This window comes from Candoia aspera, chromosome 6 (genome assembly GCF_035149785.1).
Source record: "Candoia aspera isolate rCanAsp1 chromosome 6, rCanAsp1.hap2, whole genome shotgun sequence".
Taxonomy (NCBI): Eukaryota; Metazoa; Chordata; class Lepidosauria; order Squamata; family Boidae; genus Candoia; species Candoia aspera.
The window spans coordinates 36,230,758-36,302,846 of NC_086158.1; the positions used below are offsets into that span (position 1 = coordinate 36,230,758).

General features: G+C 36.6%; 3 protein-coding genes across 5 annotated transcripts; 1 reads left to right on the forward strand and 2 right to left on the reverse strand.

The window, feature by feature from the left end:
- Window positions 1–3,005: 3,005 nt before the first annotated feature.
- Window positions 3,006–14,148, reverse strand: MRI1 (methylthioribose-1-phosphate isomerase 1). Of its 2 annotated transcripts, none has more exons than XM_063306713.1 (6): window positions 13,950–14,148; window positions 8,691–8,929; window positions 8,442–8,611; window positions 7,904–8,080; window positions 6,611–6,835; window positions 3,006–6,095 (listed from the first exon to the last, which is right to left on the reverse strand). In XM_063306713.1, the coding sequence occupies exons 1-6, from the start codon at window positions 14,079–14,081 to the stop codon at window positions 5,947–5,949; spliced, it is 1,092 nt and encodes a 363-aa protein (XP_063162783.1). In that variant the 5' UTR covers window positions 14,082–14,148; the 3' UTR covers window positions 3,006–5,946. The 2 variants fall into 2 exon arrangements, with proteins under 2 accessions (XP_063162783.1, XP_063162784.1); XM_063306714.1 differs by having other exon boundaries at window positions 13,897–14,076.
- A 5,612-nt stretch (window positions 14,149–19,760) lies between these two features.
- COPB2 (COPI coat complex subunit beta 2) lies at window positions 19,761–47,271 on the forward strand. Its single transcript, XM_063306718.1, has 22 exons — window positions 19,761–19,859; window positions 21,599–21,736; window positions 22,119–22,205; window positions 23,759–23,885; window positions 24,247–24,395; window positions 25,150–25,296; window positions 25,580–25,679; window positions 27,105–27,247; window positions 31,440–31,639; window positions 31,993–32,103; window positions 32,492–32,580; window positions 32,670–32,776; window positions 33,231–33,374; window positions 33,746–33,876; window positions 34,387–34,594; window positions 35,183–35,293; window positions 36,229–36,443; window positions 37,016–37,108; window positions 37,197–37,377; window positions 37,469–37,534; window positions 45,591–45,680; window positions 46,952–47,271. Exons 1-22 carry the CDS (start codon window positions 19,857–19,859, stop codon window positions 47,042–47,044), a joined length of 2,733 nt encoding a protein of 910 aa, XP_063162788.1. The 5' UTR covers window positions 19,761–19,856; the 3' UTR covers window positions 47,045–47,271.
- Window positions 47,272–47,328: 57 nt separating this feature from the next.
- MRPS22 (mitochondrial ribosomal protein S22) lies at window positions 47,329–56,596 on the reverse strand. 2 transcript variants are annotated; one of them, XM_063306716.1, is made up of 8 exons: window positions 56,460–56,596; window positions 54,239–54,399; window positions 53,992–54,156; window positions 52,962–53,108; window positions 52,388–52,471; window positions 50,168–50,313; window positions 47,845–47,953; window positions 47,329–47,539 (listed from the first exon to the last, which is right to left on the reverse strand). In XM_063306716.1, the coding sequence occupies exons 1-8, from the start codon at window positions 56,575–56,577 to the stop codon at window positions 47,438–47,440; spliced, it is 1,032 nt and encodes a 343-aa protein (XP_063162786.1). In that variant the 5' UTR covers window positions 56,578–56,596; the 3' UTR covers window positions 47,329–47,437. The 2 variants fall into 2 exon arrangements, with proteins under 2 accessions (XP_063162786.1, XP_063162785.1); XM_063306715.1 differs by having other exon boundaries at window positions 54,239–54,402.
- Window positions 56,597–72,089: the final 15,493 nt, after the last annotated feature.

Below are 72,089 nucleotides of genomic sequence, written 5' to 3' on the forward strand. Positions count from 1 at the left end.
ATTTCTCGTAATATGAAACATTAATTACACCAAATGGAACCATACCATATTCTGCAGTATCTCTTTGACATTCATTTACATTCTAAATTCGGCACAACTCTGTGGCTCCCAAATCTGTCACTCCCTGTCTTATCATGCAACCTGTGCCAGCTCCAGAACTCCCCAACATGATGCCACTAAAAGAAAATAGCCATATGATTCCCCAGGAATTTCAGGGAGAAATAAAATTGCCGATTTAAGTCTCCAGTAGGCTTAACATGCCCATAAAAGATGAGGAGACAGGTCAAAGATTCCAGTTCACTCTAGGGCTATAGCAATACTACCCCACTTGGCCCTTGGCAGTTAAAAACAGTAATTAAAAAGGGTAGTCCATGGTGCCAAAAACAGTGTCTCCTGATATACCCATTAACCTTATAGCAATCCCTACTGAATTTAGTGGTTTTCCTAAGTAGCCTTAATTAGGCATACATAATTGCTTTATCATGCTTCATCCCACTGCTTTTGCTGCCTAGATCTCTCCTTTGGCTTCTCACCTGGTTTTCACTGCTGTTCATAACCAAATCACTGCTACCAAGGTATGTTCTTTATATACACATTTATTCCGACACTTGTTTGGTTTGCTTCGTTTCCATTTTTAGTACGATCAAATCATTCAGTCTTTCTCGATTCTGTCCCGATTCAGCTTTTTATTCCACCTCTCTAACCCCATGGATCTTTTCACGGACCTCTTTCTCATACCTGTTGTTGCCCATCTGGCTCCCTATATCCATTGCCTTTTAAAGAATGCAGCAGCGCATCCACACACAAAGTTTTATCTTATTCTAGTCTCTTAACTAGAGAACAGAATTATAATCAGTTGTAAATTATTGTCTTTCAGAACATAAAGATAGTTTAATGAACTCTTGCTCTCATCCATTTCTGATTACTATATAGACTATACTTAATCTCCAGATACTGATTGCAAGTACATTTTATACACTGGGAATATTTTTCTTTAATTATTTGAAATTCATTCCTGCTTTAATCATGTTCTATTTAAAACAATTGGAGACAAGATAATTTGGCAACACCTACACTGCTCAGAAATAAGGACAAGCAATCTAACAGAAAATTAACAAGAGAGCTGAACTTGTATTATACATTGTTAAAGAAATATTAAAATTTAAAGACGTGCTAAATATTCACCAGTAAAAAAAATCTTGCTGATATGATTCTACAGAATTGTCTCCCACTCAGGAAAAATCAGTTAATGCAAAGATCAGCTAATTCAAAAGGCTATAATGATTCTAGAAGGTGTTCAGAAAATTGTTGAACCAAATATGTGGTATCACCAGGTTAAAACAAGCTTTTCTTTGTGGACAATATTAAGAGTGAAATATAGTTCCATTTAGAAAAAACAACTAGGAATCTGTCTCAAGATTTGATTCTTGGTTGTGTTCATCTACAGTATCATGAAAAATTATAATTTACCATTATGAGAACAAGCCTAAAGCCCTCTTTCTTCCTTTGACATTGCCTGAAGAAGACTGAAATATGAACTTCCATTATTAACTAGAGCGATGCATTATTCCAAAATCTTAAACCAGGAACCTTTGACCTATTGGGCCAGTGGAATTTTCTTATGTTAGGGATACTCTCATAATATGGCTGCCAAACAATGTAGCCAAGTTCTCCTTCCAGCCAAGTTCAATTGATGACTATATGAACATCCTTCTATCAACAGATGCAGTCTTCTATCAACAATGTGGGAATTGTTTGTCATCTCCTTCTACTGGGAGAGCAAACTGAGGCTGCTGCTCCCCATCCTCTCTAACCCCTCCCTCCAATGCTCTTCACTGGTTCAGCCTATTGTCATCCTCCACTATCTTATTCTGGAAAAATGCTGCTTGGATCTGTTTTGGAAATACAGATTAATTATATGCTTATTTTATTTAAATTATTTATATGGCTGCCCATCTCACAACCATGACTGGGCAGTGTACAAGGATTAAAACAACAACTACACCACATAATCTATGACACCCAAAATTAAAACAATAAAGCCCAAATCACAAAAACCGTATCAGCAGCAGTGCTTGCTCACCTTCTGGCCCAAACGCCTGGAGAAACAGCCAAGTCTTCAAAAGGCTAATGGGGTTGCAACTTCCAGAGAGATGCTGTTCCACAGGGGAGATGCTGCCACACAGAAGGTACAACTCCTGGGCCCAGCAACATTTATTTATTTATTTATTTATTTATCCAATGTTATATGGCTGCCCAGTCTCACAAATGTGACTCTGAGCAGCGTACAATATGTACAGTACAGTAATGGTTAAAACATTCTTCAAAAACCATTTAAAAACAATTAAACATAAATAGAAACAAATGAAGAAAAAGCTTGCCCCATCCCCCCAAACGGAAAGCTGTAGAAAGAATAGTGACAGGAAATGAATAATAATAAAAAATAAAATGAATAATAATAAAATGAATCAGGCTTCCCAAATTAATTATCAGAATGACTTAAAAGTGAATCCTAAAAATAAAATAAAATAAATAAAATAAAAAATAGCAAACTCTTTTATTCTTCTTCCTGCAGAAATCATTTTAAAACAATGGACAGAGTTCAGATGCCACCTAGTGCCAAAAAAAACACATAGTTTTAGGTCCAGGGACAAAAGTACAAAGTAGATAGGATTATTTTTAAAGATATGACTTTAATCAAACAAATACAATAAATGTCTTCTCATTTGAAGTATCCACACTCCCAAACCATACAAGAAAAAAGGTAATGAAAGGTACATTATCTAGAAGATAATATGGATTTTGTACAAATTAAATTAAGTCAATACTTTTATAAACCTATGAGATGGCCTTCCATTTTTTTTAAAATAATTCCTTCTACTCTTCAGAGTATGAAGATTAGAAACAAGATGTGCTTGCCACCTCTGAATGTCCAACCCCTTCCCCTTCTAGCAATTAAAAACCACAGGGATGTTGTTGTTGTTAAGAAGAATAATGGGCAATAGTTGGAATAAAGTATAATTTATTTCCATGTGGATTAGAAATGGTACATATGAGAGCACACGTTACAAAGTCATAACAATAACCTAAATCTAGGCTATTCATTTTAGTAAGTAAATTATTTGTTAACTTCCTCTTGACACATAGTTATAACAAGATCAGCACTCTGCAATGAACATATTTGTGATTGCTAATTGTTTGACCCATAATACACAATGGAAATGCCAGCAGGAAAAAAATCACAACAATAATTGGTTTTAACCTTTCCAAAAAGAACATTAAATAGGCATTACAACATCCAGAGAGAGAAATTATTTTTAATGCACCCACCATCCACACTGATGAAAGAGGTACTTTCCACCTGAAGGAACAGAGCCAAAATCAATGCCTTAATATAAGGCATACCTAATGAGAATTCTTGCAGATTATAATCACACACTGGGTTTTCTAAAAGCTTCTCTTGACAGGCTATTTAAATTACCCTGACCTTAAGCAAATTTTCATATTAGAACTTTTCATGAAGACAGTGCATCAAGAAACCATCTGTGAATTGGTGAAACAAAAAATCATTAGGGTCAGTCAAATGCAACCAAACTATACAGAACATTTACACAGGTAGTGATCAGCTCTGCTACAGCAGTCATAACTTCAAATTCAGTTCACTTAATTGACACAGCAATTTTTTTAAAAATAGGAGTAGATCTGCAGCTGCTGAAAATTATAGTCAATCAAAGCTAGCATAACCTAGCTACTTTTTTTCCAGTAGGTTAAATTTAGATTCCTTTGACCTATACTTTCACAGAACTATTAGCTGCAAATTTAAAATCTCCTATATAGATTCTGAAGCCCTAGGAAATTTAAATGCTCTAAAGAACAGATTTATGTGCATGGGCTATTATTGTGTTCATTCTGTCCAACTAAAATGGCCCACATCTATACAAAACCCCACAGATCCTTCCTTTCTATATGAGGTTGTCAAATTTTATTTGGGCATTAATTCTGGTGTCTTAAAACAGTTACGAAACAGAATCTGTTAAGTGTTCAAAGCATTTCATATACAATCACATAATTCTTCTAAACGCTTGCAACGTATTATTGACAGAAGATGGCTTGACTAAAGGGCTTTAGCAAGAGAGATTAAAATTCAATCTGTTTTAGATACTATCCTATTTCTGGACCAACACACCTTCTGATAAACACATTTATTCATGCTTTTGTTCCTATCTCCTTATTAAGTAAACTATAAACAGTGTTTATATTTGAAAAAATATGGAACAGTATTCTGCAATTCTGCATCTCCAATGGAAAATTGTACACTCATATATTCATACACACTATCACACAATTCCCTTTTGGGGTAAGCAGTGTTACTCAAAGCACAGAAAAACAGTAGGAAATAGTAAGGAAAAGAAATAAAAGAGAAAATGAAAGGAAATCTAATTAAATCTAGTTAACACCAACACCATTCACAATTACTTCTCCATACTTTTCTATCCTTGCAAACTATCCTTTCTTCCATTAGGTCCACACATTAAGTCATAAATTGTCTTTGAAGCTTTAAAGTTATCCCTTCTCTCTTTTTGAGGATCTCATCAACTTTTTCCAACCCTAACATTTTCAGTTTTCCCATTCGTCTCAGCCCATTTGTTTTTCCTTTCTTTTGCATTTCAATTCTCATTTATTCAGTCCAACTCAATGTACTTCTTATGTTCTGGTCACACACTTTTGTATTTAATCCATAATCCTTCAGAATAATTCCTGCCTCTGTTTTTAATTTTTATTTGTTACCATAGAAACTTCTTAAGTATCCCAGTCCACTGCATTCAACTTTTACTTTCTCCTGCTGTGCCCAACTCTCATTTCCAAATAGCACAGTAATGGAAGCAGCCTCTTACGCTGTTGGAAAGTAATGGGAAGTACATGGCTGTTGTGAGGAATGAATGTTCGTCAACAGAAAATGAAAAAATCTTACTATAAAGAATGAGCTTGCAAGATCTGAGGCAGTTAGAAGGAACCTAAATCTCATGCAAGCATTCACAGCTAATCTTTGTCATATGCATTGATCCCAAACAGTTAACCCATTGAAAGAAAGCAGAAGTAAGCCGACACTCACCTCTGCCACGAACCTTAAGTCAAGCTATCATCTCTGAATTTTCATGCCTCTTTCACAATACAGGGATCACTATTAGGTCATACTTTTATGTATATCAAGATTAGATTACATAAAATGTATTGCAAAAGATAGGTACAAAACTCCTACACCGGAAGGCACCGCTACAGAGAAACTGTTGTCATAAGATTAAAGTCATGTGAGATACAACACCAATGGACCTTAAGAACAGTTTGGAAAATGGTGCATTAACATACAGTAGGATGTCAGTGAAGAAGTCTAAGCAACAAATGAACAAAAACAATTCAGATAAAGAAATATAATTATACTACATCTATAGCAAAAATATGACTTGATACTGAAGAAAAAATATGTCAGAGTGTGACTCAAAAACTCCAAAGCCAAGCAACCCCCACCCTGAAAGCCAGAAAGGAAACCCCCCAAAATAGACCAAATTCAACATTATTTAATTTGCTTTGGTGGAAGTAGGACAATAACAGCTTCCTTTTGCTAAAAAAAAATCTACGCTATTTTGTTATCTACTATAAGTTGCACGGATCATGAGCACTGTCCGCACACATAAACAGCCCCTTTTAGTTTGAAAGTGAGTATTCAGTACCAAATTGCAGAAATACAAAGCATTCCCATCAGACCCAAATGCTGACCTTTCTAGTACGACTTCCCAAACCCAATGGTGTTCAGAGGTATTGAGGCTACCATTTTCAGTTGTACATAATTCTGAAAATTGCAGCCCAAAACATCTGGAAAGATGCCAGGTTAGGGAAAGTTGTTCTAGTAAGAATTGCTGAAGGTTGCTGAGTCAAGCTGGAAACAGCTTAACTCAGGTTCATTAGACTTTTATTGACTGCCCGTATCAGTGCTGCTTTAAGTTCAGCAGGAGGAAAGACCCCAAGTTCAGTGACAATGCCACCAGTTATCAATTCATGAGGAGTGACATCAAAGGCTGGATTCCAAACACCAATGCCTGGGAAGAAAGAAAGTATATATAGTTCCATTAGTGTTATAAAACAGATGTCTAGTCCACCAACTCAGCTAAATCAACTCTCCACATTTTATTTCTTTTATTAGCGGTAAATATTATGGCTCAGTTTTAAAAAAAATGGGAGACAAGCATCTCTAAAGAGGGAAGAACCACTCAAGGAGGATATCTATGTGCTTCAAGATTTAAAAAAAAATCTACACCAAACAGTGGTAGGCAATTTGATGTCCTTCAAGAAAATGTGGACTAAATTTCCATAATCGTCATTCTTCAAAAAGAAGTAGATGATAGCTTACTAGACTATCATGTATCCAAGGACATTCAAGTCAGGATACATTTTCTTGATCTATGACAACTTATTCTAAATATATACTGTACATCACCTAGATTTATGTAAGCTGAGACAGCCACTGTTAAATCACTGATTATGAACAGTACTGAAAATAGTATTCCACCATATGTCTCCTTTCTTCACACACAACCTTCCAATGTTTTGGTACCTGGTGCTGCAATTCGTAAACCATTGATGTCTGTCAATTCCTGGCTTGGTCGCTCTTCAATAATGATCTGCCTTCCATGTTCTAAGTTCAGGTCACAAGAGGTGCTGGGTGCTGCCACATAGAAGGGAATCCCATGGTATCTTGCAGCAATAGCCAGCTGATAAGTACCCACTTTATTGGCAGTGTCTCCATTAGCAACAACCCTGTCTGCTCCCACAATGACAGCTGGATTACAAAAAGAAGGACAATAGCAATTAATAGCCTAAGGCTAGAACTGAACTAAAATGTCCCAAGTTAGTCAAGGCAAGACTATCCACAATGCAGAAGAATGGGAAAGTAGAGGTAAACAGGGAAAGCTTGCTATATTTTTTTACAAAATTTCCTTAATACAAACTGCATGCCCACTCAGCTTTGTCCAGAATCTTTGTTTGTTTGTTTGTTTGTTTATCAAATCTCATCACCACCCATCTCCCTCAAAAAAGGAACTTTGGGCAGTTACAGCTCCCATATGTTTCCTCTGGGTAGGAGAGTGGAAAAATTTATTATTTCTCTTGTTCTTTGGGCCATTCACTTTCCACTCTCCTAGAGTTTATTGGGACTGTAGAAATTCCAGTTAAACTGGGTTCAAACATCACACTAAGCCATAGTTTAACTATGGCTTGTGGGTTAAATCACTATTGGCTGGGTTCACACAATACTTATGCTAAAACATAGCAAATCAGATGATGGCTTGGCATGTTGCATCTGCTAGGTTATTAAGAAAGAAAATATAATCAGGGATCAGCATGTAGAAAACAGAAATATGCCTTACACAGAACCAAGCCATACATTTTTATATTCAGATTAATAGCAGTTCTCCCAGGATTCCAAGTATGGTCTTCCCTGCCCTTTCATTTGAAATCCTTTCAAGTGAAGATTAGAGATTCAACCTGACACTCCCTATATAACAAGCACTGCTTTCAACTCTGAGTTCAGTTCAGCCACATGTCCTTCCTTTCGACAAGACTTCACTTCACACGTTTGTATATAATTACTGCTGCCAATTCAACCAAAGAATTCTGCAGGCTGGAACTAAACCTGAAGTGGTAGTCAGATTTGTTTATTATTCAACTAAACAGAATACCCTATTCCAAGACATCAGTGTTGATAGGTGACCTGAACATCATCTTCCCTAACTACTTGACCCCTTGGACTCTTGGCCAGCCATTAACTCACACGTACATAGTCATTTCCTAGCATGAAATCTAGATAAGGCAGCAGCAATGCAGAAAAAGAGAAATGTAAGACATCTACCTGATATCTTTTTTTCTTTCATTGCTAAGGACGCCATGCTATCAACAATGAGTGTTGAAGGCACCTGCTCATACATTAATTCATAAGCAGTCAGCCGGGCCCCCTGATTGTACGGCCGTGTCTCTGTACAGTAAACATGCTCCAGACGACCCATGGCATGTAATGAGCGAATGATACCTATGAAGTAACATTACAAACACAGACAAAATAACAGATCATATAAAAGACTACAAGCTGTCAAGGCACAAAGCAAGCTTTTCTAACTTGGACTCTTCCTTCAGATGTTGGGATCTGTAATCCTAAGGCACTTGGAACATACATTGGGGAAGATTGTTAGAAGGGGTGACATCCCATGTTTTCAGATATATTACCATAATCCCTACCGTTTCCTTTGTCACAAAGGACAGAAATAATGAGGAACTAGATAAAACATCAGGGACTTTGGATGCAGATAGAATTCCTTGGAAATGTGCCCAGCAGTTTGAAATATTTGGCATTGGATGGTCATGCTTCTTGAATGCAGGGAGATGCCACTTACCAAGTGCAGTGCCATAACCAGCAGTGGCCAATGAGCCAGTATTGCAGTGAGTCAGGACTGTCACTTTGTCCTGCCCTACTTGTTGCAAGAGATGGCAAGCTCCATGCTCCCCAATGCTTTTGTTGTCTTCCAAGTCTTTGTCCAGCAATGCTTCCGCCCAGTTGATCACACTACAAAAGGTTACACAGACTTGCATGTTTCTTGCTTACAGTTTTGGGACAGAAAGAAGATACGTTCTTGAACCCTCACCTTTCTCGTAAACTCTCTGGAGTAGTCTCTTCATGCTTTGCCTTCTGGTGGACAAAGTGGCCCAGCTCCTGAGCTGCCCGGGCCATGTTGACAGCAGTAGGCCTGGCGCTTATGAGGTAGCTCAGTGAGTCCAACACAAAAATCTCCAGGTTGTCCAAAGTCAGTTCATTTCCTTTATTATGCAATTCCACTGCCAAGCTCAGACAACCTATAATGGCAATGGCTGGAGCACCTCGCACCTAAGAGAAGAGATACTTGTTTTCAGTTAAAAGCAACACACATAGAAAGTGAGGAACTTCATATTCAACACAAATAGAAGCAGGTAGATAAGACTGTGCCTTAGGGGGCAGTGAGCATATTTAGGATGTTGACAACACCTTGTGGCTGCTCTCACAAAATGGCTGCCCAAGGGCAGGCTTGACTATTCATAAAATGAGCACCACAAAACTTCCATTTACCAGAAGGCAAATGAGTGAACTTGCTCCTTGCCATCTCTTCAGTCCCCCAGCAGGCTCTCTTTGCATTTCCTTAGGCTTCTAGATTACATTTGACATTTTCCCCCACTTAGGTGGGAATTATTTTAAATAAGGCACTGAGCTTTAGCTGTCCACTGTTTAGATTTTTTCCAATGAGGCCAATGGGATCTATATGAGACCTAGAGGCATGAATCCAAATAAAAAGGATGCTAGAGACTGCTTCTTTGTCAGTTTCCCATTTAATATTTTTAATTAAAAGAATCTACAACAAAATAAACATCAGATAGGGTAGGAAGCCTCACAGGGATCAAGGTAGGTGATTACAACCACATTGGTACCATCAGTCAGTATAAAGGCTACCAAGATGTAAATTAGGCAGGGGCACACTCTATGTAGGATCCAATAGAAGAGAAGACACTCTATGTAGGATTGCTTTTAAAGATAGCATCTTCAGCTAGTACAGAAAACAGCCTCCTTAGTATTTATGGGGGAAGGGCAGATGGTCACTGGTATGAGCTCAGCCATTCTCCTTTATCCATGCAAGAGAGAACTGGTGAGTACAAATTTTCAAACACTCCACAGAACATTCTGTAGATTAATGACCACATCATTAACTATAATTCTGTATCCATTTTCCTGGGAGTAAACAATACTGAATCTAGTGGGAATTAATTATGCACATACATGTATTATGTGGTCATTTCTGAATATTAAGGTTAAAATACCCAAGGTTAAAACTGTTCACAAATACTAAAATATCTATACTACAGAAAAGGTCATTTGGAATACTCTGATCCAAATTTAAAAAGAGTAACTTCAAACATCTAGAAAAATGACCAGATGGAAATTATCCTACTAAGAACACTTGGATATGTTAGGCTGAAAAGAGAAATACAAGGAGAGATAAGATAGCAAGTTGACAGGCTGCTAACACAGAAGATGGAAACAGCAATTCTCTATTATTCCTGAGGACTGAACATGAACCAAAAGGTGGAAATATTAAGGAAGAAAGTGTTAGGACAAATTTATAATAGGCTATGTTCATATAGTTAATTGAACCATTACTTAATGGTTACTTAACTTGATTTTTGGAATTTGCATGATATACTGTATTATTTCATAAATTAACCATATTCGTTGGGTTTGCAGAAAACAATAGGCTAAACATGACTATACAATAACTAACTGCCATCTTTTTCTCATGTAGAATTCGCCTGACCCACATGATCTAAGAGGGAGAGGATGTCCAGGTACCGGTCTTGAAAGATATTGGGGGAGGAGGGGTGGACTTTCTCAGGAGTAGAAAGAGAACATTCCAACTCATTTGATGGCAGCAATAGATTCATTTAGACATTTTACTGGTTTATAAATATATTTACAATATTACTCAGTTACAGTAACTTTTGGGGGAGATGGGCGGTGACGAAATTCGATAAAAATGAATGAATGAATGAATGAATGAATGAATGAATGAATAAATAAATAAATACAGTGGAAATGACTGCACTGTTGGGAGACTTGAAAGAACAGGTTAGGGATAGATCATCATGGAGAAAATCTATTTATGTGGTTGCTAGGAGTCAAAAACGACTTGATGGCACATAATCATAATTAATAATTTTATTATTTATTATTTTATTAATATTTTATCCCATGTTGTGAGATGCCTAGAATCAGAAGAGTAGCTGGCATATAAAAATTGTTTTATAAATCAATACAGTAAAACAGAGCTAAATCTAGCCAAACACAGCCCCAATGTTTCAATTATTTGACGGTGGAACAGCCTGACTTGAGAGGAAGCAGACTCTCTTTCTGGATCTATTTAGTGAGACGAACTGAACAGAAAGATGGGTTAGATAGTTCCCAAGATCCTTTGATTCTATAATACTTGAATTAATGCTTTAATTCTATAATATTAATGACAGCATACTTTATATATGTGTATATTAAATAAGAATCTATAATCCTTTTTACTCCTCACCTATTCTGGTTCTGGGAGAGTGAGTGCCCCAGGTTAAGAGATTATTGAAAAACAATTTTCCATGGAAATATTTAGTGAAACACATATCAAGTTTAATAGTTTAACACATCTTTCCATTGGCCAAATACAAGTGAGTTCTCAAAGATCATTATAAAGTACACATATTACACTAAAATAGAGAAATGAGCTAAAAGCAATATACAGGTAGTCCTTAGTTAATGACAGTAATTGGGACCGAAATTTCCATCACTAAGCGATGCAGTCATAAAGTGCGACGTCACGTGACCACATTGATTAGCAACAGCAATCCCGGCATTCCCCATTGCCATCATTAAGCGAGTATTGCAGGTTGTTAAGCAAGTCTCAGGTAGCTTTCAAGCAGGCTAGCAGGTAGGTAAGGCACAGCGCGTGGTGGGGTCAGGGGTGGCTGCTGCCGGGCAGGGAAGGGTGTGAGTGACTTACCAGAGCAACTTGCGTCCTTCCCTGCCAGCTTCCCCACTGACTTTGCTTGTGGGAAGCAAGCAGGGAAGGTCGCAAATGGCGATCATGTGACCACGGGATGCTGCAACTGTCATAAGTGTGAGCCAGATGCCAACTGCCCAGATTGCAATCACGTGACCATGGGGGTGCTGTGACGGCCGGAACTTTGAGGACCGGTTGTAAGTCTCTTTTTTCAGCACCACTGTAACTCCAAACGGTCACTGAACAAATGGTTGGTAAGCGAGGACTATCCAGGAAAGTGGTATAGAAAGTGTAATGGAATTTAACATACAAGTGAAAAGTTAGTACAAAGTTACTTGTACTGCCCCCTGGTGCTCAATGTAATTGAACCCATTTCACAGGGCATACATGGTATAAAAATAGAGAAATCCTCCCTCCCCAGAGATAGGGTAGAAGTCAAGTAAAGCCTTGTATGTAAGGGCATAACATAACATCCATATATCTTTCTGGTCTGAGAGTTTAAGAAATGGAAAGTAGACTGTATATATCATTCTAACAATAAACTTTATTCAGTTAAGAAATAGGAATCAAATACACAGGTTTAGGATGAGGGATATATAGCTTAGTAATGGTACCTGTGAAAGAGATATAGGAATAGTAGTCAATTGCAAAATAAATATAATCAGCAGCATTTGTGGCTGCAAAAAAGGCAAATGCAATTTTAGGTTGCATCAAGAGAAATATAATTTCCTAATCGCCAAAAATTCAAATTTAGTTTGCATTGCTCAGATCTCATCACAAGAATTATATCCACCAAACTTTTAAAAAAAAATCAGACAAACTGGATCAGATTCAAATAAAGATGACAAGAAATGAAGTCCAGCATATCAGAGTCACTTGTTGAGATGGGCGGCTATAGAAATGAAATGAAATAAATAGCCATGAGAATAAACTGATACACTTCAAATAAATAAATATCTAGCCATGAGAATAAACTGATACACCTTTCAAACATTTAAAGTATGTCACACCAAAGAAGTTTAAGACCTGTTGGCCATTGTTCCAGATTGTAAATCACAAAATAACATATTTAAGTTTTAGGAAGGCAGATTCAGATTGAACATCAGAAAACACTTCCCAACAAGTACAGCTATTTGACAGTGGAACCAGTTATCCAGGAAAGTGGTATAGTCCCCTTCATGGAAATAATCATGAGGAAGCTATGCTATGTATAGGAGATACTTTAATCTAGATTTCTGCATGCATTAAGCAGAAGGTTGATCCTGTGGCTCAAATGGCCTCTTCCAACTTTATGACACAATTACATGTTCTGCATTCAATAATTTAAAGTCAATATATAGAAGCTGCACCAGGTGATTTTACTGATCATGTCAGAAACTGCATTTGCTTAAATAGACAGGATTCCTTTTATGAACAAAAATTATTAATAAAATTCTTGCAGCTGAAGAAATCTAAGTACCATAATGTAAATAATGTTTTTCTTACAAGTCTGTGCAACTGCAGTTAAACAAACAACGTGGCTCTTCAAAACATGAACCACAATCTAGCCTATCATATTTTATCCTATTGTGGTATGTGAATCTTGTTGGCATGCAAGGCTATCAGATTTGGGGTTGCGCAACTCTGAATGATCACTAGATGGCAACGTAAGACTAGTTTTGCAACCACTACTGGTTGTTAGGATTTTTGCAGCTCAAATTTGGTACCCCAGGTGTATCATTAATATTTAGGATAGTACTGTATGTCATGGACCGAAAGGTGTAGGTTGAATATAGGCTAAGACAATACTAAGTATCTATGTGCAACCAGAGTTACAGTCATTTCATGTCATATTAAACCCAAACATGGGTTGTTAGCTTTGGATTAGCATGCTTTGTGAAGCCTGCCCCTGTGGCCGAAAATATGGCTTTGGGCTCACCATACCAGCCAACTATGATTATTCAACTAGTTAAGACCACCTCACCCTCTGGTGTGAACCCAACTCATGAACGTCTGTCTTTAGCCTGAAATCCCTGTTATATACCCCCACTTTTACCCATGGCTCTGCAGGACTCTTTTTAACTGCGCAAGAGCGTTTCATCTACAGCTCAACTCTCAGAGCCTGAGGGACTCTCCAGAGCAGTGTTTCTCAACCTTGGCAGCTTGAAGATGTGTGGACTTCAATTCCCAGAATTCCCCAGCCAGCATGAGAAAGACCGCTCCAGAAACTTTCCCACGCCATCGCCTCTCTGTGCCACCCAGGTAGTGGGGTCGCTAACGATGCGGACGCAACGCGTGGCAGTCCAACCTGCTTTAGCCGAACTCGGCAATTGCTGGCTTGTCCCACCCCCATGGCAGCACCTTCATAGACCGAATGGCCTCCCAGCCCTGGCGGACGCTGCTTATTTCCTCATAGAGGCTCTGATGAGGCAGCAGAAGCTGGTTGAGAATCTGCAGGTACCCCCTGCGGTACCGAAGCGCTTCCAAAGTCATGACGATCGCCAAGGTGGGGCTGCAGGACTCGGAAGACCGCCGCCGACCAGTCACGTGATCGAATCGGCTCTTTGCCGACGTCTCTGCTGGGTCCTAGAAAGCGCCCGTGCAGAACGCCTGTTGGGTTTTTTTACCCCATGCTCTTTTCATGGCAGATCGGGTTGCAGAAATCCGGATGGCAGCAAAGCTTTCTTTATGTCTGTATCTGGATTTTGGCAGTCCAGATCTGGCAGTCTAACAAAGCCAGGACTAATCGTGGAATTTGATCCTTAAGCGGGGAAGTAAACAGGAACATTCATTTTCTCAAGTTTTGTTCTTCGCCCCTCTGGGAAATTCTGTTAAGAGATACCAAAATCCTTTGGCAAGAACTCCAAGGTTCTCCCATTCCCAAGGCACCAGGGCATTCACTGTCCTTCGTTCCTTAGTTCTGGTTATTCTGATGGCTTTGTTGCTGCCTCACTTAGTGGCCTTTTTACTTCCTTACCTTGAAAGTGAATGTCCTAAGGATAATGGGGACAGGTGGTTCTGCAGAATGCTAGCTGGGTTGCCATGTTTGGTGCTTCTCCCATTGAACAGCTGGTGGGGAAGGATGCTAAAAATCCTCCCAAGACAGTAGGAGAGTTTGAGGTAGCCCATCTTAGTAATAGTCTCTCTGATCCTGGTAAGTGTTTTCACCCATCAGGGAAAAAATCAAGTAGTCCATTTCTTTCATTGGCAGTTTAGAATATTATATTTATTAATGTGCATTCATTTATTGATCAATATACTAAGACACTGTCCACATGGCTACAGACCTATTCTGATCTATCCCAACGTTTTCTAATACCAGCAATTTTGCAATAATTACCAAAAGCCAAGAAAATTAGGAAGGCTGCAATTGGTAGATGTACTGATGTAGACTGTCAGTACATAGCAGCTACTATTGCCTTCTAGTTTTTAAAGCCAGCTCTTCTAAGCTTCTTCTGTTGTTTCATTGCATCTACTAAATTGCAGCAAGCTGGTTAATAATAGAGCATGCAAAATCCTCAAATTAGAGAGTGGATTTGAAGCATTTTTCATTTTTATACTGTTTAAAACTAGTGTCAAAATCTAATTATTGAATCTTGAAGCAGATACTGCTTGATTACAGCTAAAATAAAGCTTGAGGGTTTTTTTTCTAATTTTCTTAATTACCAAACATTTTGATGCAGCTGCTTGGTTGTTTTGGCAGTGATTTGGACAGAAACTATCATCCTCAAGAAATTCACTCAAATATTTTTTTAAGGGTGCCTGCTGTTTGGAGCCTCCTGTAGCGCAGAGTGGTAGGCAGCAGTATTGCAACCGAAACTCTCCCCATGTTCTGAGTTCGATCCTAGTGGAAGCTGGATTCTTGGGTAGCTGGCTCAGGTCGATTGGGTTTATGTCTTATGCTAAACCATAACATTATGTGTTCAGTTTTAGTTTAGCACATTATGCAAATCCAGCTATTGTAGCTAGTAAACTATTATCTGTTGAATGGGTTGTGTGAACCCACCTTATGGTTTATTCAATCAAGCAAAAGTAAACAATTCATGGCTGCTTTTTTGTCAGACTTTCCTCTCCTGGTTACCTTTCAGTGCATCCTAACTTCCATTATCTCCAGCTGACATAACTGTAGTAACACACCTCAAGAACATGAGAATGGGAAAGGCTGATTTAGCTTGTTTGTTTGTTTGATTTCTATAGCTGCCCTTCTCAGCAAGTGATTCAGAGTGGCTATATACTGGTATAGACATTGAACAGAGAATATAAGCAGGTCAGGGTGCATTGCCATAATTTCACTTGGCCTGTCCTCACATTCAGTATCCCTTGTTTGCTTGTTGGATGACTGAGGCTCATGTCAAAGATAGGAACTTTAAATATGTTTTTTTTAACTCCAGAAAAACAAAATAACCCTTTCTGATAAACATGTATTTTGTATGTAGAAGATCATGGCTCCACTTGTTACCATTATTGGAGTTAGGAAAGGCAAAACACTTCAAGAGACAGCCTTTGCATATTGCACTGTAAGCCTTTAGGGTTGACTAAGCAGTTAAATGATTGGGTCCACACATCTCCCTAAGCCACAAGCAAACCACAGTATGGTTTTACAGAGAACGGCAGCCCATGTAACCCCCATACACCTATCTTCAGAATGCCTCCAGATAGCATCAGAAATTTGGTGATAACATTTGGTGGTAAAAATACCAGTTTGCAGTGACCTGTTCTCCAATGTTTGTGCAAAATCTTAATAGCAAGTAATGTATCTTATCATTTCCCTTTTTAAACCTGACACCATATCTCACAAAAATTGACTGATTTTTCTCATTTTTTTCCTTGTCACAGGAACACATGGGTGTTTTTAAAAAACTCTTACTCCAACTAGTGCCAGAAGACAAAAATAAAAGTGATAAAATCAACAATATGATTATCCCAGGTACCTTTTTTTTTTAAAGCACAGCCCTTGCCTCATATGTGCAGTATGTGAATCCAACCTTTAAATCAGTGATGGGGAATCAGTAGTCTTCCAGATGTTGCTATTAACGTGCCTAATGGTGAGGAATGCAATTGTTCCCCATCCCTGCATTTATGAGTCCATGAGTTGATTTAATATATAGTTCCCTATGTAAGTTTCATGAGAAAAAATAAATATTTAAACAGATACATATCAATACATTAGAACAGCTTGCTCTACCATGTCATTTGATTTCTTTAATTTACTCTTTTTCCACAGACCACCATTTGTTCTCTGGTACATTAAAATGTCTATATTGATGTAGTACATTGCCTGAACTGCATTTCACCATTTCTCAGGTTAAAAGTCCAAATCCTGGTTGGCAGATATAATTAAGAATGAATGCTGAAAGTACCTGAGATAAATATATAATCAATGATCAACCAAATGTGCAATCCTTTGTTTCATTCAGAACGTTCAGAAGAAAGCCCTATTGGGTTCAAACAAGGATGTAGAGATTATGGCCTTGTTATTCTTTTATGCTAGAATACTATAGATTTTTCAGATAGAAAACATCTGAAAAAAATCCTTATAATTCCTAAGCTTTATTGTCTTGGCTGCTTGGTTCATGAGTTCAGCAGCTGGGCAATGGAATAACTAACAGATGGGTAATGGAATAGATAGCCCATCACATCTAAATCATTAGCTGAAATTCAGGCCAGATCTCTATAATTCTGAAAGCAGTTACCATCTGCTCAATAAGGGTTAATGAAGTAGATTAATGTATTTTCAGCAGAAACCTCTTGAAGGGTATTTGCCATCCCCCCCTTATCATCCCAGGTAGCTGTCTGGTTGAAAATCATGACACAGAGACCAATAACCAAATTGCTCTGTAAAATGAGGAGGGCATCCATTTCAAATAATTAAAACTGGGTGCAAATAAAGTTGGCATGCCAATGACAATGTTGTACTGGAAGATGATTTATGATGCCCCAGGGACAAAAATGATATTTACTGAGTTCCCACTAGGGCATGGCTCTCATTTGTTTTTCCTTTAAGCAAAGCCTCCCATTAAAAATTCCACTATCTTATCTTAAACTGATACAAAATAATTCTTCTGCCTTTTGCTCATTACTGCTGCTACAATTAACTTCACAGACCCAGCCATTTTATTGCCCATTCCAACTGCACTGCACGCCAGCAAACCAGATAATGAAATGGAATACATACAGAAGTGGCTTGATCTTAGCTTACAGTCACTTTGTATCAGCTATTATCATGTGAAAACTATTTTTTTCAGACACTGACATGACATATCTTCATTTCACTATATTTTTAGTATGACTTTCAAGTTCCAAAACCAAATATTACACTTTAGACATGTATTGATTCATTAAATTTATATCCAGTCTTTCCTCCAAGAGCTAAAAGCAGCTTATATGGGGATCTCCCTTCATTTTATGTCCACAACAGTGAGCTTGTGAAGTAGGTTGGGTTGAGAGAGTGACTGGCCTAAAGGCACTCAATGATTTTCCATTTATTGGGTCTCCATGGTACTAATCCAACAGCTTAATCACTAATGTTCAACCATTATGGAAGCTGAATGCACTGAAAACATTTGACTTTTCTATTTTTGTACTTATTTATTTACTTGCTTGCGGTACAGCTGTAGACCAGACAATAAACCATAATACTGATCACATAAAGAAGTTAACAATGGATGAAAAGAACGAAGAAAAATTCAAGCATGCATATAAAAAAATCAAACTAGCCAGTGCAGGTGTCAAACGCCATTCTTGTTAGACCCAACATCTCCTAACTGCAAATGGTACAAAATGGACTTTCTAGAGATCGAAGAAATAAAGCAGTAGAATGAACTCTCAATAGGAAAAGCATGATTTCTGATGGGGTCCTCTTCATGTATCTGGTGATTTGTAAGTTAGCTCTAAGCATTAGATATGGCACAAAGGGCAGCTCCAAAAAACGTGTTCTGAACAGATGCAAAGATGTTCTTGGAAAGAGGTGTGGTTGAATCTCCACTGCATGACCTTCAAAGTAGGGTATCAAATCTTGCTGGGATGAGCACCATTCTGTGTGGGGCAGAGGATTTTGTAAAGATATTGGAAGTGTAGACATAGGCAAAATAGTGATATTTGAAGATGTGGATTTATCATTTTGGCGGTCTTTAAATAAATTTTATTTAAATTTACCATCTGAAATTATCACTGTTAGAAAGTATAGTAAGAAATAACCACTAAAAGATATTTGTTTAAAATTATAGCCACGGTCGATTTTGGCTGTAAAATTCAGCAGATGCTATAAGCGAAATTTATTTGCTTCGCCTCTACACTTTTGGAGGAACAAATACTGAAGGGCCGCAATCACGGCTTAGGACTGGAGTCCCTTAAACCTGGTATGGGTCCCAATAAACACACCAAGTGAGAATTATCTCATAGTGGGAGGAAAAATTTACATTATAATTACCTGTCTAGTTACTTTCGTGCGCATGCTTGCATTCCTGTATTATCTTCTGCTGGCTTCTGCTGGTTCTGGTTCCCTTATCTTCCATTTGTGCCATCTTTATTCTTAGGCATCCGTATTCCCCGGAGAGCCTTGGAGCTCTTGAGACAAGGAAGCTATTATTTTCCTTGACAATTACAGCTTACACAGTTAGCTGAACACATACATTCCTTTTAAGAAGGATGCTGGTAAAATTCTGTCTCCACAATACCACTGAACTCAAAGGAATTAATCTGAGTAATTATGCAGACAATTATGCTATTTGATTCTACAGTCACAGAAACAGGCAACTCTGAGGGTTTTTTTTAATTTCAACTCCCATCAGCACCACCACCATGGAAACTAGCAAGGAACTATGGGAATGGTAGTCTTAGCTTTAGCAACAATGCCCACTGATTTAAATAGGATTTTAGGGAAATATATTTGTATAAAAGTGTGTAACAAGCCCATGATACTTATTTCCACGGAAATACATATGGAATTATATTTAAGTGTATTTAATCGCCTGTTCCACTAAACGCTTATTGGGGGACAGAAACGTGCTCTGTTTATTTAATCTCACCGTTGACCATTCAAGTGAGATGGGCTCCTCTTCACTTTTTCCTATCTCTATCTTTTTTTATCTCCAGATCGCTGCTCAGGGTCTCAGAAGACGCGCCGGAAGAGTTTATGCCCGATGTTCTCGTTTAGTTTTCAGCTCTCGCGAGAAAAACTGAAGCCGGAAACTCCACGTCGGTGAATTGAGCTGGGAGCGGACCTCAGCAAGTTGGGTGGCTTGAGTAGCCGAGGCGGGAGCCAGCGCCATGGTAAGCTGGGGCTGGTCGGGAGCCCCAAAGACGGGAGCTTTGGTGGAGGCTTCCTTATGAGTAGTAGGCCAAGGTGGGGAATGGTTATAGCTGGACTGAGCAAGGGTCGGGTCTGGAATACGTGTGGAAGAGACTTGGTTTGCTACCTCCTCCATTCGTACAAGAGCCTTGCGCTCAGTGTTGCTCTTCCGAACAGTTGCTTCCGTAGATTAATCAATAGAAGCTCGGCGTGTTTATGAGCCGTGCAATAAGCAGACATCTAACCGTTACGGGTTACGGCCCGAACGTACGGCGAGAGCTAAGCCGTATCTGCTGATTTCTTTGCAAAAGACAGATCTGCTTCCCGTGGAAAAGTGGCAACCCCTTTTAAGTTGCTTGGGAGAGGAGAAACGCTTGTTGATTCTGAAGCTTGGTTTAATTTATTTCTGCCAATTTGCCTTTGCATTAGATGCTGTTGAATCAAAAGTGATAGAGCCCCGCTTGGATTCATACGCCTTGAGATTTGTTGGTGCTCTTTGTTATGGTGAAAGCATACCCTGAACCTGGCAGAATTTCCACATATGCTTTGAGAGGGCTTAATGAGGGCATACCATCTGGGTCAATCTTTGGTCAGTTACCTTACCTGGGAGATAGCTCAACATCTGTTCCAGATGTTGCTGAGAAAAAGGCTTCGAGGCAAACTTTCTCTTATTTGTACATTATAATATGATGATGTGTGAACATTCAACAATGCTGCAGTTGCTGCTTTCATTCATGCCCTTTCCATCAGTGTAACTGTAGCTAACTCAACAACCATTAACGGCAGCAAAGAGAGTTTATCTGTATCTATGTGTTTCCATCTAATGGCCATCCATATTTTTCCAGCATAGATATGGTTGCCTTTATATAGACATACTAAACCAGGGCTAAAAGATATGCGCAGGTGCCCCATAGCTAATCCATTGATTAGGTCAGTGGTAAAGTTGCATGATTATTGAAATGATAGTCCTTTACTTGTTCAAAACTAACCCTGCATGTTTCAGAGTTTTAGAGATGCTGAAATGCATATTTGAACAGACAGAGGATCTTTATCACTGAGGAGAATAACACTGCTAGTTTTTTTTAAAGTGAAATATAGCCATGGCTTGATCCAGTACTATCATTAGTTCAACCTTTTCAGAATGTTCCTACTTTTGATTATTCTTAACAGAAGGACTGGGAATAAATCTGAACTTAAAGCATGTAACCTATATGCCTTGCCAGTGACCTTTGCTTTCTCTTAATGGTTGTGGATATATTAAAGTGTTATCATACTTTTAAAAAATTATATTGAGGCTTTTGCTTCTAGTGTGGTTTGACAGTTCTGTCAGGTTAGAAGCCTCTTGTTCTGTCTGTACAATTCTCTCCCTGCCCATTTCTAGGAGTTGCCCAAAACTATTTTTTTATGGCAGTAATTGTTTTGCATTGACATAATTCTTACTTTCATTAATCTAGATGGATAGTGTGATCTTTTTATGTAAAAAATGAATGTTTCTATAGCGTCAGTGACAATATGTGTTTGCTTGCTTTGTTTTATGGTCTGGGATTCACAAAATTCATGGGCCACTTCAAAGATCATCTGTAAGAGAAACCAAACTGGCACATAAAAATATGGTTTATCTTACATAAATATAACGGAGCTTTTATCTTCATTTTTTTCTTACAGTACACACAGTTACTGTTTGTGTTTGAAATAGCCTAATAATTTTTCCTCTGTTTAGCCTCTCCGACTTGATATAAAGCGGAAACTAACAGCTCGATCTGACCGAGTGAAGAGTGTGGACTTGCATCCCACAGAACCATGGATGTTGGCTAGCCTTTACAATGGCAGTGTTTGTGTTTGGAACCATGAAACACAAGTAAGCTTGATATGAAACTTAGTTGGTAAACCCTTGTGAAAGGATAATTGGTGTTATTATGGAGGTAGATTTGTGCACAAATAATATTTTCCTTATGTATGCTTTTTTAAAATTCATTTGATGCAATACAAATATTTTTTAATTAACTCTCATATCCTCCCACCGAAGGTTGCATATATGGTACTTTTGGGAGGCATCCGGGGAATTTTGAACTATTCATTATTTCTTTTCCCAAAAATACTAGGTTTATGTAGCTTTAGAACAAAATTATTATAAATTTATAGTTATAACCTAGGGTGCTATAATTAACATGACAATTGAAAGCTATCCTTTTGAAAGATCTATTTGCACGAAAAAAATTAAAACTATATTTTATTTTCAGACCCTAGTGAAGACTTTTGAAGTATGTGACTTACCTGTCAGAGCAGCTAAATTTGTGGCAAGAAAGAACTGGGTTGTTACAGGAGCTGTAAGTTTTTCATTTGTGTCATATATATTTATGAAAGCAATAATTTAAGTATTATTTCTGGAATCTCCTATAGTTTACTTAATTTACAGATCCTGAAGTTCAAATTTATCTGTGATAATTTGTTATGTCTAGTTATGGCTTTATATCCACAGATCTTTTTTAAAATATTGTATTGCTAAATTAATAATTATTAACAAAATATATGCACAATTCTAATATGGAAATTTAGGATTCATGGACAGTTTACCTACACTACTGGATTTTCCCCCAACTAACGGTTGACCAGTTTTGTTTTAATATCTGGATGAGATAGGTTGCTTTGAGAATCCAAATGCTAGTGATATCTTCAGTTTCCTAGAGTGAAGCTGTTTTAAATGTATTTTGGTTATAAAATGTAGTTCAGTATTTTTATTATTTCTATTGTGTTAATATCCCCAAAAAGGAAAAAATAGAAGAGAAGGCAAACAACAAAATTATACTGTACTACAATATAATAAGTAATTTGGTTCAGTATTTAAGCACATCATTAAACCTTGAGAGGAGTCACAGAGTAGTGTTAATTAAAGTTTCCATGATATTGATAGAGAACCAGTTTGTAAACAGAAAACAATATAATCAGGAATCGTATAATCGAGTATTCATTGTATGCATAGAAAAGTACATAGACCTATCTCCAGCCTCTAAAGTCATCACAATATTCCTTATACTTTCATTCATAACTGTTTTAAACAGTCAAGGAGATATCATATATTGTTGTCTTACTCACTGTTAGATGATTTTTTTATCCCAGCCTATTGAAAACTGGTTTTGGTAGCAGGCCTGGGGTTGATGTTTTATTATTTGTCTAGGATCCCTGTTTTGTTTTGTTTGATTTATCTGTTTATAAGATTATTTTAGACTGGTCTGTCTGATATGATATTTTTATGTTTTTTCTAGTTTTGGATACTGCCCAGAATCTGTTGGATTTGGGCAGCTAACAAATTCAAATGAATAAAATTATTTTTTCAGCATTCCAGTAGGCATCTTTTTTATACATTATATTAGCATATTGCCACACACATCTGTGGGATTTCATGATGTTCTTTTTGCTCTTACAAATATCTTCCACATCATCTCTCCTTACATCCTAATTTCATTCACGCTGTGGGGGCATTAATTTTATTTTATTTTTCAATAAATCATTTACTTTTGCTAACTGAATTTCTTTATTACGGTCTTTGGCCAGCCTCTACAGTAAAAGAAAATAGTTTAACAATTTGTTGTCAGGAAAAAGAAAAACGATAAAACAATGAAACTCTCCTTTCCTTCAGTTTCCATTTTCTCCCAAATTCCACTCTTGATACAACTGCACTATGGTATATTCCACACTGAGAATGTTTCATCATCATTGAGAATGTTGTATTCTGCACTAATTTTTCAGTCTTTCATCATAATAGTTGATTCAGTGATGCTTTTACTTTATTCCTTTGCCTTGTGTTTGTATGAATAAACTTATGTTTAATTAACTTCTCTGTAAATAAGGGGTTTCATTGAGATATCTTTTTCCCCCACAGGATGATATGCAAATTAAAGTTTTCAACTATAATACTTTGGAAAGGGTACATATGTTTGAGGCACACTCAGATTATATCCGCTGCATTGCTGTGCATCCTACACAGCCTTTTATTCTAACTAGCAGTGGTAAGTTTATCAGTTCTTTCTTGGCAGCTTTCTTTCCATTTAGTAAGAAAAAAAATTCTCTGTCTGAAGGTTGAATCACATGTTGGTAATTGAATAACTTGATGCAATTCTATCAAAACTACAGAATGCCAGTATTTATAGTTGGGTCCTGATGTGTTGTCTGGTTTTCCTCCCTTTGTCAAGTAAATTTTCTAAACTTCAAGACTGTTCAGGCAAAATGTTTAAAAAAACAAAACAAATATAGACTGCTTAGTTCCTAAGTTAAATTTTTCACTGTAGTAAAAAATGTGCAGTTTTGGTGAAGCAGGTAACAGTAGTGACAGAAAATCTTGCAATGATTTACGTTCTTTCTCTCTCATAGATGACATGCTTATTAAACTATGGGACTGGGATAAAAAATGGTCCTGTTCTCAAGTGTTTGAAGGACATACTCATTATGTAATGCAGATTGTTATAAATCCAAAGGACAATAACCAGTTCGCTAGTACCTCTCTGGACAGAACAATCAAGGTATAATGCATTACTACTTGGAAGTAGTAACTACTATTACTACTATTACTTGGAAAGTCAGAATTATTAATTTGAAATAAAATACACTCATTCTTTATAAGTGCTTAACTACTCCAGCAGCAGAACTGACAATTGCCAGATTTGAAACATTTATTCATACCAATATTCATGCTGCCTGATATGACAAAAACCTAGTTAAACTAATATACTGTATATTGCTTATGATATTTGGCACTGAAATTACAGTAGTTGTTCTATCAAAAATAGCAAGGCCCTTTGTGTTACTTTTAAGTATGTTTAGTATATTGATAGTTTTCTTTGGAATGCAGTTTCTGCTTTAATCAGTGATTGCTTGGGAGTTCAAGGCACGGATTGTAGAGATTCAATATTATAGCAAAGACAGACTTCTCATGATGCAGAAATGTTTGACCTTAAGAAAAAGTTTTTCTTATGTCTATGCCTTTTCTTGAATAACCTTGAAATTCTTTCAGCAAGTTCATGAATTATTCAATGAGTTTTTCTACATTTATTTAGAAATCTGAAGAAACTTAAAATGTAAGATTTTAAATTTTTAGACTGATCTATTTTTTCCTTTCATTTAATTTTAGTCACAAGAATTTGAGCAGAATATTGTAAGTTTAATTTGGCTGAAGGTTTCAGATTCACATTATGTCTGTATCAACTTTATTAAGTGTTGGTGATACATGTACTATGCCTCTTTTTTTAAAAAAAATTAATTCATTACTTTTGCAAGGTGTGGCAGCTTGGCTCTTCTTCACCCAACTTTACTTTAGAAGGGCATGAGAAAGGTGTAAATAGTATTGATTATTACAGTGGAGGTGATAAGCCTTACCTAATTTCAGGAGCAGATGATCGCCTTGTTAAGATCTGGGATTACCAGGTATGAGATGTCCTATTATTCCTAAACCTATGGGGGATAATATGAATAGGTGAACATGCTGGGTTTTAACTAAAAACTGGATTTATGGTTATTTTTTGTTCTGTTGAAGATTATTGTTGGAGAATGCTAAACATGCTTCTGTAAAGTGTCATTCCTTTGTATTATAATTATGTAAGTGTCATGGAGAGTTGGGCCACATACAAATTTAATAAATTATTATGAGTGTTGTTATTATCAGTGCAACTAAATCTTTATCAATCACTTTCATTTTTTTTCCTCCTAGAATAAAACTTGTGTGCAGATTCTGGAGGGACATGCACAGAATGTTTCTTGTGTCAGTTTTCACCCTGAACTTCCTATTATCATCACTGGTTCTGAAGATGGTAATCTAGCTATACATCTATGAAACTAATTTAACACCTTCTTTAGAGTGTTAGATCACTCACCCCGCTCCCATTATAACAGTGAAAACTGAAATACCTACAGCAGCCATATTGTATACATGTTTTGCTTTAAGGTGCTATAAATTATTCAAATCCACATTTAATTGGAATATTTCTGGTTTGGTTTGTGAAGGAAGCACAGTAATAAATCATGGTTTAGGTTTATTTATGGTGTCTATTTTGAATTACCTTTTCAATACTTTTTTCTAGATACTATTTTAAACAATTTTTTTTTTATTCACATAGGCCTACATTGATTATAAACAATAGATTTCAGTTTTTTCTCTTAACATTTGACTTATGACTACATGTTAAATTCAAGAGGGATAGAAAAGACCAATTCCTGTACATATTGGTTCCGTGAAGAGCTTTTTTTGTAGTTTTCCATAAAATATTTTCAAGAAAGGCCAAACGTTGAATAACTGCATGAATCAATAAATGAGTGTTTTTTCCTTTACCACCAGAGACTATTTTAGATTGTGATTATTTAACAGTAATCATTCCTTTTGAAATGAAATGGATACTTGGGAAGTACAATTGCTTATCAAATACTTCTGAGAGATTTTTTTTCACATTTAAATATTTTATTGGCAAAGTATAACAACTGGAAGATATGAAGTACAACCAAAAATAAAACATTGCTAATATAACTAGAATATACAAAATAGTAATTAAATGAGTAACATTTGAAGAAACTAAATATATATGCATAAAGTATTAATATAGCGCTAGCTCAATTTTAACATATTGTTAAATCTAGACATGTAGACCATCTATTGCTCCATCTTCTCAGTTTAATACAATATATTATTTCACTACCATAATAACTGTGTATTATATTTAGAATATTCTGTTATTTAGGTGCCTTAGAATAATGAATATAGATTAGAGGAAAAAATAGATATTCTGTCAATATTAATCACAGTTTTAAGAGATCTTTTTCCTGCATAAATTTAATATAACTGCAGACTGATTTATTAAAATAGTTTCTTTCGGTTTCTTCCCATGCTTGTTTAGGCGTGGTTGTGGATATATTGCATCTGAAGTAAGCCTGAGTCGTTTTAATAATTATGTATTTTGTTTTATTATCTATTCTTTATAATTGTATCTATTCATATAAAATATGAAAATATTTTATGGAAAACTACAAACGAATGCTGTTCATGGTACCAGTATGTACAGGAATTGGTATTTTCTCTTCTATCCTTCTTGCAGTTAACATTTCAGAAAGCATAGATTTTGTTGTTGTTGTTGAAAGGATCTAAATAATATTGTACCCAATAGCTATATCAAGCATAGATCGAATGATTTTTTCCTCTTGCTCCCTCTTCTTATTCCCTCCCATTGTTTTGTTTTTTTACACAGGAACTGTTCGGATCTGGCATTCGAGCACTTATCGCCTGGAAAGTACTTTGAATTATGGCATGGAACGAGTGTGGTGTGTGGCAAGCCTAAGAGGATCAAATAATGTGGCCCTTGGATACGACGAGGGTAGCATCATTGTCAAAGTATGTTTGTCTTAGAAAACCTATACTTGTAGCTATCCATCAGCTGAATGATTGCATTTTTTTTTTGAGTTGCTGGACTTTTTTTAATGGAATTTGGTCTTCTGAAATATGCATTACGATACTGAACTCTTGCAGCTTTTTGTGCTGTTATTTTGTTCTACTACCTTTTTTTTATTTTACAAAATTTTATTCATTAAAAACTTCTACAAAAAAATTCTACAAGACATATATACAAGAAGAGTTTTCAACAAAACAAAATAACGAAAAAATCAACATACATTTCTACACACCTTGCTATAATGTACTATGTTGGTGATACATCTTACGGTTTTAACCTTTCTTTCTCAAAAGGAAAAAAAGGTGTATCAACATATACAAAATCATATAAGTAAAAAGTTTCCGAATAAACTAGCTAAAGATATATATTAAAACCCCTAATGTAACTCCCGATAATTTTGAACTCTTATTTTACTGTTTATTTCTAAATATTCACTTCTTTACATTAAGAAACCCAATATCATTACTTCATTTTCAACAACTGAATACAGGTAATCTAGAATTGGTTGCCACGTTTCCTTAAATTTCATAATATTATCTTTCGTTAGACATGTTAATTTTGCCATTTGTGCTAATTTGATAAGTTTTATTATCCATTCTTCCATTGTTGGAATAGTTTCCCTTTTCCAATACTGTGCATATACTAATCTGGCTGCTGTGATCATGTAAAGCATCAAATTACTATATTTTTCTTGTTGATCGCCATCAAAGAGACCTAATAAAAAAAATTCTGGTTTTTTTTCCAATCTTTTTCTTAAAAATTTTCTGAAACATTTCATGAATCTGTGCCCAAAATTTTTTAGCTTTGCTACAGGTCCACCACATATGATAGAACGTTCCTTCCATTTGCTGACATTTCCAACATATATTTGAGGTGTTATTGTACATTTTTGCTAATTTTTGTGGTGTCAAGTACCACCTAAACATCATCTCAAAAATTTTCCTTTAAATTATAACATAATGAAAACTTTAAATCTTTAGTCCACATTTTTTCCCATTTTTCTAATGGAATGACATAACCAATATTTCTTGCCCAATTAATCATGCATGTTTTAACTTGTTCATTTTCTTGATTTGTTTGTAACAAGTTTTTATACGTTTGTGATAATAACGATCATTATTTAAATATAATTGTTTTTCAAATTCTGATCTTTCTTTCTTTCTTTCTTCCTTTAATAAATTTATTCACTGCTCATCTCTCCCCAATGGGGGGATTCTGGGTGGCTTACAATAAAACAAGATTAAAACATAAAACCATTACAATTAAAAATACAATAAAAATATAAGTATAATAAAATCTACATGGCGAAGAGATCTTAATCAGACCTTCAGTGTAATGCTTTTTTAATTCCTTTCTTATCTACCACATCTTCCCCACTGTCTCTTATTCTAGTAATTATTTTTTTCTCTCTCTCTCTTCTTAATTTGTAAGCCAACCATCTACTTGGTCTATTAGCAAATTCAAAATTTCTTTGTTTTACATAATATAATTTTGTTTCCATATCTTTTATTGTCATAAGCTCAAGTTGTTGTAACAATTTGATTTGATATATTAAATTTTCGTCTGATGAATTTTCTTGTAATTCTCTTTCCTTTATTTTGATTTGATTCATTATTAATTGAACATTTTGTTGATATTGTTTCTTTATTTTATAGTCCAAAGATATAAAATGTCCCCTCATTACTGCCTTACTAGCATCCCAAACTGTTCTAATGTCCACTTCATTGTTCAAATTTATATCAAAACATTCTTTTAATTCTTTAATTTACATTCCCCTCTTACTCCCTCTTTTTTTAAGATACTCTCATTCAATCTCCATTTTGTACATTTAGAGATCCTCTTGAGTATAACTTTCACTGGGTTATGGTCTGAAATGTTTTTGGTAAAATTTCAGCTTTTATTATTTTATTTGCTAAATTTTTAGATACCCAAACCATATCGATTCTTGAAAAGGATTTGAATCTATCAGAAAAAAAAGTATAGTATTCCATTAAACTGTTTTTGTGTCTCCATGCGTCTATCAAAGCTAAATTTTCCATTAATTCAAAAAAAAATTGGTAATTTTCCAATTTGTTTATCTGATTTTCTGTCTAATGCCGGTATCGTAACCCCATTCCAGACACCCATTAATATCCAACTGGTATAAGAATATTTTAATAATTCTTCCATTATATTCTCATAAAAAACCTTTGTATCTTTATGGGGTGCATATACTCCCACTACAATTATTTTCATATCTTGAAATTCAATTTCGATTCCTAAAAATCTCCCTTGATCATCAGAAAATAGTAAATGTGGTTTTAAGTAAGATTTAACCTATAATACTATACCATTATTTTCTTTTCATTTGCTGTTACAAATTCACTTCCCAATTTTCTATTAACTAGATACTTTACATCCTTTTTTTTAATATGTGTTTCTTGGAGGCAAATAATATCGTTTTTAAAGATTTTAAGATGGTGAAATATTTTTTTCCTTTTTGGGGGACTATTTGCCCCATTAATATTCCAAGTTATATAACTAATACCCATCACACCAGTAATTCTTCGTATTCTTTAGAAGTTGTGGCTGGCTCTTCTCTGCTTGTTTCTCTGATATTTGTCTTAATATGATCTAAATCCTTTCTGTATCTTTCTAGAAATTCTTTAACCTTATGCACTGAGTTCAACTTAAACCTCCTTTCCTGAAAGGTAAAGCTTACCCCCTCTAATCTCTCCCAGCGAAATGGTATGTTGTTTCTTTTCAACATCTCCGTTAAACCTACATATTCCTTCCTTTTTCTCAAAATTCTTATTGGTATTTCTTTGAGCACAATAATATCCTTTCCTTTAATTCTAATTCTATTGTCAAAGTGTGCATGTAGTATCTCTTTAGTTTTTCTCCTTGAAAATTCAATCAATATGTCTAGGTTTATTATGTGTCTGTGCATATTTTGAATTTATACAAAACATCTTCTCAATCTCCTTCCATCTTATCTTCTTCCCAATTTAGTAAATTTGCTAGTGTTCGGACTATTATTATTCTCATCTTCCTTTCCTTCTGGTATACCCCTAAACCTCAGACTGAATTCCTTATCTCTTAGTTCTAAAAGAGCTATTCTGTCTAATTCTTTTTCTTTCTCTACTTCCAATTCTTCTACTCTTTCAATCACCTTTTTTATTTCCCCATCTATTTCCTCATTTATTTTATCTAAATTTTGTTTCAGTCATTTCTCAAAATCTTCAAAACGTTTTTCCAACATTATATTTACATTTTGCAAGATTGTTTGTGAAGTCTTTCCAGAAAACTCTTCAAACATTGCTCGAAGTCTGTCATTTTCTCCTATTCCCGATTCTCTTCTATTTTGCCTCCTGGTATTCATTGTTATAGTGTTCATATAATATACACAGTATATTAAAGGTTATATCCACCACGTTATAAGAAGAAACTTGCTATACAACTTTTATCCATCAAGTCCACTATATGGCGACAGATAGTATAGTTGCAAGAAAATGGCTACTATATATTAATAATTAACTTGCACTCTGTTCCTGTAGTCCTTATTTTCTCCTTTTAATCTCTCCACAGTTCATCTACCCATTTCGAAATAAAGCGACTCACCAGGCTTTCCTGAGTCTCCACAGCTATATTTAGTCTCTTCTTCTTTCTTCTATTCAGTTGTAAAATAGTCAAGGAGGTGGGGTGGTCGAGGGTATTGTCTTTTAACAAGATGTTCAATTGCAGCTTCTGCTTACCAAAAAGAAGGTGCTTCCCAGCTGAATCTCTGCTTCACAAAGAAACAACGTCTGCCATTATTCTTGCTTGTTAGCTGCCCGGAGAACACTTTCGCTTTCACACTCACAGCTCCTTTCGCCAGGAGTTGCTTTCGATCTGGAAAAATCCTTCCAGCTCGTATCAAGCCGCAATGAGAACTCTGTCTGCGGAGCTTCAGTAGAGTTCAACCCGACGCCATTGCTCCCACACCAGAAATCCCAATGATTGCATATTTTTCATAAGTGAGAAACAAAAACGTATTGAGCATTTTGCATTGGAGATTCTTTGGGCTTGTTGTAAATGTCACAGATGTAAGCATAGTGGTTCATTGGATGTATAGGATGTTTTATTCTATTTTCATTTTGATGTTCTCCTTATCAGCTTGGTCGAGAAGAGCCAGCCATGTCAATGGATGCAAATGGAAAGATTATTTGGGCCAAGCATTCTGAAATTCAGCAAGCTAATCTCAAAGCAATGGGAGATACAGAAATCAAAGATGGGGAGAGGCTGCCTCTTGCTGTGAAAGATATGGGCAGCTGTGAAATATATCCTCAAACTATTCAGCATAATCCGAATGGGCGGTAAGGTTCATTTTTCAGAAGATAAGTGTTTCAGTAAAGAGGCTTGTCTTAAATTATATGTAGAGCCAAAGCATTCTAGAAATATACTGTATGAAGCTCTTATTTTGAATTAGAGCATCACTGCCAAGCCCAGTTTTGTTGACATTGACAGGCAATAGTTTTATGTGTTTCAGGTATGTTTTTTCACAGTGCTATTTGAGTGTACCCAGGACTTTGTGCTTACAAAGCATGTGCTGTGCCACTGAGATGTTTTACATACTTTTATTTATAATACTTTTTTTGAATCTTGCAGGCAAACTGTTTTTTATATACCTATTTACTAATGCTTTTGTTTTGTTGTTTCTGTCTTTCAGGTTTGTAGTAGTATGTGGGGATGGCGAATACATCATTTACACTGCTATGGCCCTGAGAAACAAGAGCTTTGGCTCTGCTCAGGAGTTTGTCTGGGCACATGATTCTTCTGAGTAAGTAGAGTCACCCTAGTAATATTTTTGTATATTATCCTATGTGGCACGTGAAAAAGCTAAGTTATAAGATATGTTGCATTTCTGAGAGAGCTACTCATCTTTCTTGGTAAGTATGAAACTTACCTGAGAAATTTTAAAAAATAAATTTTATTATTCAAACATTTTAATAATGGCTGGATATTCTGATTTTGTGAAGGCATGCATGGCTGGTAGGTTACATGTAATCCAAGTCTCACTTATTTTTCTTGAGCCTTGGAAAACATGAATAACTTAAAGAAGTGCTTTAGCAAACTCTAGGCATTCTCTGTACCTACTGTTGCCTGCTTCTTACTATGTGCATTAACCTGTTGAAGTTTGCTGTTATATTGAATTATTTTATGTGCAGGTATGCAATCAGAGAAAGCAACAGCAGTGTCAAGATATTTAAAAACTTCAAAGAGAAGAAGTCCTTTAAACCTGACTTTGGAGCTGAAGGCAAGTTATGCACTTAATGCTTAGTATTCTTCTTAGTCAGATGGAGCATTTTCTAGTAAAATACTAATTTCTGTTTCTTTCTGATGCAGGTATCTATGGTGGTTTCTTATTGGGTGTCCGATCTGTCAATGGTTTGGCATTTTATGACTGGGAAAATACAGAACTGATACGCAGAATTGAAATACAGCCCAAACATGTGAGTGAGTTTTATTTAAGCTGAATCTCAATGATTATAGAAGAATCTCTTGGTTTTTAGAACACTGGTGAAAACCTAGTTATTTCACGAAGCCATGGGGGCTGGGTTGTTATGCCTATCCCTGCATGTGATTAATTTATTTTACTCTAATGAATGTAATTCTTGATTTTTATACGCAATTATAATGTGTGGCTTGCTTTAAACTTTTATATTTACTGATCAGTTTTTAATCCCAAATTACATATTTGGGGAGCTGTGTGCCATTCAGAGTTGATTGTTTGAAATGACTTATAAACCTTGTAAATAAACAAATAAATGAAGCTTAAATTTTACAAAGCCAAGCTGATACTAATTTTAATTCTTTTGAAGAAAAATAAAAATGTTTGCAATACGCATTAGTGCAATAAGCTTAATATACTTCCTTTTCACAACCCATGACTTTGTTTTGATTTAGATTTTCTGGTCTGATTCTGGTGAACTTGTCTGCATAGCTACAGAAGAATCATTCTTCATTCTGAAATACCTCTCTGAAAAAGTTGCAGCTGCACAAGATACGCATGAGGGAGTCACTGAAGATGGCATTGAAGATGCCTTTGAGGTACCTGCACAGTGGGATATGATCCCTTGTCAATAAATATTAATAAATAAAGAATAAACCTGTAGCCGACTGTATTTGTATAGATGTATTTTCCTGACAAATGAGTGAATGGTGAATCAATTATAAAACTTGTGCATTTTTGCTTCATAATATTGTATGAAACTATATGAATAGTGAATGTTCATATTTCGCTTATTACTTTTCTAGCAGAATATAATTTAATTTGGCAGATTTGTATTTTGAGAGCTCTTCATTTTCAAAGCTCACGAAATAACCTATTCATTTGCCAATATGGCCAAACTTCTGTTTAGTGAAATTTTGCTGAATCTATTGGAATAGTACAAAATATAAAATCTTTACTCTTCCACTAGGTCCTTGGTGAAATTCAAGAGATTGTGAAAACAGGACTTTGGGTGGGTGATTGTTTTATTTATACCAGTTCTGTGAACAGGCTGAACTACTATGTTGGAGGAGAAATTGTCACTATTGCACACTTGGACCGGTAAGTTCATAAGATATAATTCTTGTTGATGTAAAATCATTGTGTTCAGAGTGGAGTGAAGTCTTGAAGGTGGGAGGACTCCAGAATCTTAACTCTGTATTGTTCATTCAACATAATGCATAAAGCTCAATGTTTTATATTCTCAGCTTTTTTCCTCAGTAAGTACATTTTAAGGCAAGAGAAGAATTCTAGAGATCTATGGTTATAGCAAAGTTGCTTTTAAGCGGTTGCTTCTGAGAAACTTTCCCACTATTATCCGTGCCTTAGCATATTTATTATGTTTTGATAGTACCTCATTGTTCTTGGTGTGTGAGCAAAACCTTGCTTCATAGCAGACTAAATTGTATCTAATCATAATTAGAACAAGCTTGCTGAAGTTATTTACCTATTTACACTAGGTAAATAACTATTCCTGATCTTTCTGATTTCTCAGACTCAGCTATTCAAAATCTTACTTTACATCTGTGTTAAATTAACATACTTTTCTCTGCCTTTTTTCTTTTCTCAAAGAACAATGTATTTATTAGGGTATATCCCCAAAGACAACAGACTTTACCTTGGTGACAAAGAATTAAATATAGTGAGTTATTCCTTACTAGTCTCAGTGCTAGAATATCAGACTGCAGTGATGAGGAGAGACTTCAGCATGGCCGACAAAGTTCTCCCTACAATTCCAAAGGAACAAAGGACCAGAGTTGCACACTTCCTTGAGAAGCAGGTAAAAAAAGGTTGCCCTAGTCTTTCAAGTCTTAGTTGTGAATTACAACTAAGGATCTATTATATAGTGCACTTTTATATTGTGAACAACCAAAGGTGCTCTGTTGTTTAAAGTCAAGATGCTCCACTATTTTTTGCGTGGGCAGGGGGGAGAGGGAACAATTATGGGCTCAGAAGGTATAAGGTGTATTAATAAGGCAGCAATGTTATCAAAGGACAGGACATTTTCAGTCCCTTATTTGTAATTCGTGAATGTAAAATAGGTGCACTCAGGCTATTTTAGTGCGTGCTTTTTGAAAAGTGAAAAAATGCTGCTGCAAGATGGTTTATTGACACCATCTTGATATGCTTGAGGAGCCACAAAGTAAGAAGTCAGAAAGGGGGGGAAACAACATGCAGCCAGATGATTGCTCCTTCTTGATTTAACAGGCTAGCACTGCAACCGGCTGCATATTTAGCAAAATGTGATCTGTGTATCAGTTAACACTTAAATATTTGAAACTATGTAGCTATCAGAATGAAGCAGACTTCTATGGGATGCTAAGAAAATTGTGTCATTGACAAGTTGCTGTTTTAAAAATGTATGTAGGGTTTCAAACAGCAAGCACTTGCAGTATCAACAGACCCTGAACATCGCTTTGAGCTTGCTCTTCAGCTTGGCGAGCTGAAGATTGCATATCAACTTGCAGTGGAAGCAGAGGTATGCTGGCATCATTTTAAAAATATCATAGAAGTAGTGACCCATCCTCTGGAACACAGTTCTCCCAGGTATTAGATTGGCCCCAACTCCACTTGCTTTTCTGAAAGCAATTAAGAGTGTTATTTCAATGGGTCTCTGGTGTATAGGTCATTGTATTTGTTTCCTCTCTGAGAATATGAACGGTTATATGTAAATACATGTATGCGATATGCTTGTTCCTCAGAATCCAGGTAATTTACAGTACATTTTTGTGTTTTGTTTTTAATCCTATTACTGAGCTGCTCAGAGTTAATCATAACTGGAGCTGCATATAAGCCTAGTAAAAAAATAAATAAAATAATAATATAGATCAGCACAAAGGCAGGCTTGTGTGAAAGAAGCAAAGTTCTGGGTGCCTGGAAATAGAATGAATTCCAGGTATTTTTGTCAAGGTTGAATTTAAAAATAGGTCCTGTCCAAATTATTGATAAATCATGAAGGGTCTAAAGTAGTTACATCTTACTGAAGGAGTAGTAAGATTCATTCCTCTGAATCATTGAAGAAGGATTCTTATATCTATTGTCTGATTATTTTGAAAAGTTATGAAATATTAAGTTGATTCCTCCGAGATAAGAAATGGTCATGCATCAGCTAGCACAAAATCTTGATAAGTTCTTACTGAAAGTTTTTAGTTTAGTGATCATAATCTGAATGTTGAACTGTCTGGCAGCTATAAATTAAACATGTATTGCTCTTTGGAAAAGGCATATTCATAATATTGGTACAATAAACAGTTGCATAAGACTTTTTCCTTAAATTTGATATTTTTCTTCAAGTAATATGGAAGAGGGAAAGTGTAAAACAAATTAAAGATAAGCACTAGCAGAACCAAATAATGTTCAAAACCATTTAAACATGGTTGATGCTCAAAAGATGAAAATATTTTGTTTCTATAGTCTGAGCAGAAGTGGAAACAGCTAGCTGAACTTGCTATCAGTAAGTGCCAGTTTGGCCTTGCCCAAGAATGTCTGCATCATGCACAAGACTATGGTGGCCTGCTGCTTTTGGCCACAGCTTCAGGAAATACTAATATGGTGAACAAGCTAGCTGAAGCAGCAGAAAAAGATGGCAAGAACAATGTAGCATTTATGAGCTACTTTCTGCAAGGAGAGTAAGTATCAAACATTCTGTCATATTCAGTAGTGTTTTCCAAAGTATCGTCAGTAAATAAATACTGGCTTTTAGAAAATATACAAATAACCTTTCTCTTTGTCTAGAGCACTGCAACCACAATCTTGCCAGCACTCTAGGGCAGTGTTCCTCAACCTTGATAACTTTAAGATGCATGGACTTCAAGTCCAGGATTCCCCAGCCAGCATGTATTAATGTTACATGCTCCCAGTGTCAGGAGCCCATATTGAAACAATAATTAATAGGTTTATTTTGATGATAGATTTTTCAACGTGCTAGAAATATTTTAAACACACTTTTCCTACTTATGTCATATTACTAGTTTAAATGCATTTTTTAAAAAAAAAAATCCTGTCTCATTGTAGGCTTGACAGTTGTCTTGAGCTTTTTATTAAAACGATTACCAGAAGCATATTGAAACAATAATTAATAGGTTTATTTTGATGATAGATTTTTCAACGTGCTAGAAATATTTTAAACACACTTTTCCTACTTCTGTCATATTACTAGTTTAAATGCATTTAAAAAAAAAAAAATCCTGTCTCATTGTAGGCTTGACAGTTGTCTTGAGCTTTTGATTAAAACTGGACGATTACCAGAAGCAGCTTTCTTAGCACGAACATATTTGCCAAGTCAAGTTTCAAGGTAACTGAACTGCGAAATCTGTGTTACATTTTATCAACATTTTGTTCAAAACTGAGCTACTTGCAATGGTCATCTGTTTCACTGTCAGGGTTGTAAAACTATGGAGAGAAAATCTTTCTAAAGTGAATCAGAAAGCTGCTGAGTCCCTGGCTGATCCCACAGAGTATGAAAACTTGTTCCCTGGATTAAAAGAAGCATTTGTTGCTGAAGAGTTTATCAAAAAATCCCAAACTATATCGCGGCCAGCCAGTGAATATCCTCTAGTTACTGTAAGTTGATGCAAGTTGCAGCACTTTGAGAATTTAGCAATCTTGAGTGTCAAAGAATTTCTGCTCATGCTTATTATTTTTTTCTTGTTAGCCAAATGAAGAAAGAAATATCTTGGAAGAAGCCAAAGGTTTCGCACTGCAAAATGAAGTATCAGAGGTTAGTATTAATAAATTTGGGAATAGCATGCTTTTTAGAGAGCATTAAGGAAAGCAGGCTGGGCAAATTGGAAAAAAAAAGTGGCTTTTAGACTGAATATTTTTTGAAATTTTGCATGATTTCTAAATCCTTTCAGTTATGCAGTTCAGACTTATCAAAGTGATCTCTCTCTTTACCTACTTAGTAGGGAAAAAAAGAAAAAAAAAGATTGTCAGGGAAAAAAAAATACATAAAAAACACATGATGAATGGTCCCACCCCTTTTTTTTGCTATGGCCCCCAGGACTGCAGCATTCAGCAGAAAAAAATGTCAATCCTTGGTACAAATAAATTCTTAATAGCATTTCAAAGCACACTTTCTTTTTATAAGTTTATATAAATGATTCTATATATTTCTATAAAATATAGAATACAGTGGGTTGAATCTGATAGGCAAGTAAGCTTTCTTCATTTATTTTCCTCAGAATTGTTTTAATTCTGAAATATCTCAGATATTCAAATCAACTAGGTATTCAAAAAGAAAAGAAATTTACAGTCCAATATTGGCTACTTAATGTGAAGATTTTAAAGGTTCTGGTATAGAAAGAATTGAAAGCTGCATACACCATAACAGCAAACGTAAAAAGTAAAAGATAGAGCAGGATATGAAAATCACTGGCATGCTCTCTGGAAAAACTCAGTTTTTAATAAATTTCTGAAGGCCATCAAAAGGATGCTAGCTTGATCTCTTGGAAAGTCTATTCCACAACATCAGTGCTATCACTGAAAAGCAGTATCTTCTAGCTACAGCTTGAAGGCTTTGTATATTTTTTTAAAAAATAAGTAGATTTTTTTTTAATCTGTTCAGTCGTGTCCAATTCTCAGAAACTGCCTGGACAAGTCCCTGCAGTTTTCTTGGTAAGGTTTTTCGGAAGTGGTTTTCCATTGTCTCCTTCCTAGGGCTGAGAGAAAATGACTGTCCCAAGGTCACCCAGCTGGCTTTGTGCCTAAGGTGGGACTAGAACTCATGGTCTCCCGGTTTCTAGCCCAATGCCTTAACCAGTACACCAAACTGGCTCTCAGGTAGCTGATATTGCACTATAAACGTACTGAAAAGTCCTTTTGCATAAATAGTTGATTTTAACAGGGGTTCAAATGAGAGTGAATATTCTGTTGGCAGAATGCTAGAAAGCATTTGGCCCAGGAGAGATCAGAAAAGTCACACACCAGGCATTTCTATAAAAATAATTTTATTTACAGAAAACAAACATATTTAAAGGCTGTTTGCTGAGAGGAGAGATTTCTCTCAGCTGCATATTCTCTGCAAGCCTACACAGAAGGGAAACTGAAACTAAAACAAGTTCAGGCAAGTTCCTCCCTTAGGCAATGCAACCATTAACACGTGAAAAGGGGACAATTAAATTCAACCTCTTCACCCGGCCAAAATGATTAGTTACCATAGTAACCTTAATCTGTAGTAGAAAACACTCCCCTTTTTATACTACAGAATAAGATACAAACCAATTTGCTTTGACAACTCTGTATGTCTTTCCACTCACATTATTTTAACATTATCTCCCCTTTGGTTAAACAGAAAGCTACCATCCTTCTTCCTGTGTATTTCCAAACCTAGGTTATTTGTTACAGTTCCAAGGCTTTTTAATGTGAAATGGCTTTTCATGCAGGCTTCAAAATCAAGCCTTTGTTTTTCTGTTGGTGTGAACAGCAGCAAATCATCAACATAAATGCACAGATACATACAGCCTTGTTTGTCTTTCTTCATATATACACATGGATCTGCTTTTCCTTTTTCAAAACCAAAATTCTGCAGTTTTTCATCTAATTTTTGGTTCCAGGATCTAGCAGCTTGTTTTAACCCATAGATTGACTTCTGCAGTTCACAGACTAGATTCTCCCCTTTTTCATAGTCAGGGGGTTGCTGCATGTATAATTTGTGGTCTAAATCTCCATAGAGAAATGCAGTTTGAATGTCATAGTGGTGAACTGACATTCCTTTGAGTGCAGCAATTTTTAACAGTAATCTAATTGATTCACCTTTAGTAACTGGTGCAAAAGTCTTGTCAAAGTCTAAATCTTTCCTTTGAGTGAACCCTTTTGCAACTAACCTTGCTTTATATTTTTGGATTTTGCCATCAGCATCCCTTTTCAGTTTGAAAACCCACCTGCAATCTAGACAGCGTTCATTGGGAGGTAGATTTACCAGTTTCCATGTTTTATTTTCTTTCAAGGATGCTAACTCCTGTTGCATGGCAGAATGCCAATTTTGTGCAATCTCAGGTGGTAAAGCATTCACTTGTTCTAAAGACTCAGGTTCTGTGAATATGTGAAATGTCTTTACTGTTTCAGCCTGAAAACGTGATGGAGGAACGCCTTTATTACTCCTCTGAGATCTGCGAGGTAATACAGGACTTAAATTTTGACTCCTATCGCTTTCCTGAGAAGCATCTGTCTCATCAGACAGATCTTCAGTTTGCTTTTCTGGTTTAATGTCCTCATCAGGCAAAAGATCACCATCAGCAAGTCCTTGCTGTTCTCTTGTGGTGGTCAGTTCAACTGGAGAGCTAGAGTTTAATCTCCCCCAGTTTTGTTCAGCAAAAGAAGTGCTTTTGCTAATTATTAATTTCTCTCCCATTATGAACCTGTAGCTCCTTTGGCTTTGTTCATAGCCAACAAAGATGGCTTTCTTTGTTGTGGGGCCTCCTTTCCTTCTCTGTTGTTTTGGAATATGAACCCAAGCAGTGCTACTAAACACTCTAAGATGGTTTACCTTTGGTTTCACACCATAAAACAAATGGAATGGAGTGTCCTGAATTACAGAGTTATACAATTTGTTTTGTACATAACAGACAGTAGATATTGCCTCTTCCCAATACTTAAAAGATAAATGTGAATCTTTAAGCATGCATTCCATTGCATTTCGCAAGGTTCTGCCCTTTCTTTCAGCAACACCATTTTGCTGAGGGGTGTAAGGGTTAGAATTTGTTCTATCCCCTTTTCAGCTAGGAACCTTTTGAATTTGTGAGAAAGGTACTCTCCTCCTCTATCACATTGGAGTGCAGATACAGGCCTAGGGACTTTTCTATTTGCCCATGTCACAAAACCTTTAAATTTCTCAAATGCCTCATCTTTATGTTTTAAGATGTAGATAAATGTGTATCTTGAGAAATCATCAATGATGGTCATAGCATACCTTGCTTGTCCAAGACTTGGAGCCAAAGGACCAATAATGTCAGAGTGTACAATTTCCAAAGGTCTAGTTGTAACTCTGTTATTGTGCTTACTCACAGGAGCTTTTAGTGTTTTGCATTCTTTGCAAACTACACAATCTAAGCATTTGTCACAGGGTTTTATCTTTAGGTCAGCACACAGCTGTGGCATTTGTGCTATATACTTGAAATTAGCATGACCAAATCTCCTGTGCATCAGGTGTACACATTGGTCATGATATGGAGTGTTGCCAACTGCAGCCTTGCAGCTTGGCTTCCTTGCATTTTGCACAATGTACAAGGAGTCTTTTAATATACCAGTAGCACACAATTTTCCATTTTTACGTATCTCACAACCATTTTTCTTAAATGTTATGACATACCCTGTTGCAGCCAATTGTGCCACAGATAAAAGGTTTGATTGTAAATTTGGCACATACAACACACCTTTTACAGTTTCTCCCAAGCGGATAAATACAAGTCACCTTGTCCCATAATTTTGGTCACAGACCCATCAGCCAAAGATACACTTCGTCTTTCAGTTTTAGACAGTGACACAAAAGAGCGTTTACAATTACATAAATGACAATTGGCCCCAGAATCTAACACCCATACATCAGAATTACCCTTCTCAGCAACCTGTGCAATTTGGGTTGTCTGAAGAGCCTTCTTCTGTGTTGCCCTTGTGTTCTTCTTCTCTGTCTTTCTACTCTTGGGTCTCAAGGCACAGTCTTTCTGCAAATGTCCAGCTGAACCACAGGTGAAGCATCGCTGGCTGGCTAGCGCTATGGCCTCAGCTTCCTTTCCCTTCTTTTCCCTTGTTTTCTGGTATTGCAGCTTTCCAGAAGAGATGGGGGGAATCTTTCCTCTCTCTTCTCCCATTCAGCGAGTAAGCGCTGTGTAACATACGATGGGGTGAGGTCTGCTTCAGGCATAACCTCCAGGGTACAAATCAGCGTGTCCCACGTTTCATTCAGTGAGGACAGGAAGATATAGGATTTTGTGAGAGGTGTAAATTCCATTCCTCTCTCCTGCAACTCAACAAACAGCTGCTGAATATAATGCAGGTGCTCAGGAAGGCTATCTCCTTCTGCAAGGTAGGCTTTGTACAGCTTTTTTGTCAGGGTAACTTTACTCCCTGCTGTTGCCTTTGCATACAAGTCTCTCAAAGCGTCCCAAAGTTGCTTTGCAGACTGCATACCTCGCACATGGACTAGCTGATTGTCCTCAACTCCCAGGATAATGGTGGCTCTAGCCCACTCATCCTGTCTAAGCCATTCAGCACTGGAATTTTGGGGGGTTTGCTCACCAATTGGCAGCCAAAGATTCTCTCTGTGAAGATGCATCTCCATCTTCAGGGCCCAATTCAAATAGTTGGTCTCTGATAGGCGCTCCAGAGGCATCGCTGAGGGCTGGGAGGTAGCCATGGCTTCTTCCTTCTTTTGCAAGTCACCTCAGCTGGCTTCTTTGTCCTGTAGACCGGCAGTTGCTGGAAAATCTCCAGGCGGCTCCAAAGAAAATCTTCACAGGTCTTTGCTACCTGCCTTTAAATTGTGCATGAGGTGTGGAGCTGATCTCTCTATTCTCTCTGGGTTTTACTGGGCTTACTAGGTTTACTGGGCTGCTTACTGGGCCCATAACCTGTTGGCAGAATGCTAGAAAGCATTTGGCCCAGGAGAGATCAGAAAAGTCACACACTAGGCATTTCTATAAAAATAATTTTATTTACAGAAAACAAACATATTTAAAGGCTGTTTGCTGAGAGGAGAGATTTCTCTCAGCTGCATATTCTCTGCAAGCCTACACAGAAGGGAAACTGAAACTAAAACAAGTTCCTCCCTTAGGCAATGCAACCATTAACACGTGAAAAGGGGACAATTAAATTCAACCTCTTCACCCGGCCAAAATGATTGGTTACCATAGTAACCTTAATCTGTAGTAGAAAACATATTAACATATTCATCCTCAGTATAAGTTTGTAATAAGGCTGTGCAGCATTTGGATTCAAAAGAAAGGGCACTCCAAGGGTATATAGGTCACCAGCAGGGTCATCCAAGGTGTGAAGGTCATTCCAGCTGCTCAGAGAAAGCAAGCAGGTATCTATATCAGAAAGCAACAATATAGGAAGATTGTAGATGTGGATAATCACTTTAGTAACAATGGCAGAGGCACTTGGTAAAGTAGCAGCGAAACCCTTGGAAAACATAGTCAAATGTCCCTTGTATGTACCTGGAGGCAACAGAATTGTGCGGGCTATGGTCTTCCTATAACATTTTATGGAATCAAAAGTTGGAATTTGAAGAAGTAGGATAGAAAGAATATTGATGCTTTTGAACTTTGGTGTTGGAGAAGATTCCTGAGAATACCATGGATAGCCATGAAAACAAACGAACGGATCTTCAATATAGTTCTCACTTGAGGCACAAATGGCCAAGCTCAAATGAGCATATTTTGGACATACCTAATCTCTTGTGAAGTCTGTAATGTTGGGAGAGGTAGAAAGAAAGAGAAAGAGAGCAGCTAGTAACAAGGTGCATAGACTCAATTACAGTAGTGATGGATGCACCATTGGAAGATCAGAAGAACCAGGACTGGGACAGATCATCCGGGAGTAGGTCTATCTATGTGGTTGCTAAGAGTCAACACCAACTTGAAGGCATATAATCACTCCAAACATGAGAGACATTTGGATGAAATTAAATTGCAAATTAATGAAAATGTTCAAATTGAGTTTCCTTGCTCTGAATCCAAGTGAAAATGTTAGAAGTTTTCAGAAGTTTTGAAGTTTTGTTTTGTAACTCTCAAGTATAGGAAGTAACCTTTGGTTAGAAGAAGCTCCAGTTACAGTATATAATTGGATGTAAATTACTTTCCTCCTGTTTTACATGGAAGTGAGATGTTCATTTTAACGTACCCATCACAACAAAGCTCTAGCATACTGTAGTAAAACTTCAATTTAATGTACATTTCAGGTGGAAAAGTTGTCTGTTAAATCTGAATGTTCATTAAATCAGAATTTCTGGTAATAGTTTATTCTATTTATTAAATTGTGTATTTGGCAGCTAATTCCTGTAAAACAATAAAGGAATATACAAAGCCAATACAGTACAATAAAATAGTCCCAGATGATAGCTTACCCCAGGAGCTGAATTTTCACTAGCTTCTGGGGGAGGTGGTCAGTGTACGTGCTAACTTGACCTCAAGGGGAAGGCTATTCCATTGAGTCTGCAATTGAATAATGTGGCCTACAATCCTTGCCCATTGATGTCTTAGAAATGTGGGACCACTAACAAAATTTTACCAGGGAGCACATAATGCACCTGCTGATTCCATATGAAGAAGGCAGTCCTGAAAGTACTTAAGATCCAAGTCATATAGGCTATAGAAAATCAACACTTTGAATTGCCCACAGAAAGCTACTGATAGATAATGCAGGATTCATAGCACAGGCATTGTGTGGCATATCTAAAGCAGTTCTCATCTTCCAAAGAGCAGGCTGTTGCATTTTGCACCAACTGCAGTTTTCAAATGGTTGTCAAACCTAACCCAGGTAGAACTTATGTACTAGTTTGCTAAATGGGAATATGGTGTGAATCGTTGACAAAGCCTCTTGTTGCAGATTAGGGCCATAATTGGCATATTTGCAGACTGTCAGCACTAGACCATTCAAGCATTCACACAGTGACAGTCAGGAGACCAGGATCCCTTAACTGTTTAATGAAGCAAAATGGCTAGGACAGAGGTAAAGCTGCGAATGGAGAATTCCCACTAAAACATACATTTAAAACTACATTCCCTTGATTGCCTTCCTTTCCCATGAAAGTACATCACCCCACTTCCCATCCAGGTGGTGTTACTGGTGTATCTCTACTGACTGGCCTTGATGCAAACCATCATAAATCTGTAGCCATAATAATGCAATTCATACTCCAACCCAACACCCCCTCCCATCTGGCGACAGAGAGTCTATCCCATTGATAAGGAAGTGATGGAAGATGCTCCGATAAGGGTTCCGTGAACCCTTTGATTGGAGGAATCTGACACAGACAGTGGAGAAAGGGCCTCCTAGCCATCGCCTCCACCTGCCCTCCAGCAGCAGCCAAGAGTCCATGAGGACCCACAATCATGGGCTTTCTCTTTCAGTAGTTCCATTTCCTCAACTACAGCCTGTTTTGACCCAAGAAGCTTGTAAATGCAAAATCAGTATTTTTACATCTTTGACTGAACCCAGGATGCAGATGTAAAACCATTTATCTCAAAGTGGCAAATGTCACCTCAACCCCGTTAGTTTTGTTTAGATATTAAAGAGCCAATGAGAAGTGGAAGGAGAGAAATAAGCCCTGGAGATTCCCACTGGGCCAACTTCTTGCCCTGCCTCAACTAGACCATCCACTTAGGAAAGAACAGAACTGCTGTGACAGTGCCTCTGATCCTCACATGTGGTCCAGAAGGATACCATGGCACAAACCTCCCAATCCAGGTCACAACAGTGGTCATCTACAAGAGCAATCGATGCTGTTTCCATCCCATGTGGGTTGAAAAGCATCTAGATAAGTGTAGTTGCCTAATTATGCAATTGATGTAAATTGGCTGAATAACGTAACATTGATTATATCATGACACATATAGTTCAGACTACTTCAGAAATAACATGGTGATGTTCAAAGTAAAATTTTATCTGGTGCTTCTAAAGTCCACTGAATAGATGGTCCAGTTCAGTTTGTTAGGAGAACAGATCCATGGTACAGAGACGCCCAAGTGATGGAAAAGATGTGTCAGTAAAATAATTAAATGGTATACATTATTTCTTCATTATATAGGGTTTTTTCTCTCTCTCTCTCTTATCATAAGGAGCCAGACAATGAATTAGTCCCATCTCCTAAGCCTGTAATAGCACCTCCAGTTGCTGAGAAGGACCCAGTTGAGATCAAAGATGAAAAGGTAAACTTATGTGTACCATACAAGAAAGAAAGGAATTAGCAGTTGAGAAGTTCTAATCCTACTACACGTCTGTAATTTCTTGTTTCAAGTTACTATTTGATAGTGTCAAAATGAAAGCTGTTTTGTAAGCTATGCGGAGCCAAGTAATCATATAAGTTAATTGCAAGCTGGTGAACTTTTTTATGTAAATTGTCCCTCTATTTAGGATGCTAATAATCAGGAGCTTTTTACCTTACTAAGATACTAATTAACTGTCTTAAAAGATCAGTAGGGGATTAAGATAAACAATATTTTTAAATGACAGGCTAACTTCATTGTGCTGAATGTAAACTCTTCCATGCAACTACAATGATTGACTTATCCTAACATTAGATTTTCTTTACATTTTGAATACTATCTTTCTCATTAACACTTTTAATCAGCTTTGGGTATGAAACTCACTAAGAAAGTATGTATTATTGTTAGTGTGTTCTTACCATAATATATTTAGTTTTATTTTCCAGTTTGTTCCTTAGAAATAAACTGTATTTGAATATGGTTGTTCATATCAAATAAAATCAACAGGTTAATGAAGTTCAGCATTGATCTAGCATAGCAAAACGCTTAAATAATTGTAGTTCATATTATTTTGACTAAAATGGCTTTACTATATTAAAGCTGATCTTATAATTTTCAAATTATGTATTTCCAAAGCTAAAACCAGGGATTAACTTTTGTATCCCTAATATGGTAACTTTTTTTTTGCAAGCTGTTTGCTTATTATCAACTGTTCTGTTAGTTTATACTATTGCACTGTTTAATTTAATTCTGATACTGATTTTATGGTATGTAATCCCAATCTCATCCATTTACTTATATAACCATATAACTAATTGTGTCTGTTGCATGAGGATTGTCTACTTACTCTAACAACAAATTAACACTTAAATATTTCCTGTTCATTGTACAGCTGACAGAGTGGTATTAGCTGCCAGTGTATATTAGTATCAGGATGGATTATAATCCTGGATCTATCATCCATTGTTTATGAAAATGGAAAGAAGCATCGGAGCCATATACAATTCATGTCTCTTCCTCACAAGATAGCTCTATGCAAAGAATTTGGCTTGACTTAAATTTGAATTTAGATCCAAATAAGACCAATGGCCATGTAAGATAATAGTAGAAGAATAGTGTCACTAAACAATGAATACTTAGGAGCATTACAACTTGCAAGATGGACTACTTTTCTGATAATAAGATGACATTAGAGGTTTTTTGTCTTGTTCTAGGCATTACTGGACCTGGATGTAGACCTGGATAACTTGGATCTGGAAGATATTGATACTACCGATATTTTTCTGGATGAAGAAATGTCTGACTGAACTTTGTAAAAGATGCACATTCTTACACCTAGTTTTCCCTATGCTTGGCAGTGTTCTTGTTGAAAAGTGGCCCTTTTTTATATTTAACATGGAAAAATAAACAGGAACAGTGTTTTACAGTACAGATATAGAATTATCCATTGTAATGTAGGCTCCCTTAGATACAATAGCAACTACATATCACATGATTTAAAAATCCTCCAATAAATGTCTTTCAGATCCCCTCAGTCTTTGGTGTATGAAGGATTGATTTAAAAGAAAATGAAAAAGGTGTGCTGAAGAAATTGTGGAATAATTGTTTTTATCACACATGGTATAAAAAGGTTCCTTTAGAGCTTTATGTACATTTCTTCCCCATCTCCTATACATTTGATATTAAATGAATTTATTAATCTAATCACTTTGTGAAGCTGCAGACCTAGGCAAAGGTGCTTGATAAGCCTGTAGGGCAAGTTCAATGTAGCTGGCTCTTGATGTTTCTGCCTTTGCAAATGCCTGTTAAAAAAAGAAATTAAAATGACAATCAGGTACCAGTGTGATTTTGAATATAACACCCTGGACTTTTGTACTAAAGAAATTGGTGAATTTATGTGGCTAATATCTTCTAAAAGGAGTTATTTGACAGCTAATAGGGCTCAAAACAATTACATAAAATTTAAAAACAACTTCTCTTATGAATAAACTGCTTTTATTTCAACAGCCACTAACTAGGTAGATGCAGCAGCTCTGACTCCCAATGGATACTAATGTATGCTTTTTCTATAGTCAACTTTTTTACATTCACAAAAAGTATATTATACCTTAATTAAATCTATCCCTTGGATATCTTGCTCTTGTGCCTCTCTTGCTGATTCACAGTCAGGATGGAGCATATGGTAGAGGGTAATTAAACTTACTGCATCATCAAGCCTGAAATACAGAAGTTCATTTGTAGCAACTCCTAAACGGTTTCACATATGGAATGTGAACATTCTGATGATTAAGAATGTGGGGCAGGGGCAGCTCAGTGTTGCTAGCTTACACTGGAAGAAATACTGATAAATAAGCCACTACTATGTAGCAAGTACACTTGTGTTCAAAAAATGGGCTTCTCTGTAACTGAATAGTTACAGTTCAAGTCCAATTCTTAACATTTAAATTTATTATTAAGATTAATAAATCTTAATTATTTGCCAGATTCTTTTACAAATAATTAAGAACACACAATATAAATCAGGCAAATTATTTATGAAGCACTTGTAGACAGTTCCTGAATCTACCAGGTACTCACTGAATAACCTGGGTATAAACTACCTACCTACTTTGTGTCAAAAGCTCTTCAACATTATCCATTTTAGACAATTGAAAGTTTTCCTACATGATACAGCACAAAATTATAGAAAAAAATATTTAGATTGAGTTAACCTCGTTCCCACCCACCGACCCACCACCCTACTGCAGGAATGCAAGTTAAAACATCAGTGACAATGTAAGGTAGCCAACCACCTCTCTGAGTAATTGGTTCCACTGTCAAGCTGTTCTTACCATTTGCAAAAAACAAAAAACCACACAACATGTATCTTCTTTGCTTTTTAACTGACTGTACCCCACCCTCAAGCTGGTCTATGACCATAATAAAGATTTAATTCTTAACATCAAACAAAATGCCTTCCTCTAACAATCCATTATCCATGTCCTGCTCTCTGAGAATAGGTCTTGACTTTCTGTGTCAAATCTTTTCAAGTATTTGAAGAGTTTGATTCACCACCACCTCACGTGCTTAAAAGATTCACAGATCTTAATTTCCAGTCCACTGATAATCCTTAATAACCTTGTCAGAATTCTTGAAAGCGTGCTGCCCAGATTTGAACACAATGTTCAAGGTACACTCAATTATAAATCACAAAATAATCATTCAGTTTTAGTCTGCATTGGGTCTCTTACCCAAAGAAAACACTACTTTTCTAAATGCAGTCTAAAATGCATTTGCCTTTTCTTGCAGCATATCACTGACTTATATTCAATTTGCAATCTACTGTTCCAGCATCTTTCTCACACTACCTGCCAAGCCATTCTATTCCTGTGCACTTGATTTCTGTTTAAGTGTATAATTTTGCATTTGGGTCTGTTAAATTGGATCTGTTAAATTGCTATTTTCAGCCAATTTTACCTAACCTGTCCAGGTTGTTTTCAACTTCATTTCTGTCTTTTAGAGTATTACCTATCCAACCCAATTTTGGATTAGCTACTGGAGAAGACTGAGTCAAAAAAGAATTGAAGTTACATATTTTCTTGTTAGAATTTTGCTCTCTTCATTGTCAGTTACTTTATCTTTTCCTGATTTTGAGCATAGTTGAAGAATCCGTTTTTTTGCCATTTGTCTAATTAAATGCTAATTTAATTGCTAGTCTGATGCTAATTAAAACATTCATTATGCAAGCCTGAAAAAAAGTGCTGTTTTAAGGAATCAACTTTCTAAAGCAACTCCTTAACTGGCACTTTTTCTCAGGTTTATGCTGAAATCTGAAAAATTAAGTTGCTGCTTTAATTAACAGAGAGGTACTATGCTCATCTGAAGTCCAAAACATTTATTCCAAATCATTTCCAAAGCATGCACATTATTATATAATGCAGCCTTGTTTAGATCATTTAGATGGATAATGGCAACAGATGTTTCAGATTTTTTTTCCACGGAACTTCATTATTCCACTTCTATTGCTAGTAGCAAGAGAAAAATGTTCTTCAAAGTTTGAAGATACAAGAACATTAAAAGTCTAATCTACAATTCCAAAGTACATTTTTTTCATACAAAGGTAAATACGCCCTCAACTGAAGCTCAACTTCTAGAGATTATATACACACCAATTTTTCAACAGCCGTACGTAAGAGATTGCCAATGTCTTTTTCCATTTTTTAAAAACAAAACAAAACTTTGCAGTCTAGCCTAGATGGAACTTCCACCCCATTACTAACCAGCTTCGCAGCCCACGCCCTGTGTCCAAATACTGTTACTTTTTGTAGCAGACTTGTGGTAGCTAAAAAAATTGAATGGATAACATGGATCATTTTCAGTATGATAATGCCAAGTGAAACAGATTAGTGAATTCCTTTCATACAGAAATATTTGCTTACCAAAGTACTTACAAATTTCTTTGGATCATGTCCATCAGCAATCCTTCTGTTTTCTTCCTATTTACAAGGTACCAGACCATCCCACCAAAATATTTTGTTGAACGCAGCAAATCATATTTTCCATATTTATCAATATCCTCATATGTCTGATGATGAATCTGTTCAGATATTTAAGCATAATATTTACAATTCTTAGTGCATTTAAGTTTCCAGAAATGTATAGTAATGAAATTTAGCAAACTCTCTGGAATATCTGTAATCCTGCAGTACTGTGACCTGCAATGTGATTTCTGCTTCATCTTAAAGGTAAAGGTAAAGGTTTCCCTTGACGTAAAGTCCAGTCGTGTCCGACTCTAGGGGGCGGTGCTCATCTCCGTTTCTAAGCCTTAGAGCCGGCGTTGTCCGTAGACACTTCCGGGTCATGTGGCCAGCATGACGACACGGAACGCCGTTACCTTCCCGCCGAAGCGGTACCTATTGATCTACTCACATTTGCATGTTTTCAAACTGCTAGGTGAGCAGGAGCTGGGACTAGCAACATACGTTGTATCATGCATTTATTGAAGATATTGAGCTCATGTTGTTACCTTTGTGAGCAGTGATTGTCCAACAAATCTTGGCTTAGGATGCTCACAGTTTCCCAGTTGAAACTATGGTTGAGTCTGTCCATGTGTTGTGAGCATCCTAAACCAAGCCAAATCCAAAAATGCCATAGAATTCCTGGAAGCCTGGCACTCAGACAAAGCAGCCATCAACAGACACATAGAGGTAAACAACATTTACATACCATTCAAAAGAGACAACAGAAAAGCCAAAAGACCAGTACACTCCTGTGCCAGCAATCAACACCCAGATATGCAAAAATCAACACTAGGATTAACACCAGATGAACCATCAAACAGCACAATACACCCTAATCAAGGAACTATTAGGCAGTCAACCAAGCAGCAAACAGCAGCCCAATCAAAGAACTCCCAAGGAGAGAACAACACCCCTACCACACAAGCAGGACAAGCCATGGTACATAAACTGAGAGCAAGGCCCACTCCCTCTTTGCACTGAAGATGTTGCCTAGTCTGGCAAGGAAACGTCTGCAAGAAAACAACAAGGCTCAGAGAGCACCAAGGACTCCACAGTGAAAATATTGTGTTTTACAGGCTCAAGACCTGAATAGCTTGCAATCATTGAGGGAACATGGACTTCTGGACTGTACCAACACATTTTACAGGATGTAGGGGTATTTGTTCATAAGCTTAAGAAATGTTAGTTATGCAGCACAACAGTTCTAAACACAGTGAAAAGGTACAACAGAAAGGCTGTAGAAGATGAAATTTTGTCTTGTGGAATAGCCGAATCAATTTATCCCAACTGAAATGTGCCATGACATGAAGCAAGTTCAAGCAAGTCGGCCCCAAAATATCAATGAGCTGAAGTAGTTCTATATATCAGAATGAGCCAAAATACTTCTGAGCTGATGTGATCAACAGTTACAGCCAGAAACATGTGGCTGATGTCACTGCTGCTAAAGGAGGTGCCACTAGTTATTAAATCTAAAGTTTTGCATATTTTTTCCAAAGACAGTAAACATTAGCCAAGGTGTTCAATGGACATGACAGTACTTATTTCCTATTTTGTTCAGGGTGTGATATCATCAGTTTGCCAACTATTTATTTATTTATCAAATTTGTCACCACCCATCTCCTCCCACCAGAGGGACTATACATTGTCACCCCAAGCTGTAAGGGAAATGCTATTGACATCCCAGTGACTGGAGGTTGCAAGGATCTTGATAGGAGAGAAAAAGCTGAAGTTGAACCCAAGCAAGATGGAGGTACTGTTATTTCTGGACAGGCAAACACTACCTCTTTAGGTTCACAATTTGTGCATCTGCAAACTTATCCATGGCAAGGGAGCCTAGCAATAGCAATTCACGCCCTCATGACTCTACATGGTGCTGCAATTTTTATCTTTATTTCAACCTTATTGTTATTTCTTACTGTTAGTTTTCTCTTGGTTTACTTGGACTTTAAAAGAAAAAATTACTCTTATTTTAATCTTACCATGTATGTTTTAATGTTTCTACATTGAGTAAGCTACCGAGTTGCTTGGATTGTGGCAGGATAGAAATGAAATACATAAAGAGTTTGCTTAACCAGAACTTTCTTTTACTGTATAGTATATTGGTGAGCAGTTCCTAAGTACCACCTCCATTGGGCAATACTGACAACTCACTCTGATATAGTCAGCTGAATCTGGCTCAAACTGCAGAAGGCAGCGATCAAGGAGTTCTTCATGATGGTCCTGAAGATACATATTCTAAAACAAGAAATATTGTACAAGAATGAAAGATAGCATTTCATGTCAAAAACTTTGGCTTAAATTTTCCACAAAGAAGCAGAAAAATATTTAGCCCAGTTCTGCAATAAGATTTTAGGATAAAAGCTGTTCAGGTATGTATATCAGTAGTGTTCAAATGAAGGTGGACAGTCCCAGTTCCACCAGGGAACCATTGCTATTCCTGTGTTAATGCTCCATACCAGTGGTTTAATGTCAACTTAATGATCAAAATCTTAAACTGACTTCAACTTATTATTAGTCCAGTTTAAACTACGAAGTAAGACTGAGAGGGAACATGTCCCAGTGTTCATACTCAAATCTTAAGCTATGGTTTAGCAAGATGGAGTTAGGTGCCTGATAATCTAAAGGCTAATGCTAGATAATTGACCCCAAACAACAGGCATTTGATAAGCCAACTAAGTCAGTCTAAAGAGTATAAGAAGAAAATTAATTTTCTTCCTGTATTTACCATTGCACTATTTTTATTGCTGAATACAGATGAAGGCACAATTTTACGGCCTTCTTTTGGGAAGTAGACCTGTATCATCCTGTCCCGTTCCTCCCAAGTGGCCTTACGTAATGTTCCATTTGTTTCTCGAACTACAATGAACCGTTCCTGAAAATGAGGGGGAAAAAAACCATAGGTAAGCTACAATTTTATCACCACTGCCATTAACTCTTTTCATTCTAAAGCAGACAGGAAATAATATAAACTTAAAAGATCAATTGGCTTTCAAGAAATTCCTAGCAGCTATCTGTATGGGTAACATATACAATATTTTGGATTTATATAAAAAAGATTATAGCCATGGTATTCAGAGAACTCACTTGAAATATCCTAATGTTGTTTCAATGGAAAACAAAAAGTTTAGGAACTAACTTGCTGATTAGTCTCAATTCTTCTATGCTAACCTATTTTTGCCTTTCCGAAACCAGTGATAAATAAGGTAGTTACAAATTGGCAAATTAGGCACTGAGATTTCATGTAAAATTCAGTAGCCATTTCCAAATTCTATTCTGCAAATATTACTATTCTATTTTAAAGCCAGCTGTACTAAGAGACATAGAATCTTGTAGTGTAGCAATGAATCCTAAATGTTCATTATGCATACATTTGATTTCCTCTAGAATATTGCAAAGGGAAAAGAACCAGAAATTCATGTGTGGGAAAGCCAAAAAGAAAATAGCTAGAGAAAGAATTAAAATGATTTAGGTAGTATGGCTCAGCCCAAGTCAACCTTATGTTCTATGAGAATACAGTGTCACAAAGTGGCATGCACTGAAGATCTCTATATGATTTCCCATTAACCCATCAGTGATATGAAAATACGAAAATCTCAGTCATTGAGGTTAGTTCTAAAAATAAGCTATTAAGCTACGGCAACAGTTCTGTGTACATTTGCTGGGCACACAGAACTCTGCCTATCAATGAAACTGAAAATAGGATTAAGCCACACTAACTTTCAGAGTTATTATTACAGGGTATCTAAAAGACTTACACGGTGTGGAATGTCATACGTTAAATCAGTAAATACATATTTGTAGGGTTCAGATCCATCAAGAATCTTGTCCTCAGCTAATACATCATCAATTGGTTCCCGTTCATTTAATACAGGAGGCATTTTGAGATACTGTTTAGCTTTCTCAAGAGCTTGTGCTGAAGCCTAAGAAAAAAAGAATGTAATTAATTACATAGCAAACAAGCCAGTATGTCTTCTATTTTTGGTCACAGAAGAGTTGAAATACCTTCTCCAGCTGGGATTCTGTCATGACCTTGTATTCAGGAGGCTTAAGTTCTTGTTTTCTTGCCTTGAAAATCTTCTGCAAATCTATCCCTGTCATTTTGAGGAGCAAGTTCTGAACTTTTTCATCCATGAAAGAAGGCTTTAGAACATCAGTTTTAATCTCTTCTGAAAAACAAGCAGTTCATCCATAATACAGAAAAGCTAGAACACAACAACAAAATACTAAATTATACCATGAAGGGAAAAATGAACTTTTAAAAGTTTATCAAATGTTAGTTAAAACCCTATATGCAACTGGGAGTAAGCACAATTAAATACAAAGAAATTGTACTACAGGTTGTTTATGGGCTGAGGAATCATACTGTGGATAAGAGGAAAGAAGCCATGAGGGATAAATAGATATCCAGGGCTTTGCAGGGCTCATTCTGGAAAGGCAGGACAAGATGCAGGCACTTCATATTGCTTAATTTGTACTTTCAATCTCACTGATCCCAAGAAAGGGAAAATAAATACATTACTTCCAATTCTCTCCCATTCTAGTGTCATCTTGGGAGATATAAAGCCTAGCCTGGAATACTCTCCCTTTTATCTTCTCCACCAAAGTGACAATGGCAGAGCTTTTTGCTATCACTACACATCAAGAGTAGACTTTCCTATCCACCTGCAGATGATACTATAAAGCCTGTGGTTCCTGGGATGCTTTCCCAGACTATAAGACAGTGCCCTTAGGTACTGGCTTGGAAGTTGCAATTCCATCACAGCTGAAGAGCACAAGCATGAAGACTTCACATTTCAAGAATCTAAATCAATTCTGTATAACAAATACTTAGTATGAAAGGGATTGTAATCTTGATGAAAGAAGTGTTGGAGTCCAGCATACTATTAACAAAGTAACCTTTCCCTTAATCTATGCAAGGAGACATGAAATCAAAAATGGCTTACAGATTTAAAAACAATAAAAAGTGAATCACTATCCTAAATATGTGGTTGTTACCCATAATTTGTCAGTAGTCACAGAATACTATCCTACTTTATCTCATAAAGCACAGAAACATACCTTTGGAAACTAAATTCTGATCTGACTTCAGGCTCATGGACTGTAAGTGCAAGCTCACAGCAAACTAAGAGGCTCAGAATCACACTATTCACCAGAAGACCACAATCATGAGATGGCAAGCATGCATGAAAGCATCAGCGCAGAAATGGCAATGGTATACAAATTTCATAAATAAATTTTAACCATGAAGGATCTTTTTTAGACCTTAGAGCTATTGCTTTTCTGCACTACCCCTATAAAATACATTCTTTTATTAGTAATGCCAGCTGAGCAAAAGCACACATGATTTCCAACTATACCTCAGTTTTCTGTTACAGGTAGCAGTTCAGAGCTAAGCCTACTCTTTTGGTTTGAGATCCAGGAGAGCCACAGAAAATCAAACTACATAATATTATTAAGGACAAACAAGTAGCCTGATTAAGGAGCTTCCCATCTTCACTTTTAATTTTCACACATATCATAATATATCATAAAGAAATGTAGGATATTCCAATAAAAAAACCCTCCAAAACAATGTTTCCCAGCCAATTCAACTGCCTACTTAGCAATGAGATCCAAAAGCATGGATCCAGATGAAGAGAGGCTTGGTCCAACTGACATAAATAAGATCTTAAGTCAAATTGGTCTTGAAAGAAATCATTTTGACTTGAAAAGTGAACACCTTACCCAATCTGATGACTTCCAAAGGTCTTGAGCTTCAACTCCTGTAATCTAGGGCTACCATATCTGAGCTGCCAAAATCCTGGCAACTAGTTTTCTTTCTCTCTCTTTGCTGCCATATAGTGGTTATCCGAAGTTTGCTGCTCAACTAGGATCGCTCCACATGATTTCCAATAAGCGCATGGCAGGGTTGCAGGTGCTTGAACTGAGCTACCAGATCAGATTGCAAAAATCCGGACGGCGATTAGATGACAGCAAAGAGCTTACTGTATCTCTTTGCTACTACTTAATTATCTTTTGGATCTCTGCAGCCTATATCAGGCAGCGCCGTGAAAGTAATCCAGTACTTTGGGAGCAAAGGAAAGACGGCGGGTCTAACGGAACGGGAGGACGTTCAGGTCGACTCCAACCTTTCAACGAGGTCGCTCCCCTCTGAGTAGTCTGCCATACTCCGCCTTCTCTACACCTAAGAAGCGGCCACTTTCTGAAGGCCACCAAAACTCACCTGCATCCGAGCCTTCGCAAACCCCCCTCCATCCCCACGCAGCCCGTAGAGAACACCTCGGAAGGAACCAAGCCGCCCTCCCGCTTCTAACACAGCCAGATATTCCAAGCGAAGCCATGCTAGATTGACCCGGAATGACTCCACGTACTCGTTCCGGAGAAGCACGCAGTGTGTTCTGGGAAATGTAATTTGAAATGATTTGGTCGCCGGCTCTGCAGACCGGTTTTGACGGGTTTGGAGTAGCCCTATGTATCAGTAGTCAGAGTAAGCTGGTAAAACAGAATGATAGGAGGCAGACTGCGCACTACCTTGGCTGCAGGGTCACACTTAGGCCCTGTGGAGGCCTTTTTGACAAGCTGGGAGACTTTTATAAAAGTTTGAAAGGGAAGTAGAGAACAGTTTATTTCTTATCATTTGGTCAAAGACTTTCTAGAGGGAGTGTTATATACCCTATTAGGGAATTGGGAAGATATTTGGCTACATGCCTAAAAGCCACTTCAGTCCTGTACGTGTGCTTGGATGGCAACCCAGAGTTCACTTTAATTCACAGAAGTACTTAGGAAAACAATAGAATTTATTAGGTTAGATCCAGGCAAAGTTAAAATCATATTCATTTTGAACTTGAGTGGTAACAGCTGCTGGGAAGATTAGCTTTGCTGGCACTTCAGATAAAGTTAATTCTCTATACATTGATATCATAGATGAAAATATATATAGTTCATAGCGCTCCCAAAAGATCACGCATTGAAATCACAAAGCCAGATTCTGTGCTTTTCAGACACTTTTAGAAATAGTGTGGCCTAAGGGATGTATCTCTGATGGGCATACAGCAAACATGGTAAGAGATTGTGAGGTGTCTGTGGGACAGCTGTTAACATTTGTGGGGAAGTGTCAAAGGTTACAGTGTTTGAACCAATGATACAAAGTTGAGAGAATTTAGATCTTCTGTTCTCCCCCCCAAAATGTATTTATTTAAATGTATTTATTTATTTATCTCTTTCTCACCATTAACAGTTTTTAGCTTCCACTATAATTGTGTATTTATTTAAGTAATTGTCTGGCTGCCCATCTCATGCCAGTGACTCTGGGCAGGGTGTGAAGATTAAAAACCTACCATTACAAACAATAGCCCATGACGCCCAAGCTAAATAATACATTCCAGTCATAAAACTACATCAACAACAACCTTGCCTAACCACCTGGCCTGAACGACTGAGGAAACAGCCAGGTTTTCAGAGCCTTATGGAAGGCTAAAAGACCATCTGGATCTCTGGGGAGATGCTGTTCTACAAGGCAGGCGCTGCCACAGAGAAGGCACGACTCTTGGGTCCAAGATGACATTGCTTAATAGTCATATTTCTTACTTTGTTTTTGGGGGGGTGCACCAAAATAAGATGCTCACCTGAAATAGCAGCCCAACTTGCAGTCCAAATATGGCGATATCCCATTTGCCAGTATAGAAGTTGAAGGACCTTCCTAAGCTAACTAGTACAATCTCGTGCTTGATGCTTCGTCCCCAGAGCTCGAGTGTCTTACAGGTCTTACAAGTAAATTGGTTCCATGACTGTGTATTGACCTTACACGTTATTTGCTAATTGCAATAAAGCTAATTCATGCAGCTAAAATGAAGTGTATTGCCACTTTTAATTTTTATATGATGGTTTTCGAACTACAGCAAAGAGATTTTTACTGAAGTTTTAAACAACTTTAAGTAGCAATGTAAAAATGGAACCTTAAACAGAATTTTGAGAGAACATATTCTCTTATTTCTATGAACACATAACAACCAACAACTTCTAATATTTAAAGCAAGTAAAGGTGGGGAGGGTAGAAAGAATGACATAAAGATTAAAAATGTTCCAAGACTTGGACTCTTCTCTCAGTCTTGCCTAGCAAAGTTGAACTTGATTTCTAGTGACTACACAGACTTATCTATGATTTTCGGAGGTTTCCCATTTAACTAGTAACCAGGTCTGATGCTGTGAAAATTAGAGAAGTGCTGTCTTCTAGCTGTGACATGCTTAATACAAGTTCACTTATATTAACCCTGATTTCCAGTAAGGGGAAAAACATTATTCTGCCACACATCTATTAAAAGCCTATTTTGACATTTCCAGCTGGAAGTCAGTGTTATTTATGCATCAATAGCACCCAGACTCAGGTTCACCTTTATGCAGGGCTTATGATCCCTGAAGATCTCTTTAAAGCATGTTTGCATAAAGCAAGACACTGAAGCAGAAAACCCCAAAGAATGGATTTGAAAGGATGGATGTCAGATTTTCTTTGTGGGCAATGTAAAAGTTTAAGCGGTCATTGTTTCATATGATTTGGTCTTGTGAGTCAGTGACATACTTTGGAGTAATATTTTCATGTGCATAAGAAGATTTATGGGGAAATCTTTATATATTAATAAAGGTTTACATTAAATTTGTCCTAAAACTTTGGAATCTAACTATTTTTAAGGAGTTATGGTTATATTGGGCTTGAGGTGTGGCTAAGACAATTATTTTGAGAAACCAAAGAAGTAATATTTCTGATACTAAGAACTAGACTCAAGAGATGTGTAATTTTTCTGTTTTTGAAAATTTTAACTACTAATAAAAAAAAGATTCAATATGTTTTCCTTTGGCACAGATTTCACAACATTTTACAATAATAGAGTACAGTAGAATCTCGGTTAACCAGAACTCAAGCAACCGGCACTCTCAAGCAACTGGCACAAAAATGAAGAAATAATACGTTAAATAAAAACTTAAATAAAATCAATTTTTAGTGGGAAGATAAGTTTAAACTTGGCACACTGTGCTGCACCGTGCCGTGCCAATCCGATCCCCTTCCAGCAGAAAGGCAAGCCCAAACCTGGTGCACCGCCCCGCCCTGCCCCCCCTCCAGCAGAAAGGCAAGTCAAAACCTGGCACTTTGCGCTGTGCTGACCCGACCACCCCACAGCAGAAAGGCAAGTCCAAACCCACCTTTTTAAAGGTAAGCCCAAACCCACCCACCACCAGAAAGGGACTGGACCAGCTCAGCGTAGCGCACCAAGCCCAAACCCACCCCTCTGCCAGAAAGGGATCGGCCAGTCCCCCTCCTGCAGAAAGGCAAGTCCAAACCCATCTTTTTAAAGGTAAGCCCAAACCCATCCACCCCCACCAGAAAGGGACCGGACTGGCACGCCAAGCCCAAACCCACCCCTCTGCCCGAAAGGGATCTACCGATCCCTCTCTAGCAGAAAGGCAAGTCCAAACTTGGCGCACCTATTTTTAATAGTAACCCTCAGGCAACTGGAAAGTACATTTATCCAGCATCCACCAATCCCCATGGGTGCCGGTTAACTGAGATTCTACTGTATTATTATTCTCTTCAATTTATATTTAGAAACTTTGTTGTTGACTCAATAGTAAACAGAGTAGATATTGCATTGCAGATATGGACGTAAGTGGGAGACATGATGCACAATTAGAACATCATACAATATGATGATAAATGTTTGAGTGAGGAAAGAAAGGGGTTTTGGCAGGAAGAAATCTTGGCATGTTTCAAAACCTTTGACACAAATTGTCTATACAGCCATAAATCATATAATAGCATTTTTTTTTCATGAAACAAATTCTTGGACAAAAATGCTCAGTTTCATAATAGTGAATTTGTATAAAGCAAGGAAAACTTTTACTATGTTTAAAAAGAAAACTGGCCTGGAACTACGTAATAATAATCAGAGAGATATTTTCAAAGAAGAACACTAGACGGCACTGTCTTCCTTCATGTGGTGAGCTGGAGCTATCACAAGGATCACAGTAGTGTTAATTCGATGCATCACAAAGCCTTCAGAAATACAAATTTATTTTAAAATATTGTTAGTAGAGTATTGTAAAAGCAAGCAATGTTAAATAAGCAGATTCTTTGCTTCTAAAAATCCTTCTCATCCTTCATTGGTATTCTTTACTTGTAGTTTTCTTACAAGCAGAATTTTATTTATTGGGTCAGAGCAGAATGAGTTCAGCATGTGCATCCTTTTTGTCAAAAGAAAGCCCAGATAACTGCTAAATATACAGGGTTGGAGGAGACAGGAAAGGAATTTTAAATCCCTGATATCATCAGAACATTCCTTAGACAACAGGAAGGGATGAAATGGTTTGTGCTTCCATGTCCTTCTAATTACTCATTTACACAAATCTGGAGCTATGAAGGGAAATCATACTAAAACCTTAAATTTGGAAGTCAAAGTGGACAGATACAAGGTTGAATGCAAATTGCCAATATCAGAGCAAGGGAATCTTTAGAAATTTGGATGAAGTTAGAGCCATTTCTACTCCTATCACCCTAAGGAATGTATTAAATTTTATTAAAATTACTGGAGCTGAATTCTGTGTAAACATGCTTTAGTGTAAAAGCACACTGGGTTACTGTTCAAAATTTTAATGCTGGAAGGAATATAGATTTGGATTTTTGATGACCTGTAATGTTGATTTTCTGGGACAGAAGATGACAAGGAGAGTAGTCTATAGCTTAGCACAGAGGTAGGCAACATTTTTCAGCCTGGGCGATAAAAATTATACATATGTACATATTGACTTTGAAGAATCAAAGGGAGTCATATCAAGTGATACAATGATATCACCATCATATATTATCCATTACATATGTAAGGGTAGAAATGGATATCTTTTACCTCATACAACTTTAATATACCTATTTCTAGTTACTTTTGGGAGGAAAAAAATCAAGTAAAAAAAATTCTTTCAGCATTTGCACATCATAAAATGTCTTAATTTTCCCATCTTTAATAAACATTCTGTCAAGATACACAGAATTTTTTTTTTTATAAGCATTTCTATATTGTCCAGTTCAGATGCTGAGGATGATGATTCTGAATCAATCCACTGCAGGATGAAGGCCTTTTCATTTAAGGTTATGGATCATAGTTATCATACTAGTCTGATGTGGTTGGTAGACAGATAATCCTAGGGCTGGGAGAGAGTGCCTGGCTCAAAGTCAGGCACTGTTTCTCCCTGGTCCTGAACCAGCACCTTAACTACTACACCATTCATTCATTCACTCACTCACTCACTCATTCATTCATTCATTCTGCAATTGTTCATTCCATTTTCCTTGTCAAACACAACTACTTTGGTCTCTGATACATTAATTCTTATTTCATATTTCTCATTGCATCATACAATATCTAACATTCTCTGTGAATCATTTAGGTTTTCCGTCAACAATATGGCATCATTTCAGTGCAAAAGTACATATAAATTCATGTCCCCAACAAACACCACAACTATCCTTATAATGTATTTCATAAATACATTAAGCAACCATCATTATCTTACTACTTTTGCTAAGCATTCAGTTTATTCTCACCCTTGCTTTGCTTCCATCATATGCCACTCTTACCACATTCAGTAACCAACCTTCAATTCCATAATTATGCAAAACATTCCATAATCCTCTTTATCATATGCTTTCTCTGTAACAATTGTACAAGAAATTTCTTTCTTGAATTCTTATACTTCTTATGATAGTGATTGACCCGAAGTCACCAGTAAGCTTCCTAACAGGGACATAGTTCAATATCTTAACCAGTAATTCTTAAAGTTTTAAGTCTTTTTAAGATATTGGACGCTGCAGTTCCTTCAAATTTATTCATGGTAATGCTTTGGTTACAGTGGTCTAAAGTCCTGGAAAATGAATAGATAGGAAGCACAAAAATAAAACAGTACTTATGCTGTTTTTAATCTTGCGTTGCCATACAGTAACTAGTAGAGAGATGGAGAATCTGCTCAGTTGAAGGAGGAAGGAATAGATACAGTTTTACACATGGCATAAATCAGTCCTTACAATTCCAAATTTATATTAGACCTTCTCTTGGGTTTTGAGTTTAAAACTGAATGTATACAGTGACCCTCAGCTTGTTATATGATTAAAAACAAACTTAAGAACAAGTTTTCCAAGTTTTACCGCTAAAGGTTTAAAATATAAAAACCTCAGAAGAGCTGTATTGGTACATTCAAAGACTTCTCTAGCCCAATATTTGTTTCCACATTGGGAAATTGGTGAAATAACAGCTCCTGATCATATTTCCCAGTAAAATCCTATGCAGAGGCTAGAGTTCAAATGTGCCTCAAATTATGCCCATTTACAGATGATACAACTGATTACATTATCTTGGTTATAATTAGGCCCATGCCTAATACTATTCCATCTTCATTAAAGTTTAATAGTATTTCTTCTTCAGGCTGGTCTTCACTTCATAGCCTTATCCTAACTTTTCTCCCACAATGAACCATAGTAGCAATCCATGGAACAGCATTATCTGGTTTTATCATTTCCTATGTAGTTCTCTCCAGTGCTCCCAAAGTTTTATCTTTGGATTGTTTTCAGATGTTGTTCAGCTGTTGCCCTCTAGGTGTTGTTAAACTTCAATTCCCATATACCAAAGATAAAGTAACTCATGTTCATTGGTATTTCTAAGGACTCTTTCAAATATATTTTGGTGGTGCTTTCAAGTTTATTTCATACAAGGCAACCAACAGTGCTGCTATTTCTGTCATATATTTAACCACCATTTTGTAGCCCTCTGGCTGTCCCCATTTCTAATCTGGTAAGGTCCCATTAGAGGAACTTTTTCATGTCTTTCCTTGGGATTTTATTGAAGGAAATTTAACTGAATGGCAAGAAGCCAGAGAGGCTGTAGATGGTTATGGAGATGATTATACAATGAGATACAAGACATTCATTCATGCACAACTCTTGGTACCTCACAACTAAAGTAAATGCAAAAACTCTCCCATCATTCATAAAAATTTCATCACTTCTTTTCTTCTCCTTTGAAAACAAATCAATTTTCCCCTTCTAACTGAAGAAGAATAGTAATAAAATGCAGAAGAAAATTTCAGTACTATACCAATAATGACAAAGAAAAGGACTTCATATGTGGAGGTACCCCAAATTAGAAATGTTGTCCTTTCTAATATTGTCATCTGATATCATCATATATTATCTAATATTATCATCTAATTTAAACCTTTTCAGAAAGAGGTTAAAATGTTTACATTTACACAAGCATTTTTATCTGTATAACTCTTTATTCTACCTCAGTAATGGCATGTAAAATTTGAAGTTTTATAGCTGTTTTTATAATAACAGTTTAATATTAGTTTTTATTTAAATGAATTTTTCTTCAAATAATTTAGTATTTATATAGCAAATCCCCCTGAACTAGGACAGAGTACAGTAGGACAGAGTACAGTAATATTTTAAATAAATTAAAGCAATTCCAAACTCAGTACAGAATGAAAAAGGAGATAAACATTCATATATTTGACCATTCTGAGATATATAGTCCAGTTCTGTTCATGTTTATTCAGATGTAAGTCCAAGATTTCTGATTAAGTTTACTAATAGCAAGTGAACATAGGCTTGCAGTGGTAGCATTTCTATTTGTGATTTGGGCTTTTAATTGAACCAAAAGTCCATATGTCCAACTTTTTTGTAAAAGATGTTGAACACATTTTTAAATTTACTCTATTTCAACATAAGAAAGAAACTCAGATGATATGAGAAATCCAGCCAAAATGTGTGTGGTCATGGGTGAAGCGCTTAGCAGTGAGCACTTTGTAAAATATTCTTGGAATGGAAAATGCAACTAGAATGAGTGTTAAATCAAACCAATAAAGACGTCAATGGCTATTCTAGAATGAGTCTCTAATGACAAATGAATCATTCTGGAAAGATAATGAATAAATATAATCAGGAAGTCAAAGTGCAATCAATTAAACAAATAGGGAAATATTTTCCTTTTAAGTCAGGCAGCCCAATTCTCTTTAGTTTTAATTTTATTCCCAAGTCAAAGAAAGATTCCATTTATTGTTTCTTTCTCTGCTACAAAAATTGATTTGTAGCTCATTCTCTCTCTGTAATAATTAGGTTGACGTATATTAGCCTTGTTTACCAACCAAACCAAACAACCAAACTTAAGACAGCCTCATGTTACCTGTCCTCCAATTCTGTCAACTGTAATACAATATACCTAAGGCCACAGCCAGTCCATGACCTGGTGAATACAGGAACAATGAACAGGGATTAGCTTTTTTGAGGATCTTAATTAAATCCTTAAATAAATACAGAGATAATGGTCTATGCATACTTATTCAATGTAATATTTTAAAATAGTTTAATTTTGTACTTTATTATTTAAAAAATGGCATGGTTGTGGCCTAGACTGTTCTTAATTTGGGAACTATGCAAACAAAAATCCAGGTTCTGTTTCAAGAAAAAAAACATTCCATTGTATAGAACAGGTTTCATTCTATAAATATTTCCAGAATAAATATTGTGCATATTATAATGAACATCTGAGTAATACATACAATGATTCTCATTAAGAGTAAAGAGGCACTTTGGTAAAAATTGGTGTCCCTTATTTAAATTTGAAGTGGTTCTCTATAAATAATTGGCCCCCAACTTCTGAAAATTTTAAAGGAACATGCATTCAATTTTATACATGTGTGCCCTTTGCACTGGATGGGTGGGATTGTGTATTTTGTGCTGGGGTATACATATCAAATTGCAACATGCAAATCTGGAATCAGATTGCCCCTCACCCTGCCACACACAGTGACAGATATAGCTGAATATTTTAAAGAAACATATCAAATTTTATACACATGTGCCTTTCACATTTGATTATCCACTTTGTACTCTTATATTTTGCATTCTGATATCTGTACAAGAGTAAACAAAAAATGTGAAGTAGAATTGATGTTAATGAGCGTTCAAGTCTGGGCACTCATTGTTAATGAGTGTTCCAGGACATGTTCACTTTCCAGCTTCTCAGTATGTCTATCTGCCTCATACCGTACCCAAGAACGAGATCACAAGGAATATACACAGAGCGCCTGTGTATCATTTAACATCTGTGTGATTTTTTTTCATTTCTTTTGAAAGATACATTTTTATTAGCTGTCATTTCTTCTTTTAAAAAAGTTAAAATAAGATATAATATTAAAGTTAGATTAAGACATCCTAAGAAGATTTGGTGTGAGAGAGTTTAACTTTTAATTCAAGCATAAGACAGATGGCCGATAAAATGAAAGTTATGGCATCTTCGTTAATTGTCATGGGAATGGAAAAGCATTGCAAAGATTTGATCAATGAAAGTGTTCACTCTGTTCCCGGTAGTTTGACCATGTCATCTAGATGTCACACCTTGGGTCACATCTCTTCAGGAGAGACATTTAGGGTTAACACCCAGGTTTTGGTTTGGCTGTGAACTTTTGAAGCAGCCTCTGGGGCACATGAGTGGTTAGCTTTCTGCTAGCTTGTCATTTCTTTGTGCATTTCATTTCCCCCGAAGTCAATTTTGATTAGAGAGAGTTTCATCTAAGTTTGAAAATATTTCCAGAGATCTGGTGGAGATTAATTCAGAGTATCTTTTTAGTTATCAGGTCATGGTAAGGAGGAGGAGAAGGAGGAGGAGGGGAAGAAGAGGAAGAGGAAGAAGAACTTGAACACTGGGTCACCTTTCAAGATACTACCTACTGTACTAGAAAGCAAGATCCATTACAGTAAAAATTGCTTAATTCAGTGGAAGCATACATTTTAGGGTCAACATTGTCTTCTGTTTTCACATTCCAAATGTCTGCTTAAAGGGTGTGATTACATGTATTAACCACCCATAGGCACTACATCAACTGGACACACACACTACAACTTCCTAGTTGAATATTTAGACATTTCACAAACTGTGAGTACCAGCATCAGCACCCAATTTATTTCTACAAGATTCAATCCAGCCAACAATAAGAAATGTTAGGTCCCAAAAATTTTATTGGAAGAATTCACTTATTTATAGTGACAACATTTAGCACTTACTTTCCAAAGGAAGCCTGTCTCATTTCATTACTGACAACCTTTTGGAAGCTAGTAAAATTCTCTCCCCTAAAGCAGGGAGAGAATTTTTAGTTGAGGGTGACAAATTTTAATGGTGTCCAATGGTAGCAGGACACTTTAATAAGTGGAGGGAGCTGAATTTTTCAACTTTTTGTTTGTTCGTTTGTTTTTAGAGCATCAGGAGCTAAAATAAAATCTGAGGCTTTGGGAGACTTGAACCTGGCAAGACCAGAAACAAGGAGCCTAGGACCAGATAAACTGCTTTCTAAACTCAGGCCAGATGCAGAAAATTGGCCAATGTGAGAAACAGATTGCAAGCAGCCCATCACAAAAAGGTAGGAAAAAGAGCTCAGGATTAAACCATAGGACATCCATATATAGAGAACCATGTTTGCAGAAGCTGTCCTTCGTCTTTACTAGTATCTATAACAAAGTATATTATCTACTCAAACCATGTTCTTGTTTTCCCATGAGAGTTCCGAATTCAAGATAGAGAATTATTATAAGGATCAGTAGCACCCTCTGGCACTTAGCATACCTGTTTACTGCAAGCAAGAAAGGTACCATTTAGCCATCAGTTTTATGCAATGCTATTTCTAAGGATTCCACATCTCAAAGAAAGGGAGTCACAGCTTTTCCACTCTTGCAATTTAGCTGCTGCTTTGTGCTTTATATTTTGATTTTAATATGTAATTATTATTGCTCTAAGCTGTCTAGAATTATATGAATGAGAGGTGAATGCTTTCAATGCATAAAATACTTTTTTACACAAGAAATTCAGTAGGACTTAAAAGTGCATGTCCTTAGTCTGGCAGTGATTTTGTAAACCTTAATCTGGCAGTGATCTTGTAAACCTCTATATAAACTGTTACATTTGATGACAATTAATGTAAACTCCTTTATCTATAAAAACTTTAGTCCGGTTCTGCTTTCTCAAAACTCTGCTGGAAAACTTGAAATGTATTTAATTTCATGTGTTCTATGATGTTGTCAGTTCCTGGCCATATTATCAGTCAACCATAGTGAATACTGTTAATAGCAAGGCAAAATCTTAGCTTGACCTGGACAGTTAAAGTCCTTTCAGGACACTGGAAGTTAGGGCGGAATTTAGGAGGGCCTAGGCCTTGGTTCAAATCCAAGAAAGAAACAGACTGTTTTATTAGAATGATTGACCTCAGTTGTATGGCTGTGGCCCAGTCTATATTCTCATCCATCTTCACTATGCTCTGCTTATAAAATCTGGACTAGATTACTTCTATATCTTGTCTAGTTGTAGGGAGCACAGAACTATGAATTGCACTTTAAACATTACAGGAATCATTTACTTTTCAAGCAATACTTTCAGTCTATAGCCTAAGTAGCTCACAAACTGGATGGTAATACACAGATCAGTGACTTCTAGTTATAATCTAAGCAATCTCTGAAAAATGCTTGAAAAAAAATACTATTCTGTCTTTTTCCAGTGTTCAGATTTTGAGCACTAATGCTGACATAGTCAAATAGCACCATCCAGGCTCAAGCAACTTTGTCAAACCCCAGGTCTTTAGGAAAATAAACCATACATGGAGAAATTAAAACATAGCCCACCAAAGACTGACAGCCTGATACTGGGAGGAAAAAGCTGTGGCTCCTGGTGTATAGCAAGAGGTTGCCACATTGCAACATTGCTCCCTAAGGTTGCATACAAAATTCAACTTGTGTAATAAATATTTCTCTGATATAAATCTGCATATGTGACAATGGCATCTATAGAAAGAGCCGTCGGGGTTAACCATGGATAAACTGTTTACCAACAATCCTGTGCAAGGTAATACAGCAAACAAAGTCCAGACTGATTTGCTGGTCACAGCCATTTCAGTCTGTATCCCAGCCACCTTGTTTTGTAATTGATCAGCCAATACTTCTTGATTTACATTACAGTTTCATTTTAAAAAAAATTATGGCCTGGTTCAGGTCATAACTCTCATCCGCTCCAGATAAACATTAAAAACAATCAGAAGTAATGCAGCACCTATAATAGTAGTCTGCGGCTGGGCACCTGAAAATTAATCTCAGATAAATAGAATTCTAGTACACTGCCATCATATATACATCAGAAGTAATATCCACTGAGTACAACGGTGCTTGCTCCCTAGAGAGAGCATATATATTTCAGTCTTTACTCTTTATAGCTTGTGGAAGTAGTGATCTGTTTAGAGATGTAGAAAACTTGGGGGCAGTTCATATAATAAAAGGAATTATTTCATAAGTTTTATTTAAAGATATTTTCTTACTTTTAATTTCCTTTAAAATTATTATCCAAACTGCATTTGGTTAAAGGCATACTTTTAAAAATAATATTTTAATTAATAAATTTGTTAAACATTCACTTTCCTTTTCATAAACTAACTCAGTAAATCCTATTTCAGCTAGCTTCAGTTGCTGAACTGGGTTGTTGTTATTTAGATTAGTTTAATTTAATGACATGGTTGGCTGGTGGGATTGAGGATCACTATTGCTCCTTTCCATGCAGCTAATTCAACTAATGTTTTGCTAACAGTGATTAAAGTTGAAACCTGCCTTCATGGTTACTTGAGAATTGTATATACTGTGTTTCATTTAGTAGTATAGATCAGAAGATTGGGTAAAGAGTTCAGAATTCAGCATGCCCCAAACTCAATATTTGTACTGTTGTAACATGGAAATCACATTAACTAAAAGCAATTCACTATCTAAAAAAAGCATCCATGTGACAAATTAGTGACAAAAAATTGTCTGAAATACAGAGCATGCATCCATCATTTATACATGCAAATATGAGACCTTGCATTTTCTTAGAGCTAGCAAAAGAAACAACTTAGAATATATATTTTTTTCACAATTCTTAACCTACCGCATATATGGACACTGCTAGCCATACCAAATTCATACCATCATAATATATCCAGTAATGCAGCTATTTTGCATTAACCACGCATATTGAATCCATGGATAACTGCTGCCTTTCCTGCCAATAATCCAGTTCTATCTATATTTACTTAATTTAAATGACATAGTGTGGAGAAATTTGGTATGAATCATTTCACAATTGGCTGTGCTAAATTCAACAGTGATCCTTTGGTTTCAAGCAACAGAGGCTTTTTTTCCCGAGTATCTGCAGCATTTTCTGGCACAAAATATTGATGCCTCCCCCTTCGTTATTTGTCCATTCTTCAAGTGACAGACTTCTTTGAACCAATAGTCATAGCTAATCCAAAATGTTTGTGCTGCTGTGACAGTTTTGGGATCATGCCATAGGAATGCTGGGGAGGGGGGGCAGATTTGGATAAATTAACCAATACTGTGATTTATTTTAGCATAACCAAAGATATCTAGAGAGCCAATCCTTCAAAGATAGGGCTGCACGGCTGAGTCTTTAAAGGTAGTTTGCCTCTAGGTTCAGCTTTAATCATTTTCATTCTGTGCTGCTCAATTTGCTCTCATATGTTTCTCCTTTAGATAACATTACTTGTACAAATTCCAACCTAAGATGAACTGGTAAAACTCAGAGGGATTTTATGGCATTTCTTATGCAACAGAGCTTAGCTTACCTTTTTGTGCATTGCATTTGGGGTTTACAAAGTGCACTGCCTTGTTCTGTGACTATCCAGGACTTTTGAAACTTAAGCAATCATCTTGGAATCAAATGAAGGTTAGATGCTGGCTTATTGGACACATGTGGCAACTGGGAGTAGGCAGGCATATTGCATACATGTGTTCGAATATGACAGACAATCAGGGAATACATTGGCAAACAAAAGTACCCAAGTGGATCCTAGCCCTCTCCTATCATTAGATATATTGTAATGTTTCCCTGGCTTTGCATGACAATTGTGTTTGCTATATAACGCATATACTGCACTGGTCAATAGATTCTTTATTAGCTTCCATTTTGGATCTGGACCTTTATAGTTGTTACTGGCTTAGGGCCTAGATATCAGTGCCCCTATCAGATCTTCTTCCTAGTGTGCAACCTTCTGAGGTTGAAGCCAGCAGGCAGGGAATGGTGAGATATAGCTAGCACACACATGGGCTGCCTTCTTCCTCTACCTATTCCTGAAGTGTGTCATGGGTAATGTGAACAGAATATTGTGGATGCTGTTATGCTAAATTTACCATTTGATCATGGTTCATGGGTATCTTCAATTAATTTGTTGTTTTCTTTACAGCATTATTTTCCTTGACTTTGTTTTTCCATATCAAATATGACATGTTTAAATATTCCTTCAAGTAGCCTTATTTAATGTGCAATGTCCAAGTATTGGTTAAGAAGTACAGTACTTAAAATAGCAAAGAATAGTATTCACAGCGTTTAGCAATACTTCTTATCTGTCTTGAATGGGAGCCATGAAAAATTCTGTCTGCTGAGCATGAGATACTGTACATAAAGTGAGAACTCCTATGGCCTCTAGCACATCCTCAGGCATTACTTGGATGGCTGTGTTTCCTGTGGGCCTTCACTTGTATTTCTGGATGAAATCTGGAAACAAACTTTTATGTATTTTGTGCCATCTCAGGACAAGTTAGTAATAGTTGTGTTTTCTTTCATTAGGTGCCTTATGCGTTTGCTCCCTTTGTACAGTACTGATGCAGGTGCTTCTGAGAGTCCTCTGAGCACAATTCCATGCTTGGCTCTCTAGTGGGAGAAAAGTTTTTCTCTGACACAGATTATTAGTACCTATCAGCATCCCAAGGCTGGTAACTCCCTGTGCTTGTAATATCTTGCAGCTTCTTTCAGATAACTGGATTGTTAGCCACACCTGCACACACAGATGCCGCCGACAACTTTCTAATTTTTCTTTGTCAGTTCCATGGTTAATTGTAATATCATTTCTAATTAATCCAGGCATTTTAAAGGCTGGTCAAAGACCATAATAAAGATATTCATTAATCCAGGCATTTTAAAAATTTGGAGTCGCTGATTTTGAAGTAAATTTCTGTAACATGCCAGTTATTTACATTCTGTTTTTAAAAATTGTTTTACTGTTGTAAATTCCCTTGAAATTTTGATCATTTATATATAAATAGTTTAAATTAGATAACCCTGTAAGTTAGGCTTACACTGAAGTTTTTCTTCTGCATTTTTCCATAATTTTAGAAGTCAAAACACTATTTCTACAAGATTTCCTTCTTGTTCCCTATGAATTGAGCTATTCTACCAAAATTAACAGCAGATTTGGGTAAAAAAAATAGTAATTCCCTCATTTCAGATAAACAGGCTGCAAATGTGTGTTGTTGTTGTTTTTAATAATCCAAATGGCAATCATACATGAGAAGGATCTAAGGAACTAATAACAATTGCAGAGAAACCTAAAAATACTAGGGGAGTAGCAGCAGTAAATGAGAACTGAAGATGCTCACTGACTACAGATTAATGACTGGAGAGAGAATGAGTGGGCGTGAAGGAGAATGGAATGTAAGATGTAGAAAAGGAAATGTCTGTCTGGCTAGAACCCTAAATAGAAGAATTTTATTGAATTTTTTGTTGTTGCAGGCCACTTATTACTTGCTTTGCTTTTTTAGAGCCTTTTAGTCATAGGAACTAAAAGACTCTTTTAGACCCTTTGAAAAGTAATAACTTGTTCAAAGCATTGCAGGACGGATGCTGTCCATTGTTGGCTGCTGGGTGAAGAGTTCCTATGAGCATACAGATGTATGTGCATAAATTTTTCCCATATGAATTAAGGGTTCTGATTAGATCAGAATCTTTTCCTGTCC

Excerpts from the sequence above, each read along its gene's own strand:
- MRPS22 (XM_063306715.1), bottom strand. The coding sequence starts at position 56,577 with ATGGCTTCGCTTGGAATATCTGGCTGTGTTAGAAGCGGGAGGGCGGCT. Across the intron at positions 54,403-56,459 it reads TTGCGAAGGCTCGGATGCAG|AAGAGATTAAAACTGATGTT; the intron begins GTGAGTTTTGGT and ends CTTGTTTTTCAG. Across the intron at positions 54,157-54,238 it reads CAGAATCCCAGCTGGAGAAG|GCTTCAGCACAAGCTCTTGA; the intron begins GTATTTCAACTC and ends TTTTTTTCTTAG.
- MRI1 (XM_063306713.1), bottom strand. The coding sequence starts at position 14,081 with ATGACTTTGGAAGCGCTTCGGTACCGCAGGGGGTACCTGCAGATTCTC. Across the intron at positions 8,930-13,949 it reads AGGCCATTCGGTCTATGAAG|GTGCGAGGTGCTCCAGCCAT; the intron begins GTGCTGCCATGG and ends CTCTTCTCTTAG. Across the intron at positions 8,081-8,441 it reads TGGTTATGGCACTGCACTTG|GTATCATTCGCTCATTACAT; the intron begins GTAAGTGGCATC and ends GTTACTTCATAG.
- COPB2 (XM_063306718.1), top strand. Across the intron at positions 32,104-32,491 it reads TGGGCACATGATTCTTCTGA|GTATGCAATCAGAGAAAGCA; the intron begins GTAAGTAGAGTC and ends TTTTATGTGCAG. Across the intron at positions 33,877-34,386 it reads ACTATTGCACACTTGGACCG|AACAATGTATTTATTAGGGT; the intron begins GTAAGTTCATAA and ends CTTTTCTCAAAG.